Source organism: Oryza sativa, chromosome 4, assembly GCF_034140825.1.
Source record: "Oryza sativa Japonica Group chromosome 4, ASM3414082v1".
Lineage (NCBI taxonomy): Eukaryota > Viridiplantae > Streptophyta > Magnoliopsida > Poales > Poaceae > Oryza > Oryza sativa.
In genome coordinates, this window is record NC_089038.1 from 17413053 (window position 1) to 17484660 (window position 71608).

Genomic DNA, 71608 nt, shown 5'->3' on the forward strand with positions numbered 1-71608 from the left:
CCATTAGCTGGGTCGATATTCCTGAGCAATATGATAGGACAATTAATTTTGAGCTTTAGCATGTGTGGAGGCAGTCCATATGGGGTAAGAGTGTTAAGGAATTTTGGGGGATAGTAGTTATGAGGATCATCTTCCGCACTATCAAAGCTGTGATACACCATCTCCTCCCCTTGAAAGCGGTCAATCATTTTCAGATTTATGTTGTCCACACAGTCGTTCCGTGTGGATAAAATAGCTCTTGATGTGATGTAATTTGGATCAGCTAGGCAATCATTGAGCGTTGGATAAACACTCTCCATCAATTTATCTAGGTCACTGTCATCCCCTGTGTATGGCACACATATATTGTCAGGAAGATGTATATCACCATTATCGTTGATCTCTTCAGTGCCATTACCGATCCGTAGTAGATATTCTACAAACCAAGGATCGTTTTGTGCCCTCATGTTGCGTACCAATTGCAAGTGACGCATGCAACCCCATAAGTTGGACCTCCGCAATGATGCATCTAATATCTGACCCCTTGACCCATGTCGTACAATGGGGAGAACTTGTCTAAAATCACCTCCAAACACAACTGTTTTCCCACCGAATGGAAGGTTTGGCTTGTCCATTATGTCTCGCATACTATTATCCAGTGCCTCCACCGCTTGCCTCTTAGTCATAGAGGCTTCGTCCCAAATGATCAACGATGCCATTTGTAGCAACTTGGCTGTTCCACTTTGTTTTGTGAAAGTACAAATAGCCCCATCATCTATCCTTAGTGGTATCTTGAATCGAGAGTGTGCAGTCCTTCCTCCGGGCATTATGGAAGCGGCAACACCAGAGGTAGCTGTCGCGATAGCAATCTTTCCTTGTTCACGAACTGTTGCGAGCAATGCCCTGTATAGAAAAGTTTTTCCTGTGCCTCCTGGGCCATCTATGAAGAATAGGCCTCCTTCGTTGTGATCAACTGTAGCTAGAATCTCATCGTAGGCGGCCCTTTGCTCGGTGTTGAGGGAGTTGCACAAAGCTGTGTCCTCAGGGTCCACCTTGATCATGGATTCCTCAATGATCTCCTTAGGGACACCATTTGTCGTGTCGTGTAGCATATCGACCCCAGGAAGAGGAAACGACCGTATATCTTTGCCCATGGACCGCAACATATCCTTGATATTTATTAAAACCATTTGTTGAACCACGTGTGGACACTGACAATTGCGACGATAGTCTTCGGACATAGCCTCGAGGTGATTGTTCCAGAGAACACGGACGTCGCTAGGCTCACAAAACACCAGAATTGTTGCAAAGAGTCTTCGTAGTGAAGATGGCATTTGTAATAACTCAGCTTCCGTCAAGCATTCTTCTAGTGTATTGTCTGCTTCGATTAAACCTCTTCTCTCTGCGGCTTCACGGAAGGATGGTAGTATTTTTCCATCCACTGTTCGTAGGTCTTCATAACAGGTGGCACCTGTCACATGGTTCAAGAGAACCCTGAGATAGTATCGTTCCCCTTCGGTTGGATGGGCTAGGACCATTCTTCCAACTTGAAGGATGGCAGATCTTTTCCTTTTTTGCCAAAATTTCTTCTTTTTGCCTGTCTGCCAAGTATGATGTTCTGGAAAATCTTGGTACAACATGCCATCTGCTTCTTTATTTAACCTATTTGCTTCAAAGTATGCTGTTAGCATTGTCTTTTCAGCACCATCTTGATTGAGCACCTCCTGGATGTCCTGTTTGCCTCGATACTTAACCATGTGCATATTTGGGAGATGAAGCTGTAGTTGCATCACAGATGGATGTACCTTGCTCAAATCGAATCCATATATTCTCCATAGTGCTTCCAGAGGTGTCACCCACCGTGCATCCCTATACTGCCTGATCTCATCAATGTCATCTTCTTTACCTACCCCATTTACAGGCACAGATTCTCTCTCATGCCCCTTGTAATTGTGTTTGAATAGGTACTTCACGGCCTTTATACTTGAGCATACCTCCACATTTATGTGGCAGTTGAACATCTGTAGGAGGTAAGGGTTATAAGGAACTACCCACCTATTGTCTAGTGGACATTTTTGGACTATCACTGTGCAGCCGTCGTCGCGTCTCCTATACACTGGGTAAGAGTCCTTTTCTTGAATGGTAGTAGCGTTGAAAGGCTTAGGATAACTGTTCTTGCATGATGAGCGATTCTTCATGCATGGGCAATAGTGATTCAACTCACCGCAAGGACCATGCATCATATGTTTGATGACCATTGTATATAACTCTGGGTACTTACTTTGGTTCGGAAGCTCTGCGGAGATTACTCTGTCGTATTGCTTTGAATGTGTGTACTTGTACTTTTTAGTCATGATCAACAAGAAGTGAGCATGCGGTAGACCCCTCTTTTGGAATTCTACAACATAGGTATAGGCCTGAACTATACCAAGAATTCCCTTTTCGAACAGTTGTTTCTTCATCTCCTCTAATTTTGCCTTAAAAACACGAACGATGAGATCTGGGCGATCTTGAGGCGTTTGTCCAAACTTGAGCTCATGAATGATCTCTTCCCAGTTGGGGTTGCAGGTCATTGTGAGGAAGATATCTGGCTTTCCATATTTTCGTACTAAAGTCATTGCATCCATGTATCGACGTAATTTATCTCGAGGCCCTCCAATAAATGACGAAGCAAGGACTGTTCGTTTGCCAATTGCACTCCCTTTGTTTTCTCCAGTATTAACGCTATCCAATAGGCTTTGGTACAAATCTGCCCTTATCTCCTTTTGATGATTCCATATATAGTCCAACCGTGAGCTCTCAATCTTATTGTATGTGTCAACTGCAAACTGCTGGAGAAGACGTCCGCCATGCAATATTGGGTTAAATATGCCAGGTCTCATTTGGAACTTGTAGCAGTAGTAGTCTCTGACGGAAACACACAGTCTACTACCTGAATCTGCATTATATTAGAAGTGAATGACATGTATGATAATAAATCATCATCTTGATGGGAAATATATGAAATGCTAACCTGGGTCCTCATCACTGTTGTTGCGATTCTGGCGAGCCTTCATTATATCTTCCACCTTAACACCAAACTTTGGTATATCGGCATGCCACCCTAATTCAGCTTTGGGAAAGAACAGAGGATATGACAACGGATCATAGCATCCATAGTATGACCGGATGCCTTGTATATCATTGTTATTCCCATGTAGGATTACACTCTTTTCAAATGTCTTTCGTCGTTCGTTTCCCTCGACCCACACCGCAGCCACCTCTGAACTTATTGGCACATTGTACGTCCTCTGATCCAACCTTTGGTCAAGGTTCAGCATCACACGGCAGTCTTCAAGATTCTCGATTTGCCCCAAACTCCTAAATTGCTCAGCGTATGGATTACCACGCAGAACGTTGGTTAGGATGTTGACTACTTCTTGATCTTGTTCATATAACTCCTGTCGGCAACGGCGGTACCGATGTTCTAGGCTTGGATCATCATCATAGAAGTATAACTCGAGATGCTTAGGGTCTGAACCATTCGTACCAAATGAACTTATATTATGGTACATTTGGCCATGAGCTCGAAACGTGTAGAAACCAGTTTTCCTCATGTCACTTGTTTCTCTGTCAAGATGACAGTAAAGAGAAGTGAATGAGAAATGCCCATTGAAAAACCTTATGTTGTTGCGAAAATGTTGGGCGTAGGAATCATTGCTCGTCCAGAGCCTCATGAGTTCAGGAGGTGTGTCTTGATGAGCTAGTCTGGTTTGTCCATTTCTGCAGCAGAAGCCCTTTGTCTCATGCTCAAACTTCTTTGCGTTGCAGAATTGACAATTTTCCACTGGTTTTAGCATATGAGTGCACTGTGGTATGTTGCTATACACGAGCTCACAGGGATCAGGGACGCTAGAGCACTCGGGTATGGCTTCTACAACCTCTTTGATTTCTACGTCCTTGTGTGTCTCCCAATCTGAAATGTTTTGGCGGTAGACATAAGTTTACGATTAACATGATAATAACAAATGGTGACAAGATTACCTTGACCATCAAACATGTCACTCTCCTCATTGGTGTCATCGTCAAATATGTCTTCATCACCTACATGGAAATCGCTAAGTGTATATATATGCTCTACCTGACCATATTCAAAGTAAACCTAAATATAGGTGAGCAGTACCATCATCATCGATGAATAATTTTGATGGATGCTCTACATTGTCGGCACCTTGATTTGTTAAACAAATATTTTCTGTTGAAAGAACATGGTTAGTACTATACCAAAATATATGTTTCTCAAAACATGAAACAGATGCATATAGCTAGCACACTCACCGGTATTTGTTATGCTTTGCTGCTTAGGAGGGTCTATGCTGTTGGCTGTTTGAGTGCATATCGAAGGATCTTCTCCTACTGACACAGAAGTCCTTGTGTCCCATCTAATTGTGAAGCTTTCATTTTGACGAGATACCAATGCTTGTCTTTCGTCATGTGCTATATGTTTCCTATGTAATCTAGTCGGAACTTGAGGTGACGTATCTAGCGCAATATACGTAGGACTCTCCATTGCAATGGAATACTTGCTTGGAGTGTTGCGTCGCAATGCACGGTTAGCAATGACCTGTTCTATCTTAGCTTTCTTTTGGTCTGGTCCCATATTTCTGTATTTCATCCTTGCAAGTGCCTTTTTTTCTTGTTTTGGAATTGAACCCTTATCCTGGCTTGCAATTTCTTGTTCTGCTTGCCCGGAATGTGTAGCATGCAATGGCTCCTCCACATTGGCAAGGGCATTTAAATCTTTGTTGCGCTTATAGGCTTCACGACGCTTTTTTAGTTTCTCCTCTTTCTCTTGGAGAGTCATTTGCGCATATCGCTCCCGATCTCTCTGTCTTCTTCGTATATTTGGATCCAAAAGTGGAGATGGCGATCCAAATGATGTGGTACCAGCATCAAGCATGGAAGATGGAGCTGTTGACAAACACATATATAGGCAATATAGAAAGTGTTATCAAGGTAATTGAAAGAATAGCTTGCAGAATATAATTGATTCTTTGTGGTTACTATCTTTTGTTTCCTTATTCCAGATTTACCTTGACCATCAAACATATCACTCTCATTGGTGTCATCGTCAAATATATCTTCATCACCTACATGGAAATCGTTATGTGTATATATATGCTCAACCTGACAATATTCAAAGTAAACCTAAATATCCGTGAGTAGTACCATTACCATCGATGAATACTTGTGATGGATGCTCTACATTGTCGGCACCTTGATTTGTTAAACACATATTTTCTGTTGAAAGAACATGATTAGTACTATACCAGAATATATGTTCCTCAAAACATGAAATAGATGTATATAGTTGGCACACTAACCGGTATTTGTTATGCTTGGCTCCTTAGGAGGGTCTATGCTGTTGGATGTTTGTGTGCATATCGAAGGATCTTCTCCTAGTGACACAGAAGTTCTCGTGTCCCATCTAATTGTGAAGCTTTCATTTTGACGATATACCAGTGCTTGTCTTTCTTCATGTGCTACATTTTTCCTATGTAATCTAGTCAGGACTTGAGGTGATGTATCTAGTGCAATATACGTAGGACTCTCCATTTCAATGGAATATTTGCTTGGAGTGTTGCGTCGTAATGCACGATTAGCATTGACCTGTTCTCTCTTAGCTTTCTTTTGGTCTGGTCCCATATTTCTGTATTTCATCCTTGTAGGGGCGTTTTTTTCTTGGTTTGGAATTGAATCCTTGTCCTGGCTTGCAATTTCTTGTTCTGCTTGCCCGGAATGTGTAGCATGCAATGGCTCCTCCACATTGGCAAGGGCATTTAAATCTTTTTTGCGCTTATAGGCTTGACGGCGCTTTTTTAATTTCTCCTCTTTCTCTTGGGGAGTCATTTGCGCATATCGCTCCCGATCTCTCTGTCTTTTTCGTATATTGGGATCCAAGTGTGAAGATGGCGATCCAGATGGTGTGGTAGCATCAAGCATGGAAGATGGAGCTGTTGATAAACACATATATAGGCAATATAGAAAGTGTTATTCAAGGTAATTGTAAGAACAGCTTGAAGAATATAATTGATTCTTTGCGGTTACTATCTTTTGTTTCCTTATGCCAGATTTACTCAAATATAGCTGTTATGGCAGGTAATCGGAATTTCTCCTTTGCTTTACCTTTCTATACAGGAGTACAGGTAGACAATTGCATAAGCACTTGGCAAGCGAAAGGATCAACTACGATATTATACCAAGTCATGAACAGTGCATCGGTAAGTTATTGTGTTGCCATGTTATTTGATATCAAGGCCAGCAACGATTAATTTTTTATCCTACAAGATTTGTGGCCTTCTTTATCACTCAATGTATGTATGAAATTTAAACGATATACATGTGTACCTGAAATCTAAACTTTCTTCTACTGCAGAGGCTACCTGATGACATTCTTACGATATACATGTGTGTGCCTGAAATTTAAACTTTCTTCTACTTCAGAGGCTACATGATGACATTCTTGCTGGTTGCTGCTGCTAGCTGCTGTGCTACCTGGTGTATTCTTTTCTTGCAATTTTGCTCCTAGCTTCTATGCCAAGCTAATATGTGGTGTGGTGTGGTGTGGTGTATATATGTAACTAGCTAGCCTATAATCCTACTCGGTACGCTTACGCTCGGAGAGAAAATCGGAGATGTTGCGATGGCACAACCGTGATGTAAGCGGTGGACGGACGGACGGACGGACGAACGGAAATGGCTGTTGAAGCATATTTCAGTTGCATATTTGTTTTTCCTACTACAGTTGACTAATGCAGATGATGTGAACTACAGTAATCTGTATGTGACCAGCATGTTCATATTACAGATCATGTTGACATAGAGGAAGCATATTATGTGCTAACAATTTCTGAAGAAAAATATCTATCTATCTATCTATCTATCTATCTATCTATCTATCTATCTATCTATTATATACTAAAAGTCCATTAAACTTCCTACAAACGCCCTCATGCCGCCACATGGTGCTCTAAAAATGCTCTCAAGCTGCCACATGGCGTAATAATAAAATAGAAAAAACTTAGAAATTCTGAGAAAAAAGAAAAAAAATCTAGCCCTCGATTTTCATTTAAGTTGATGGACCCATTAGTTTACACCATTGGATTAGATGTAATCTACCCCTTCTAATTTACCGAGCAATACTTTCCATAAAAAAATTGACTAAAAAAGCTGAGAAGGCATACGTACATATGGATTAACAACCACGGCCGAGAAAAGAAGAAATGATATACAGCAAAAAAAAAAAAAAAAACTGTATACGTACGTACTACTGGAAATTAAAAAAAACATCACTTCTTTTAAACGTGGATTTGCACTTCTCTATATTTTTTTATGACGGACAACGTTAAATATTTAGTGAAACTACCGAAAGAAAAGAACGCTCTTTGTACTTCCTTTGTATTTTTTTATTGTTTTTTATATATTGATGACCAACGTCATATATTTAGTGAAGGTGTTAGTATAAGAAAAATATATTACTTTAAAAACTTGCACAGCCAAAAGTAGATCTATAATATAATATCAAATATCAAATAAACGTACCTTGATCGTTCAAGATGAAATAATGAGTAATAAATTACTCAGGACATATTGTCAAAAACAGAAATAAATAATGTATTGTCTAAAAATTATGCCTTATTTAAACTACTGATCTGCGCGTGTTGAAATAAATAATGTATTGTCTAAAAATTATGCCTCATTTAAACTACTGATCTGCGCGTGTTGTACAAATACATTCTATACATTTTTTTAAAAAAAAACTATTTTCATGTTTGTAATATTTAATACTTAATTAAAAAGCGTTAATGGCCTATATTGTTTTGTGTGCCCTACATAAGCTCAACCAATGAGATCGAATGTAGCCTAAGTAGGAGATAAATTAGATTATTTACTATAAAATTTAAAACTAAAGAACCAAGTTAACTATATTATTAAAAAAATATTACTTTGGATCAGATATTTATTCTACGGACTAGCTATTGTTCACTAATCCATACATTTTTAAGAAAAAAATAAATAGATTTTGGCGTTCCTTCCCTGTCTCTTAGCTATAAAATTAAAACAGAAACAATCAATAATATTGGAAATCTCTTAGAAACACAACGTCTACGCACCCTACCCCTTTAGTATCTCCAAAAGACTGAGCCGACACATTTTAAGATTGAAGAAGTTACCACGTCGTCTCGCTGTCGATGGATACGTCACCTACCACTGAAAGAATAATTAGTCGTAAATGCCAACACCCATATCAAATCTAGGACTTGAACCCGGGTGGGCAAGTTTCACCACAAGAAACCTAACCAGTTGAGGTGCGCTCACTTCGCAATAACATTGAATATTAAGACAACCATAATTTTTAAGCTACATTCTGCAATACTCATGTGCCTTTTAAACCGGTAAACTATTAGTTATAATCGTTAAATCTATCTTACATAAAAAGAAGAATGTATTCATGGTACATGATATTTTCAAAATATTACTGCGCAATTATATTCCGTCTTTATCGTATTCATGTTAGGCTGCATGGAGCCTCTCACCCACCCTACATGAAATGTTCATATATGAATTGCCTCTCAAACTACATCAACCATATTAGACTATATAAACCCAAAAATTTAGTGGGGCTTCATCTTCCACCTAATTAATCCTTTAATGAACTATGGTCCATAGATATGTAATTTCAAAAACACCATATTTTTACTTTCGTTAACATGTTTTCTTAAAAAAAATAAGTCTACCTTAATTTCAAATGATAAAGAAGATTATAAATAATTTCTTATAGATATTATTTAAATATGATACAATATAAAATTAATAGGTTATAAAATTATAAAAGCAATTAATGCCGATGAAAACAATTTATGGAGAAATTGTGCTAGATGTTCTCCGTTTAATATTTTGCTGTTATAAATATCTCAAACTTAGCGTACAACACATGCCCGCGCGAATGCGCGGGCTACCTAGTTCATGGTAAAGAGGAACCAAAACAGATGTGGACATGCTACATTTCTACTTTTTGACAGGTATATATACGTAAGTTTCTTGCCTGGTAAAGAAGACCGATTTCCTCTGCTATCTCCCAGCTCCATGCTACGCACGTACGATCTGCTTGTGTGCTGATATATCTTTGGTTTTTGAGCTCTCTCAGAAATTTCCATGGAGTTTTTCTTCCCCTGAGCTGATCTCCATGGGGGACGAGAACGAGCTCGATCTGTGTGTTTTTTCACGCGTATTGGTTTGATCTTTATAAGCTTTTCCTGTGGATTCTTTCACACTCTGCTTCGGCACCGCGGTTGCATGCGTATCACCGTTTTGTGCAGCTGGATGCCGGTAGGAACGACACGTATCGAGTGTGGCACCACAAGGACTTGACAAACAGTGGGGGATCGTGTACACGAAACAGGCCAAATCAAAGATGATAGGTTTGTCCACCACTCCACCGGGACTTGTGTTTGAGCTCGTGGAAAGGCTAGAGAAACTTAAATACGTGATGATGACGTCCTTTGCAAAAGGGCCTGCACAAGTTTAGCCCCCGTTTAGTTCCCAAAACAAACACTTTTCACCCATCACATCGAATGTTTAGACACATGCATGGAGTATTAAATATGAAAAAAAAATTAATTTACACAGTTTGTGTGTAAATTGCGAGACGAATCTTTTAAGCCTAATTACGCTATGATTTGAAAATGTGGTGCTACAGTAAATATTTGTTAATAATGGATTAATTAGGCTTAATAAATTCGTCTCGTCGTTTCCTGGCGGAATATGTAATTTGTTTTCTTATTAGACAACGTTTAATACTTCAAATGCGTGTCTGTATATCTATTGTGACACCCTAAAACAAAAATTTTTGCCATGTAAACATGGCCTTATTAGTAGCATGTACTCCCTCCGTACTTATAAAGGAAGTCATTTTGAACAGCAACACGATCTCCAAAACACAACTTTGATTTCTTGTTTCTATAAAAATATTTATTGAAAAGTAATATATGTATACTTTTATGAAAGTATTTTTCAAGATAAATTTATTCATATAATTTTTATATTTTAAAACTCAACAACTTGAGAGTTATTTATGATTTATATTCTCAAGGTTTGACTTAATTATTATCCTAAGTCGCTCTAACCTTAGTAAACACCACTACCAGAGAATCGGTCTTTGTAATCGGTTCGCTTACCCTGATGTATGTGTGAAAATTGGTAATTTTTTTCAAATGGTGATATGAACGCATGTGAAAATTAATTTTTGTGTGCGGTCAAGTTAAAGTTCTAAAAATTGCGGTCAATTTTAGGTTAGTTCACCACGTTATATAAAAAGAAATGAGTGTAATAATTAAGTCATTAGTGGTAGCAAATTGTAGGTGCAGGAGAGAGACTGTGAAAAGCTTCCCTCAAAAAGAAAAAAAAAAGAGGGACTGAAAAGCAGCCACTGAAAATCTAAATAAACCTACTCCCTTTGTACTAAAATATAGAGTAATAACTTTATATTAAATAGAACGTATCCTATGTCTAAATTTGTTGTACTAGAATATATCCCGTCCAATATATAAGGTTATCGATCGAGCACTATGTACTGTACGTGTTACATGCACACGTGGCACAAGGGATGCTGTGTAGCACACCAAGGCACGCGCAGCGCAGATCGAGGGCTCAAACTTTGATACGGGGGTTTTCATGCGCATGGCGAGTGCGGTTGGGATACGTACATATGTAACCTTGTCGTACGTGCATCGGGAACTTGTGTTTTAGCTGGACACACAGATGGCGTACGTGTTCTGCATGCACATGTTCGTTTTTGGCAGGAACTCACCCTGCCCAAAAATCAATATTAAATCGTGTGGGATAGCTTTGGTCACGCCGCTGACTCGATAGCGTAGCATTAGAGCCGGTACAATAGTAATTAGCCAGCTGTAAACATATTTTAATGAGATAAAAGATAAGAGAGAAAAGCAGCGGGCTATAGTTATGTAGTCAGCTGCAGCACGGACTTCAAGATATAATATATGTATGATAGGTTGGACCATGTATTAAGGGCACCCACAATGCTTATCTATAGGCTCTCTATAAGAGATCCATGTCAGCATATTTTCCTACTTGGAAGAGATTAAATGAAGAGAGAGAGCAAAGCTATCTACTAACCTAGAGATAGTCTATAGAGAAAAACGAGGCAATAGATTAAAGAGCTATAGATACCCATGTAGACATATCATTGAAGTGGTTTACTATTAATCTAGTCTATTGCTGAGATATACATGTTTTATAGATAGCATCTTACTTTAGTATTGCGGGTGCTCTAATATGTGCAATCCTGACGCCAACGAGGTAAGCTGCCATCGACCAACAAAGAGGAACACCGCCGAGAGGGCCCGCGTGAAGAAGCCGCACGTGGCACCGAATTGAGACGGTCCCGCGCGGTGAATCCGCGGGACGCCACGCCATCCCGCGAAACCAAGCCACGGGACAGCCGTGCATGTAGCCGCTGTTCGATCACAAGCATCTATATGCATATACTCGCTCCGTTTAGTTTTATTTGACACCGTTGACTTTTTAAGTACATGTTTGACCGCTCGTCTTACTCAAAAACTTTTATTAAATATGTAAACTATATGTATACATAAAAGTATATTTAACAATGAATCAAATGATAGGAAAATAATTAATAATTATTTAAATTTTAAATAAGACGAGCGGTCAAACATGTGCTAAAAAGTCAACGGTGTCAAATAAAACGAAACGGAGGGAGTATAGCACAACGTGTGATCAATCCAGTGGGACTGCACTGGTCCCGCGCGATTGCTCTGTGGCAATGCCCCTTCCGTCGGTCTCGCGCCCTCTAGCTACGCCGGCGGCGCGGTGCCGCGTGTTCGTAGACCGCCGAAAACGTATATCTCTGTAAAATTTTCAAACGCGTATACATATATGCAAAATCGAGGAAAATAATGTGTATGGACGAAGGAAACAGAGAAGCCTCGTCCCTTCAAGTATAGATGGCCAAAGGGCCCGCCCGGCACGGCCCGGCCCAAGCACGGCTGGGCACGGCCCAGCAGCTTCGTGCCGGGCCGTGCCGGCCCATGGGCTACATCTCCCGCCCAGGCATGGCACACCAGCTGTCGGGCCGTGCCGTGCCGGCCCAAAGTCATGGGTGGCCCATTGGAACTTTTTTAAAATAAGTCTATTTTTCGTCCCTCCTCTTTGGGCTATTTCATATGTACAGCTAAAATAAGTCTATTTTCCGTCTCTCCTCTTTGGGCTGACATATGTATAGCTAAAATAAGTCTATTTTTCATCCCTCCTCTTTGGCTGACCTATGTATAGATAAAAAAAGTCTATTTTAGATCCCTATTCTTTCGTCCATGGCATATAATATGTCTCTTTTTACTCCCATATTTTTTTTATCGGGCCTAGCTACCGGCCGGTCGTGCCGGGCCGGCCCAACGTGCCGGTGGAGGGGCCCAGGCACGGCCCGGTGGTTGGGCCGGGCCGGCACGGGCCCGACCTCTGTCGGGCCGTGCCGTGCTTAGGCCAGACCAAAATGCCGTGCCATGGGCCGGGCCGTCGGGCCTCGGGCCTTTTGGCCATCTATACCTTCAAGTCACTCTGCTTCTTCATCGCGCAGACCTCGCATATACTACTAGTTACGCCACAGCCCACCATGCAAAAATATCAATGAAAAACTGTCATGAACCCACCGTGAACGTGAAGCACCTTTTCCAGCTGTCTGTAACCATTGCAAATTGACGTAGGAGTACAAACATATGTTCCAGTTGCAGCCTTGCAGAGGGTGAATTTATGCACGGATTATAATTCCATCCACTGTCTCGCTGTTTTCTGCAGCCATAGGTTAGGATAGGAAGGTCGACGATGTGTAGGGTGCAAACCATGATCATCATTCGATCGACGACATATATAATCCACTACTAGACACTAGTGGGTTTCCCATGGACCAGAAAAGGCAGAATAGAACACAAAGTGGATCATCGTCTTTAATTGAAACCAAGCATGCTAACACGCACGAACCGGCCTGAAATGGGGGCCATCGAAGAAACTGACCATTACCAAACCTACGGTTTATAAAATTGCCCCTTGATCATGGAGAGGCAGAGGAGGGAGTGAAGGAAATTAAAGAGCATGGACAGGAACAGCATGGCGCTCGCATGCCTCCTCGCCGCCGCGCTCTCGCTCGCCGGCTCGGCCGCCGGAGACATGAGGGCGGCGGTGACGACCACCGCGGGCGGCAAGGTGGTGGTCCGCCACGGGGTCGACGCGGCGGCGGAGGCGCGGCAGCTGACGGTGGTGGCGATGAAGAAGTCGACGAGGCTGGAGGACGTCGTCGCGCCGGAGCTGATCGGGGCGGACCTGGTGGAGCTGCACCAGCGCCGGCGCCGCATCCTCGGCGAAGACGCAAACATCGTCGACAGCGTGCTCGTCGGCGACAGGCAGGGATGCCTCGGGCCGTGCCCGCCGCGCGGATTCCCGTTCAACACGCCCTCGCGGGGCTGCAACCCGAAGTACGGATGCAACACCGGTCACAACCCGCCCGACCGGCAAAAGTAGCTCATCTTGCGTGTCGGCGTATGGATGTCATCAGTGAGTCCTAGCTGTCAATTAAGGAGGTATCAAACGGTGGGTAACAATACCTTTAAGTTCATATCAGTGATGGATGTCATAAGAGCAACCACAATATAGAAATAGAGGGGGTGTTAAGCCTCCTCGGTAGTCTATATACATTGTGGGAGTGATATTTCTAGAGATCTTTTGGTTGAGCTACCAATATAGCTAATGACTGATCGTAATAAGGAATAAAAAAATAACTGTTCATCTCTTGTCTCTAGCACACTCTTCTCTCTCCGTTGCTTGCCGCAATGGGAAAGAGGAGGTGGGCGCACCTGTGAATCGTTACGCACGGGCCGCTGCCGCCGCATGGACTGTCGCTGATGCACCGCCACCTCCAGCAGGCCTCTGTCGTCGATACGTTATTGCGGGATGCGCCGCCACCTCCCGCGGGTCGCCGCCACCTCCTGCAGGCCTCCAACGACCTGGACACCGCCGCCGCCGTCGACCAAGAAGAAGCGCGCCGGGTGGAAGGATATGTGGGTGGCCGGTGACGCCCTCCCCTCTACCGGTAGGCGGCATCGCCATATATTTTTTTTCATTCTTTTTTAAGAATCTGCGATGTATTTTATCTATGATGTTATTATCTGTGATGTATTTTTTTTAGAGTTTGTGATGTATTTATGATTTTTTTTAGAATTTGTGAAGTTATTACTTTGATTTGTGGATGTAGAGAGCAATAATCAATATGCAAGCAGCAAAAAATAATAAAAAAGAAAAAAATCACTATGGTAGCGCCAGCCACGTGGCGCTATTATCTTTAGTCTTGGTTGATTTAGTTTTGGTTGATGTTACGAACCGGAACTAAAGATGCTCATCTTTAGTCCCGGATTCGGGGTCCTGTTTTGCAATACAGGACTAAAGGAGTTGCAAACCGGGAGTAAAGATGGATTCTCCATCAGTGTTTCTATTACTGTGAACTGAGATGGTAGTAGAAATAATTCTAAACCCCTCGCTAAAATTAGATTAACGGTCTAAACCACTTCAAGATTCATGTTTTACGACCTCTGCTAACTCTGGGCCTACCGGGATACATAGGGCTTCAACTATGATATTTTTGTCCCATGAAGCTGAAGCTATATACCATGTATTTCCGAAATCCTCGACAATATAGAGTGAAGTTGTCTCCCAGTCTCTAAAAATTACACGATGAGGGGTGAACGGCATTCCCGCCACTGCTCTACTCCACGCTCGAAAAGTCGTAGGAGCTGTATCAAATGGTAATATTGAACAATCCATGACACAATGATCGAACAAGTGCTTCAACACTGTAGCCCAAGTCCAAGACCTGATCCAGCCGATTACAGTGAGAGCCATTCCTGAAAATCGAAATGCAGGCGCAGTGGTTAGTAGTGGCTACCATGGACCAGAATGGCTAGGTTGGATAATGGATTATGGGTGTGTTTGCAAGAACAACTTTTCAACACTTCCCTCTCGTTTTTTCCGTGTGCACGCTTTTCAAAATGTTAAATGGTGTATTTTTTTTAAAAAGTTTCTATACAAAAGTTGTTAAAAAAATTCATATTGATCTATTTTGAAAAAAAAAATTAACTAATACTTAATTAATCACGAGTTAAAGGACCGCTCCGCTTGCAGTACATATCTATCTATCTATCTATCTATTATCTATCTATTATTATTATTATTATATACTAAAAGTCCATTAAACTTTCTACAAACGCTCCTAAGCCGCCACTTGGCGCTCTAATAAATTAGAGAAATCAAAGAAATTCCGAGAAAAAAGCAAAACATCCGACCCTTTATTTTTATTTAATACGGTGGACCCATTATTCTTTACCATTAGATCTATATTTAAACAAAATCAAAATATCTATCCATAAATCCCTCCCCACCACCTACTGTGCCTCCTCTCCCTATGACGTACGTACGTACGTACATCCGTCTGTCCGTCCATCCCCTCCTCCATCTACTATACTCTAATTAACAATCTTTCCATCTTTTAATCAAACATTATAAACGATAGATTATAATCTATCTATTAATATCCTAAAAATCTATTAATCTTCCTACCAACGCTCCCAAACCATCACGTGATACTCTACAAACACACCTACGTCACCACATGATGCTCTAATGAATTAGAGAAAATCGTAGATATTCAACGCTCCAAAGCCGTCACGTGATACTCGATGAACCCTCCTACGCCACCACATGATGCTCTAATAAATTAGAGAAAATAGTAGATATTCGGAGAAAAAAATAATATGTCATCTTTATTTTTACTTAAATTGATGGATCCTATTTTAGTCCATTAGATTAGATCTTACTTTTAGAAAAATTAAAATATAATCTTTCCATCCTAATCACTGTCCACGTACAAGAGAAAATGCGTACGCTCATAAAGTTCACCTAGAAAAATGTACGTGAGAAAATACTTATGTACATAAAGTTAACCACATACATGCAGTTCACCGGGAAAAACGATACAGCCCAAAGCGAAAAAACCCAAAACAAATATACTTATAGTATGATGGAGAAATATACATTACAAACTACATACGTAGTGGAAAGCTTTAAAACTACCGTTGCATCCGAAAATGAACGCATGAGATTTGTCCAAGTCTCTACATATTTTCCTTAGTATGATTGGAAAAGAAAATTCAAAAGTCTTTGAATTGGGATATTCCATGTTAAAGGAAGCTAACATATATTAATTACTTCCTCTTTATTTTCTTATAACCTTTGACCATTCATCCTATTAAAAAATTCTATAAATATGTAAAATTATAAATTGAGATTATAGATTTTTGATGATAAAACAAGTCATGATAAAACAAATATCATTTATATATTTTTTAATACAAATGGTCAAATGTCATATCAAAATTCAAAAGTGTCATACATTCAAAATCATTATGAGTACTTCACAAACATTAAATTGGTAAACACACTATTTTAGGCTATTAAATATCCCTATCCTAATATCCCATCTACGTATGTAGAATTCGACAACAAAAAGCTAAAAAAAATACATTCCAAGCAGAAAACGATGCATACACACATAGTATTATTTAGAAAAGTAAGCGGTCTTTAGAACTAGGATTTTCTATGATTTAAAGGTAATATTAGTCCATAATCAAACACAGTTGAACTATATCAAAGATTAATTATACTGAGTTAAACTACATCAAAGATAAAATATCAAATTAATGGCCTTTAAATGCCCTTACTTGAAATTATATATCACCAAATTTTTATCATTAAATGAACTATGAACATATTATAATGGTTATTTGTAGGGCTAAATACATCACAACATATGGTGTCGACATGTAATAATTATACTCATAATAACTTTTAAATAATTTTACATCATATTTTATGGTGCAAAATATCACCTAATAAATATACAACACTAATTTGAATATACGTATGTAAAATAAAAATAGCAGAATTTAATCATCTTTTTTATAAGTATATCTAATTTAATTTTGGATGCTTTTTTATTTTTCAAAACTATTTGACTGGTGTAGATATGAAGTCAAAAGCATACATGGTCAAAAAACCAGAAGTATACATTGTATGTAGATATGAAAAATAATATAAAAAATATTTCCAGCCAATATAATACAACCCCTTAATACATCACGATAATTATGGTCATATATGTAAATTTGTTTTCTTTGCCAAGATAGTATTGGCAACAAATGAAAATTCTAGAAACATTGACATTAGAGGACTCATGATATATTATATATTTTCTAATAGTTGAGAAATTTTGATGTGACTGTAAGTGTACTCCAATAATGAATAAGCTATAGTAAATAAGTTTCGGAAAATAAACAAAATTTTGAAATTAGTAAATTTGTCTAGAACAACAAGTGATAAAGGTAAACCAGGGGTTAATCTTGGAGATTATTAGTGTGGTATCTCTCTTTAGATATATTTATCAGTAATATCCATTGATCAACCTCACTCATTTCTAAAAAGGATATTGTATCTATAGTATTAAAATTTGAGTAATATTAATTAACACAATAAACAAACCATGTCTACTCTATACCATAAAACAACTCATAACATAAAAACAAATTATTTTCATCGCCTTCGTCTTCTCTTTGTACTTTTCTGAAGGGCACCGTGCATGATAGTAGAGCATGCTACACAATCATAAGTAAAGCAGGGGCATACATATGGCGGGCTGAGATAGTCCCAATGAGAGGATACCTTTAGCAATAGAGCACAACTTCCTATTTCAGGAGGCAATTCTCTATGAGGGCACCTATAATTAATTAGGCATTAAAATTATGCTCCATGCTGGTCTAGAAAGGCACGGTTATGAGAAACACATATTTCAAGGCAACAAGGAAGAAAGCCTCGGCGCCCACGGTCGGCTTCACCCAATACATGAATATGCTTATCTGATTTAACGTTGTTATCCTATTAATTGATAGAAAATGTATTTTTAGAATATTTAGACATAGATTTGGAAATAAGCTAGACATGGATACTCATCTAAATAACAGGGATGATTTTTGTAGTTAACTAATAATGTATTAATCTTATTGTAATGGTATGATGTAGTTTGATCTATTAAATAGATTCTAAGCTTTCAAAAACAATAATAATGATAATAAGTATCCACTAAAATAATATAATCATCATAAGAAGAGGTGACAAAAGAAAAGTGATTTTTATTTTAAATTTAGGAGATACTCTTATCATTTAGTATTTTTGAGATGGTATAAATGTTTTTTTATTATAAGATAATATATAGTATTCTACAATGGATATGGTAAGTTGACTTATTTTATTATTCTTTTCATAAATAAATAAATAAGATGCCAACCTTCGTCCTAGATAAAAAGAAAGATTATAAATGATTTCTTGTAGGCATGAATTAAATAGCTACAAATAGTTTGGAAAAAATTACTGAGCTATGCTAATAAAGAAAAGTTGTGAAGAAATAGTGCTTTTGAAGCATGGCAGGTGTCATCTGGTTTATATATTTCAGTTATATAGGTTTCCGAAACACAAAATGTTATACATGCCCGCGCATCACGCAGGCTACCTTCCTAGTTCAATTAAAACCACTATGCATGTTGTCTCCAAACAGCATCCGCCTGCGTGCTCGTCCTCGTCGGTGTCGCGCTGGCCCCGTTGCCGGCGACATGACCGCTCACTACAGCATCAACTCGGCGACGCATGAAGATGTGGATCAACGATTGCACTAGCCCGTGCTCGCCAGCGTCCTCCTCAAATATACTGGACACCGAAGATATTCTAGCAGAGAAAGATGGAGATGGATGTTCATCCTCAAGGGGATACCTTCTCTTTTCTTGCATGTAACTTGAATAGTCCGTTTCTTGATTTCGATTTTCTACCGTGAGGAATTTGACTGAAATGACTGAAAACAGCAGAAATTTCTCCTTCACCAAGAATTGTGCCTGAACTAGTGAACCCGGCCCGCGCGCCATGAATCACCCACCCTCTAACTGTCGGTGACCATTCGCGTACAACTTATTTTCCGTTCGGACAGGTACAACCATAAAGCAACCCAAGGGTGAAAACAAAACACCCATTTTAATCTGGTTGAATCCATTCAATCCAATAACCCATGCAGGTATATAGAGTATGCCTAGCTCGGCGCTGTTCAGAGCATGCAGGCCCGACCATGATCTCATTTGATCAATGATAAATTTCATTAGTGGTTTTTCATGGAACAAAACTAGCTAGCGCGGAAACTAGTGCCGTAGTGCTCAGTATCTTTAAAAACTTAACCAAGAGCATGCTAACACGCACAATTCGAGATATGGGGCCGTGGAAATCGAACAATACCAAACCTAGCTCCATGCAGTTTATAAGTTGCTGCTTAATTGATCCTAGTGGCATTCGTCCCGGCGTCGCAACACTGCCAAAACACACGCACCAATTAAGATAGTGGCAGAGAGAGAAGCATGGGCCGGGGCAGCAATGCGGTCGTCACCCTCCTCCTCCTCGGCGTCGCGCTCCTCTCGCTCGCCGCCACCCCGGCCGCCGGCGACGGCAAGGTGGGTCACCACCACGGCATCGACGAGGCGGTGCGGCAGCTGATGGTGGCGACGAGGCTGGAGGACGTCGTGGCGGCGGAGCTCGGGATGGACGACCTGCACCAGCGCGTACTCGGTGGCGGCGGCTCAAATTCGGATGGTCTTGTACCAAACAAGGCGGCATGCCCGGCCCCGTCGTGCCCGGCGCCCGGGCAGCCGTACACCGGCCGGGGCTGCATATTCGCACGCGGATGCCAAGGCAACGCGCCGCCCTCTCTCTAACCGGTGAAAAGTAGCCAGCCCCTGCTGCACGTCGGTGCATATATTGGTCTCAATAAAAACCAGTTAATCACTGCTTTATCAGTTTCACTGTACCCAGTTATTCCAGTACGTGCACGCGGCAATAACTAATACTACTTCCTCCGTTCCAGGTTGCAAGACGTTTCAAATTTGACTAAATTTATAGATAAATATGCGAAAGGGCCTGTAGCCTAGTGGTTACAAAAGCCTCAGTAGCACCTGAGGTCCTAGGTTCGACTCCCCATGGGAGCGAATTTTCCAAGATTTAACGGCGTTGTGCTTTCAGTGGTAGGCGACGTACCCGTCAACAGCGAGGCGCCTGTGGTGATTTCGTCAATCTCTCCAGGATTTGCCGGCCCAGTCTTCGAAGATGCTTACAGGGGTAGGGTTTGTGTGCGTGCGTTCATAGCGGTGAGTGCGCGTGCATTGTGAGTGTCTGCGTTGTACTGTGTAACCGTCAACAGCGAGGCGCCTGTGGTGATTTCGTCAATTTCTCCAGGATTTGCCGGCCCAGTCTTCGAAGATGCTTACAGGGGTAGGGTTTGTGTGCGTGCGTTCATAGCGGTGAGTGCGCGTGCATTGTGAGTGTCTGCGTTGTACTGTGTAATTCTAAAAAAAAATTATAGATAAATATAGTAATATTTATAATACTAAATTAGTGTCTTCAAATCAATAATTAAATTTATTTTTATAATAAATTTGTCTTTGATTGAAAAAATTAAATCCGGCCCAGTCTTCGAAGATGCTTACAGGGGTAGGGTTTGTGTGCGTGCGTTCATAGCGGTGAGTGCGCGTGCATTGTGAGTGTCTGCGTTGTACTGTGTAACCGTCAACAGCGAGGCGCCTGTGGTGATTTCGTCAATTTCTCCAGGATTTGCCGGCCCAGTCTTCGAAGATGCTTACAGGGGTAGGGTTTGTGTGCGTGCGTTCATAGCGGTGAGTGCGCGTGCATTGTGAGTGTCTGCGTTGTACTGTGTAATTCTAAAAAAAAATTATAGATAAATATAGTAATATTTATAATACTAAATTAGTGTCTTCAAATCAATAATTAAATTTATTTTTATAATAAATTTGTCTTTGATTGAAAAAATTACTACTTTTTTCTGTAAACTTGATCAAACTTAAATCAGTTTGACTTTAACCAAAGTTAAATTGTCTTGTAATCTGGAACGGATGGAGTACAATGCACGTGCTGGCTTGCTGCTGATGCTGTTAAGTTGCCAGATTTGCCAACTGGCTGCGCTACAATTCTTGGTACTTGCCATCAATATTTCCCTCCCGACGACGTTAACTTTTTCAACTTATATACGTATGTGGAAGATGAATGATCAAACGTATTTAAAAAAAAACATGACGTATGGCGTTAGAATTAAAACAATATATAACAATAACATAAGAGGAAGACTACCGAACGGTGTACCGTTACAAAAGAATAGTTAATGCGTGCTAACGTCAGCACGATATCGAGGGTATCAAGATAGGTACCATATCTCATAACTCGTAGGTACCAAATCTAGTATCTAGTTACGATGTTGACATTAGTATGGTACCGTATGTATCAGACATGATATCCCTAGGTACCTATATATCATGCTGATGCCATCATAACTTCGTCTATTCAGTTGCAACGGTATACTATTCTGTATTATTTATGATAATCTAATGCTTGTCTGGGTCTTGTTATGTTTAGGCTTTCGTGTAATGCCTCTTGCTATTGTTGGCATGCGGATTTAATGTCTTCGTCCCCTCCTTAGGACCTGTATATCCATACCCGTTAGTCTCTCTTTTTTTTTTCAGGGATTCAAAGAGATGATATATTTAATTTTTAATTTGAACGAACTAGAAACAACATATATATTTGGCTTACAAAATACTATAAAAAAATAAAAATATATTTATTTATTGTATATATTATAATAAAAATATAGTTAATAATATATTTTGTATAAATTGTTATTGTCCAACATATTAAGAATTATGAAATGGAGGGAGTATAAGATATGATAATTTACTTTCAAGCCAATGAGAGCAGAGCAAGCGCGTATGCTTTTTTTAAAAAAAATTTCCAAGCTCCTATGCTCACTCAGGCTGTGTTCGTTTGGGTGTGTTGGGAATAAATCTCCTGTGCATAGAAAATGGAGTGATTAATTAAGTATTTATTAATTTTGTTGAAAAATGGATCAATATGATTTTTTAAAGCAACTTTCGTATCGAAAAGTTTTAAAAAAAACGCACCATTCAGCGATTTGAAAAACGTGCGCGCGGCCGAAAATGAGGGAGGTGAGTTGAGAAAGTTGGGGATAGAACTCAGCCTTCTCTCTTGAGATTGGCAATGATCCCAAATTCCCAATCCCTTCAACCTAACGCAAGGCCGTTTGGCGGAGAGGAGGAACATGCAGCACAAATCTTGGAGTGAATCATATGGCGAGAAACGCAGAAATTCCCCTTGCCCATACTCTTCTTCCTGTGTTGTTTAATTCTACACTGTGGCCTATTGTTATGCCACTCATAATTGCAAGCACCACTCGCAATCGTGCAACAATGATGAGTGACAAAGAGTTCATGAGTATAGTGGGTTTCCGTATACCAGAAAGAGGCAGAAACTATCCTAAGAAAGGCTATATATTCTTTTAACACTAAGAAAGGCTAATTAAACCCCATTTAATAAAGCATGCTAGCTAACACTTAGCAGTAGCAGCATAGGGCCCTACTCGTGAAAAAAAGTTTTAGTACCTATACCTTGTGATCTTTCCGATTTTTCTATATATTCTTGGCCCAGCCCCACTCGTATGCAGGCCGGCCCTACACTCGGCCTTCCAGAAGGCCGTCTCCACCGAACAGCTCACGAAATAGCAAAGCGCCGAAGCCCATTAGCCCACTAACCAGTGAAAACCCTAGCCTGCAGTGCCGAGTGCCGACTGCCGACTGAATCCGAATCGTGCTCTCTCTCTCTCTGCCTCTCTCCATCTCTTGGTCTCTCTTCGATCTCTCTCTGCAGGAGGCGCGGCAGCGTTCAATAGGACGGCGGCTGGCAGGGAGGCGCGAGGCGGCGTGCGGCGGCGGGGGCGTGGCTGCGCGAGGCGGCGGCCTGCAGGCTGCAGCGTGCGGGCCGTGCGGCGGCGGTGCGCGAGGCGGCGGCGGCGGCTTGAGGGTGTGCGATGGGGCCGTGGCGGCGCGAGGCGGCAGCCTGCAGGCGGCGGCGAACGGCGTGCGGCGGCGGCTTGCGGTCATGCGGGAGTGGAAGGTCAGTGGTTTTTTGTTCTCTTTCTTCTTCCTTTCTCACTTCTCAAATCTGAAATCTCAAACCTATAGCTTTATTGTTTCGCTTTTACTATTCTGCAGTCGCCTGCAAAATTACGATCCATCAGTCGATCTCCCGGCCGTCGATCATGGCGTCAAGATCTGTGCGTTCTCGGGCCTATGGGGAGGCCCATTTTCTTAAAAACCCAAGGTCCAGGGGTCCGTAGCTGCCACCACCGCACTGAAGGCAAACACGATTCGTCCACCGGCTCTTCTTCTCGAGCGGAGAGGCATTTTCCCCTCTTGAATCCATCGCCGCGGCAGTGATTCGCCCACCGGCGGCGGCTGCGAGCGTCGGCATCGGCGGCGCTGGAAGGGTCAGGTACCCCTCTTTCTCTCTCTCTCTTACATATGTGTTTTTTGCAATCTTTGATGCGTTTTCGAAATCTGCTTGTTCTGTGTGTGTTTGTGGGGGGTGGGGGGGTGTGGGGGAGGGTTAGGAGGAGGGAGGGGTGGTGGTGGTGGATCTCCCGTTGTTCTGTTTGTTAGGGATGGAGAGGCAAAATTACTGGGTTTTTCACCTACACGCTACCTTTTTTTTTGTTTTTTGATTAGGTATTTTTTGTCTACGTGGAAGCAGGTTTTGTGAAATAGAGTAGATGGGAGAGGCATGGAGCTGGGTGGTGGAGAGCATCACCGCGATCCATAGATGGCGAGGCCGCGAGCGACAGGGGTAGGACTTGTAATGAAGTTTCAGCGATCACCATCCAATATTTATCCTAGAGTTTCCTGTCGATTGATTGATCTTGCTTGGAGATGATACTTTGTGATTTGTTATTTTAGAAGATACTTCTGAGAGCTAATGCTAATCATGTTTTGGCAATCAACCTGCTCGTGTATTTTAAGAGCTTAGCTATATTTAACTATAACTTAAACAAGTGGAGAGCTGCTCTGTCAGTTAACCGAAATGGAGGCCTGAAAGGGGAAGGAGACGAGCTGCACAATCAGCCGCGTCCATGTTTTTTTAGAGGCCTCATTGCGATGACATAGATTAGGGACGCTTGCAAATTGCTTATACAAATGTAGGGCATTAAAATGTCACTAAAATGACATGGATTACGCTGAGAAACTTATAAAATGTCAAAATCAAGCATCCACAGTATCGTTTTGAGCTTCTAGCTGACCTGTGCAGTGGAGGCATTGGTATTGGGGCTTCTGTGTAATATCAGTTAGTTTGATTTACTAATTTTTGAATTTAGTAGCTGATCTGGGATGTGTTTTTTGGCCTCCTGATGTGATTTTTTTGATTCAATAACTTGTTGCAAGTTTAAGTCTGAGACCTCATGTAGTCCTGTTTCTGCATTTTTGGGGCAATGACAGAGGGTCCTTTGTGCTCAATATATGTTGTCATCCCACAGTTCTGCTATGTTGTTGTCCAAGCTATTTATGGTTATATTATCAGGTCTTGCAGTTTTTGGTGATACCTTTGTTGATAGCGCAAGGGCCTAACAGTGACTTGTTTAATGCCCACCGAAAATGTTAACTAAAATGAAATCTGAAATTGTTCACAATGACAGACAGCAGCATTGCTCTTCAGTTAATCTCAAGCATGAGCTTCTCTGAACATTTAAAATTGCAAACTCTCAAACTTGCTGGATCGGAATACTAGCAGTAGATGGGTGTGCTTTTCTTCCGAGTTTGAATCAATAGATATTATCTAGTCATGAAATGCAGTCTAGTGTTAGCTTTCTTTTTTTCTTAATAATCGAGGTACTGCTTTCTTTAGTTGTTACTTTTGTTTGGGATATGCGTACATGCTACTTTTGATCCTTCTTTTTTTAGCATAATGAAATCATCAATGTGCAACCTTGTAACAATATTTTCTGCAACTTTGGGGGTTATAATCTTTGTGCAACTATAGATTTGTAACACCCAGAATGGACTGTCGCCCTTCACGCATACGTTATCTGGATGTTGAAATCTCTCTCTTGGCATTTTCCTGTGAATTTATTTGTGGTTTTTCAAAGTCAAGGGAATGGAGGATAACAGTCCTCCCCCAAAGTTCATGTGATGTATGCATGTATTCCACAATTTCTTTTTTCCAGTGAACATATACATGCATAGGCAAATATGGTGAAAAGGTATTTTTGTTATACTAATGTTATACTACAACGAATAAAATCTTTATGCAAATTTGATAATTTGTTATGCACATATGTAATGTCCTTTTTTATGTGACTTGCACATTATAATATTTGTGCAACTCAATTTTTGTGTTCCCTTCTGAAATTATTGGGGCAACTCAATTTTTGTGTTCCCTTCTGAAATTATTGGGGCTTTCTAAAAGCCTAGTATATATTTTGTACTCTAGGTTTTCTGAACATTTTGTGTAAACTGACTGTGTGAAAAGTTGTGATTTGGCTGAAGGAATTTTTAATTACAATTGAAATGATTGTATGTCTTGGATTTAGGGAGGTTTGTATTCCTTCATTCCACGTGGCATTTTCCGCCTACATTGAGTTATGAATTATTAATGTTTTGCACATGCCTTGTTTTGCTTTGAAGATCATAACAGATATTTCTTTTGGCCTTGTTTTGCTTTGAAGATCATAACAGATATTTCTTTTGGGCAGTTAATATGGGATGTGAGAGTTATACATAATTACTTGCAGTGAAAATTAACTAAAATTGCACAACATAAAAAAGATGAAAGTATGGCATGTCTTTTGTGCAACTAAAGGCATTTTGCTTTTCCTGAGTGCGTCATGTTATGTTTTGTTCTAGCTATAGATTTCCTAAGGCACTAAAGGTTTACTATTTCCATTGATCTGATTCTGCTGATTTTATTCTCTGATGATAACTACACAACCATGTTTTGTGTTGTTTGTGCTGATTTGTGTGAGAACTCATAATTTTGCTACTATGGCTAGTATTCCAAACACTCTCGCTTGGGTGCACAAGAAAATGGTGCTTTCAAAATCAGGAACCAACAAATTTTTATTCTATATATATTGTGCTATTATTTGTTATATGTCCTTTTTTCTGTCTTGTGCAACTTGAGGAAATAATATGTGCATCTTTGCTCACTTCTATAATTTCTGGTGTGTGTCTAGGCTTGGAAAAAAAGAGAGAGGCAGAAGAAACACTACAGTTCTACATGCACCAAGATCCTATCAGGTTGGTGTGATATGTTGAACTTTTTTGTGGGTGCATTTATGTTGTATCGCTGTTGCTTCTTGTGCAGGGCAAATTGCAAAATTTCATATATTGATGGAATCAGGCATCCAAACAAAAAAGCAACACTAAAGTTGTGATTTGGCTGAAGGAATTTTTGGTTCTGATTGAAATGATTGGATGTCTTGGATTTTTGGAGGTTGTTGTTCCTTTATTCCACGTGGCATTTTTTCCCTCATCGAGTCATGAATTTTTAATGTTTTGCACATGAATTGTTTTGCTTGGAAGATCATAACAGATATTTCTTTTTTGGCCAGTTAATATGGGATGTGAGAGTATACATAGTTACTTGCAGTGAAAATTAACTAAAATTGCACATCTTAAAAAGATGCAAATATGGCATATCTTTTATGCAACTAAAGACATTTTGCTTTTACCTGAGTGTGTCATGTCATGTTTTGTTCTAGCTGTTGATTTCCTAAGGCACAAAAGGTTTACTATTTCTATTGATCGAATTCTGCAGATTTTTTTCCCCTGATGACAACTACACTGCCATGTTTTGTTTTGTTTGTGCTGATTTGTGCGAGAACTCGTAATTTTGCTACTATGGCTAGTACTCCAACAACTCTCGTTTGGGTGCACGTGAAAATGACGCTTTCATAATCAGGAACTATCATGTTTTTATTCTATGCAGATTGTACTCTCATTTGTTAGTGTGTCCTTTTTTCTGTCATGTGCAACTTCATTTATAAATTTGGGCAACTGGAGGAAATAATGTGTGCAATTATTGATCCGATTCTCTTTCCTATAATTTTGTGATGTGTGTTTAGGCTTGGAAAAAAAAGAGAAAGGTAGAAGAAACTCCACTGTTCTACATGCACCTAGAGCCCCATTAGGTTGGTGTGATAGGTTGAACTTTTTTTCTAGGTGCATTTATGTTGTATTTGTTGTGGCTTTCTGTGTGGGGCAAATAGCGAAAATACAAAATTTCATATATATTGATGGAATCAGACATCCAATCCAAAAGACAACACTAATGAGATTTCTTTTTGTCCTTTCTTTTTGTTTCAGAGGATTGGATTTTTTTTTTCAACTACAACATGAGAACAGCGGTGGCAGACACATCAAGCATCCACATATCAACAAAAAAAATAGAAAATACATTTGACGATCTGTATTTTATACTAAATTCGTCCTTGCGGTTTCGATCGACCTGATCCTCTTGCTTCCTCTAATCCAATATAGTGTATTTGATCTGTAATGTGTGGGTGTGATTTTTGCTATGAGTTTTGGTCCTCCCTCTCTTCACCCTTCACGTGTCTTGCTATGTCTTGAGAGGCAACAAATAATGACATAAAGCCCAAAGCCCATATGCATGAATCAAAACTAATTCGACCTTATGGATTAAAAGTTCTTTTCAGAAGATTTATATGGTTCACTCACAGCAGAAGTCACAATAGTGTATTGACGATTATAAGCCCAAAACATTTTGACAAAATCCCAAAGGCACATGCATGTAAATCAGTAAAAAAAATGAAAACAGTGCAGATATTAGCCCAAAACACTACAGAAAGGCAAAAGCCCAAAGCAGTCAAAAACAGAGAGACTATGGGCCTAGAATCTTTTTTCTTTTTTTTGCACAAGCTCTTTTTTTTTCTTTTTTGTGTTTCAACACGCCGTTGGATGTACAATTGACGGTGCACAGAATCGACTGATCAACCACCAAAATTGCAAGCGATTGCAGAATAGACGGTTACATCACATTACTCAATTAGATTTGGTTTGAACTCGTAGATAAAGAGAAGTAGGACAATAAAATCATTCTATCAAGTTCAGTCCTCAAATGAATCCACCCTGGCAACTCAGGAAACGGAAGAAACCAATGACTCCATTCCAATGCCTAATTCAGCAGAAACCATGGCTAGTAACAATGAGCAAGATCTACTGGTGGAGAAACCCTTTGTACTCCCGGTTCGTAACCCCCTTTAGTCCCGGTTATCCAACCGGGACTAAAAATCGCTATCTTTATTCCCGGGTGAAATAACCGGGACTAAAGATCGATCTTTAGTCCCGGTTGGTCAACCAAGACTAAAGATACCTATCTTTAGTCCCGGTTGGTTAAAGAGAGGGTAGCGGCAGTCCCATTAGGTCTCATTTTCTTTTCTTTTTTTTCATTATTTTTTAGCCAGAGTTTAATCCCTGTATTTTCTCCCAAATCGAGTGGGATGCATATTCCCAAATCAAACCCCAAATCAAAGTAACATCCCAAAACATTCACATCACAAATCTTAAGTTACTTTTACACACAAATCAAATACATCACAAATCTTAAAAAAATTACATACAAACCAAATACATCATATATTATACATCTTAGATCCATACAACAAATCACAAAATTATACATCTTAGTGAATCACAAATTGTAAAAAAAAAGAAAAAAGAATGGATGCCGGTAGCGCCGCATGCCGCCGCTCCCCGTGCGCGGCCTGCGTGCGGCCCCGCCAGACGCGTGCGGGATGGGAGGAGGGGGAGGAGGCGGCCCTCGCTGGGCATCGGATGGGAAGGGAGGAGGGGGAGGAGAGGGCCGGGATGGGAGGAGGAAGGGGAGGAGAGGGAGGAAGAGATCGGATTGGAAGGGAGGAGGGGGAGGAGAGGGCCGGGATGGGAGGCGGAAGGGGAGGAGAGGGAGATGGATATGAGGAGAGGCCGGTTGTTGTTGAGGAGATTGAGGCCGGTTGTGGGGGGAGAGGATAGGGAATAGGGATTATATACTACGCGTGATTTTAGTTCCGGTTGGTAATACCAACTGGAAGTAAAGATCCGGTTGGTAATACCAACTGGGAGTAAAGATCCTAACTGGGAGTAAAGATCCGGTTGGTAATACCAACTGGGAGTAAAGATCTAGGTGATCTTTAGTCCTGGTTAGTAATACCAACCGGGACTAAAGTGATCTTTAGTCTCGGTTCGTGACACCAACCGGGAATAAAGATCCCCGCCCCTTTGACAACATGCGAATGATCCCCGCCCCTCTGACAACATGCGAATGAACCGGTACTAAAGATCATCTTTAGTCCCGGTTGAAACCCCATAGCCATTCTACGATCTTTAGTCCCGGTTCTTTTTATAACCGGGACTATTGTGGTTTTGGGACGACCAAGCAAAGATCAGTTTTCCAGTAGTGAACGTATTGTGCTAGAACCAAATGCGGTTGTTGCACATTTGTCATGGCAAGTTTTAGCCTTTAATTTCCGCCCTAGGCGTCCGAAGATCTGGTTCCGCCACTGGTCGCGCCGTAGCGTGGGGCGTCCTCAGCAGCAGCAGCGGCGTCGGCGTCTACACGGCTAAACACCGCCCACACCGGAGGATCATTTACATGCAGCCCGTTTTTCAGCTTAGAAAGTAACCTGACTTTTGATTGCAGAGTATCCTGATCTATATGCTGAAACACTAGAGTGGATCCGTTAATTTAACTAGATTTGTGTTAGGGCTTCAACTCTTAAATTTATCAGGAGCAGTGGCAAAGCCAGGATTAATTCTAGGATATATATATAGGGTTGTGAGAACTTACCTTCTGGGCTACTTCAGCATGAGGTCTCGGGCGGTCGCCGGATGGGCCCGGCCGCTCGACGGACGGGCGGCGAGATGCGACGGGCGACGGCAGGGAGATGCGAACACGAACGCCCATCAGCTTCCGACGAGGGAGAGGGCGAGCTCTCTCTCGATGTCTCTCTGATCTCCCTTTTCTCTGCTAGCTAAATGGGCCACATGATGGCTGGCAGATGGGCTTGTACACAGCTTTGGTTGGGGGTGTTCACTGGCCCAATGGGGGTCCCAGGCCCAGCCCTGAACTCTTCAGCCCGTTTCAGTTTCTTTTCAGGTGGTTAGGTTCTAACGTCTTGTTTGGCAACTTGAGGGAAGGGGATTGGGAGTTTACTAGAGGGAATTGATGGTGAGATTAAGATGGGAATTTAATTTTTCATCCCAGTCTCTTATTTGGTAGAGGTGGTGGAAATTGATAGGGAGTTTAGTTGGAGATTAGATCATTAATGAAAACGGATGGCTGAGATTTGTTTAGGCGAAGTAAAGGAGGAATTCCCTCCCAATTACCTGCCCCTACTCAGGTATTGAAAATGAGGGAGTTCATTCCTCAATTCCCCATCCCCATCCCACCAAAATTCCCATGTCCCCCAACCAAACAAAACAGTTAATAGCCTCATCCCTCTAAACTTCCAATCCCTCCTAAAATCTCCCTCCAACCAAACAGACCCTAAGCTCTATGAGTTGGAACCCTGCCAAATTGACACTTTATTACCAAACCATCTTTACTGTTGAGCAAATAATTGTACTAATAGTCCCATTCCAATATGTGTGGTAATGATGGATGTGAATTGTTAATTAAAGGCGCTTTCTAGCTAGATGATTGTATAGCCCATGTTAATTATTTAAATATTATAAAGCTAGCAGATACTCAGAAAATAAGAACCTAAACAACATTGATGTTGAATTTTGTTTTAGAAATGGTACTTCTATGGGAGTGGCACAAATAATCCATCTCTATTAATTAGCAATGGCATTCTCATAGGTATGTGAACTTGCAAGCTGCATACTGTAACTTTTCAAAGTTAACATGCATGACGCAGCTAACTATTTTCAATGTTAACATTCACATCCTGTTTTTACAAAATACGGTTAACCTGATTATGACAGCATTATGGTAAACCTGATTATCATTTTTCACCCACCCAAATACTGATTTTACACAATACAATTTTTGTTAAAAGTTAACGACAGATCAGCAAGAAAAAAATGGCTATATTACAGGTCTTGTATATTCCTTCGTCTTGTACGATACTTCAGTTAAACATTTAAACCCAACCGTGATTTGAAAAATAGAATTACATGACAACGAGGGACCCTAAACCCTAACTCAGTCAGCCTCCACCTCACCATGGGACGCTAGCCGCTTTGAGCTCGGAACTGCATCCGGCCATCACGAGTTCTAGGGTGCCCAGATCTACGCCCGGGCGGGCCAATTGATGTTGGTTTTACCCATCTTCTTGATATTGATTTTTCTTTTGTTGCTGCAATGGATAGCTAGGTACTTGGACGGTAGATGGGTTCTGATTTGAGTAGTAATGCATTCGTGCTAAAAATTGTGGTTCACTTTCTATGATGTCTGATGTTAAAAATATTTTTTGATTGAGGAAGAAGAGGTAGGGAATTTTGTGTCTTGAATCAATCAGCTCGAATTGATTGATCTTCCATTTTTTTTTTCAAGACCAACTATCCCCTTCATCTGTGCCACTATTGTGGTGCCCGTTGAGAAATTCGACACCTATATGGGCTCCTAGCCAATACCTAAGGGGGTTTCTGTAGTAGTGTGTCCTTTTTCAAAGGGTGGATTTTGGTTCATTTGAAACATGGAAAAAATCTTTATCCCTTAGATGTCACCTTGCGAGGCTACTTATTGGGAAATTGCATGTGATCAGTCATCCGACAAAGATGAAAAAATTGGAAATTGAGCTGAAGCCTCCTACCCTGCATGTGCATATGAGACTTTCTCTCTTCTTTCTCCCTGAGCTAAGAATTTCGTCCATGCATGATACTGTATCTATAAGCATTAAATAATTTTTCTTTAAAACTATTTATCCAATTTACAACTGTTATCCCACTGTATTTGTTGTAATTAAGTCTTTACGATAAATCTTAGTTGGTTATATTCTAATAAATAAAACATATATGTTTCATCATGTTAAAATTTATTTTTCCATGCGTGAGAAATAAATGTTTCAATTGAAATCCGACACTGTTGTAGATTTTAAGTTTTGTGTTGCAATTGATTATATTTAAGTGTTTCACATGGTGTTATTTGAATATTTTACTGAATACTTCTTCTAATGTTTCGCTAATAAACAAATGTTACACATGGTGTTGTTTAGATTTTTTTTAATAAGTATATTTTCTAATCAATTACAACTCGTTGTTTCATATATAACGTAAAAATGTTTCAATAGGAACATTTCATATTTATATATCATAGAAAATAAATATAATCAAGTGAGATATCTTGTTATAAAGATTTAACTGTAACAAATATAAATGTGGGATTCAATTGTAGATAGGATAAGTAATTTAGAAGGAAAAGTAGTTTAATGTTTTACATGTAGCGAGTAGCCCATATGTATGCAACTCACATAATTTTTTCTCATTGTCACATACGCCATCCAACCAAGGCGGCGGGGATGTGTGTAAGATTTTTTACCGAATATCGGACGTCCGATCCGGTTTGCTCTCCACATCATTTTTTTCCTAGTGTGTCACATGCGCCATACAACTACACAAAAGGAATTGGTAGGACAAATGTATCACACATCCTTTGCCTGCTACCGAAAAGCATATTAAAGACTACTTTGTTTCTCTTTTAAACAACTCCAAAATCCCTCCAAAACTCAGACATTGTCATGGACGACTTAGGCATGCAAGGATCTTAATCCATTAATTCCCTCATCTCAAAGTCAATATTCTCAAGCCCTAATTGGTCTAGGAAAAGGCACAACCATGATTGGCAGCAAAGCTCAGTAGTGGGATCATCTGTTCGAACTCAACCATGATAATTGGTAGGACAGATGTATCAAAGTGGGTCCATCCAAATTGCCGGGCAATACCGAACCTCCCCTTTATAAGTTTGCTAGTTGTCATCCCCCAACACTGCCAAACACAAGCATCAACAAAACATAGATCACCATGCACACAAAGGTGCCAACCTCTCCCCTCCTCCTCCTCCTCCTCCTCCTCGCCGTCGTCGCGCTCTCGCTCGCCGTCCCGTCCACCGGCGACATGAGGGCCGTGCTCTCGGGCGGCGAGGGCGCGGCCCGCCACGGCATCGACGTGGCGGTGCGGCGGCTGGCGATGGTGGCGCCGTCGTCGTCGGCGAGGCTGGAGGACGCCGTCGCGCCGGAGCTTGGGGTGGACATGGAGCTCCACCGGCGCATCCTCGCCGGCAACGTCGGGTCGGGGGCGCTCAGGCCCGACCGGCCGGCGTGCGTCCAGTCGTGCCCGGCGCGCGGGGGTTCGTACACCGGCAGAGGCTGCAAAACGGTGTACCGGTGCAACAACAATTAATGGCGGCTAGCTAGCTAGACACTACGGCCACAAATTTATTTTAATTTGCAATGGATCGATGTCTATTGGTGTTTTTCATTTGGCCTTAATTTGAATAGATAATTTCAATCCACTAAAACCGTTTCCGCTTTGTAGTCATTGATGAATATTCCAGTATATCTTCTAATTAACAACTACAGCGAAAGTTCTTCCACATTTGAAATTAGTTAATTAAGGGACTATCTTGTTGCATGCATGCCTCTATTGTTGTTGAGATATGCAAAGGGTTGTTGTCTCCTCTCCCATATGCTCCATATCATTTACTATATATCGATATATTTGGATAGATATTACTCCCAACCAAATTTGTTTCATTTTAATAGAAAAAATGTACGCTCTACATTTTTGTTCAGCGCAAATTAAATACACAATGCCATGCCGTGCCAGTAATAACTACAATGATAGTTACTTCCTCCGTTTCACAATGTACGTCATTATAGTATTTTTCACATTCATATTGATGTTAATGAATAAAGATAAATATATATGTCTAGATTCATTAATATCAATATGAATGTGGAAAATATTAAAATGACTTACATTGTGAAACGGAGGGAGTATAATTTAGTCTCTCAAAATATACTATGAACTATGAACTACTAGTATGAAGGAGACGCACTAATCCTAAACTATATGACAGGGTTGAGTGGCATCTGACCAGGCAGCATATGCATGCTTTGTTTGTCGGCGGCGTTCACTAGTTCACACAACTTTCCAAACACGCCGCAATCAATCAAAGGGACCAATTGACGTGCATCCATTTGTGGGATCGAGTAGTTGTGACTGGCAACCACGTATGCAATACGTCATGCGCGAATATAAAGCCTTTGTTGGAAGCTCTTTAGAGCCCGGATAAATTTAATAAATATATAAAGTATTTGCTACAAAAATTATATTATCAATCCGTTCAACAATATTAAATTTTATAGAGTTTTTGCCGATGGATGACCACCTAAGGTAGCCCGGCGGTTGGTATGTTCCTAGCTCGTATTATTAGATATTCTAGAAATTAAAACATAGTTTTAATACAATAAACAGGGTGAGGCTAACGAGATTGCTGCAACCCGCTCCCTTCCCTATACTCCTCTTCCTTCTTTCCTTTCATCATAAAATTAAAAAAAAAACACAAAAATGAGTAAAAAAATAGAAAAAAAAATTAATACTCTCATTCATGTGCATAGACTTTATATCGTAAACTTTGCACTTATAAACTTTATGTATAGAAATATTTTATATATAAAATATTTGAATCCAAATTTGAATTTGAATCGGGTATATAAACTTTTAACTTATAAACATTCGCTCTACAAACTTGAGGTGGATATACTTTAGATGTGTAAACTTTAGGTGTATAAACTTACTAAAAGAGGAAAAATATAAAATATTTGAATTCGAATTTGAATTTGAATCGGGTATATAAACTTTTGACTTATAACATTCACTTTACAAACTTTAGGTGGATAAACTTTACATGTGTAAACTTTAGGTGTATAAACTTAGTAAAAGAGAAAAAAAGAAAAAAAACGATCGCTGACCGCGATTAATCGCTCATTAGGAATTTCGCAATAAACACTGGTTTGATCCTCTACTATTTTCATAAAAATATAACGTCTGGCATGTCTCACACGGTAATAATCTTGGTTTCTCTTATTAATGATAACTTTTACACAAGTATACACCAGTATATATATACCATCAGTACGTAGATTGTACTGGGCGGTATATAGGTGGAGAAATTAATAATTTTATAGGAGATTGGAAAGGGCGCGCTTTCTATATTTCGTGGTTGAAAGTTAATCCGTTTTAATTGAGACTCGTTTATGCACGCTGACACTGCCGCTGGATCTCGTTTGTGCGTCTGCAATAGACGATGCCACATGTCGTCACGGCACGATTATCAAGACAACAGCATCCCCACATAAATCAAGGCGTGAAGAATAGACACAAGGAAAGGACAATGAACCTCCGAGCTGCCCCACGGCGCCGCCCTCCAAGCTGCACTCCGGCATCGTCCTCCCAACAACGCTCTCCGGTGCGCCGCATCACGAATCGCCCCGAAATCGCCTTCGCCGTCGCCTTGCTTAGCCTAGGGTTTTTCTCACACTACGAAATGAGGATATATATATATATATATATATATATATATATATATATATATATAGAGAGAGAGAGAGAGAGAGAAAGCGCCACGCCCGCGATATTATTTTCACCGTCCAGACTGACTTGGCACGCGTGGAAATCGTTTCTACATCACACTGCCATATGGGGCCCACGTGCGGACTCAGCCGTTTAACAGGGTCAACGATGCCATATCGGACGAAACCGTCTCAGGAGTCGTTTTTCAACGGTTTTCAGAGTTGGGGGACGGGTTATACTTATACCCAGTTTTTCTGTTGAGGGATGCTATTCATACATGCACCGCCATGAGTTGAGGGAGGGAAAGTGGACTTATTCCTAGTTAGATAAATATCTTTAGCAGCAAAAGTAAAAATTAAAATAAATAAAAAAATAGAAAAAATAGAAATACGTACGGTATACGGTTTAGTTATCTTCATAGACTCCAAACCTCTCCAATATTATCTCGGAGACGCTCGCGTTGCGTGGTAGACGGACTTCACGATGAATGGCGGCGTCTCGTCGTGTCCTCCGGCGGCTGTCTCCTCTGCCCGAAACGACGACGACGATGCCGCCGCTGGCGCCACCACGACGACGAGGAGGCCGACGTGGAGGCGACGCCGCTCGCAGAGAGGGAAGCCACGGTTCACGCTGGCCAAGCACCCCACGCGTCGGGCGATGCTTGCCATGCGGCGCGCCGCGCAGCGGGCGATCGCCGCGGCGGAGAAGGCCGCGCGGAGGAAGACGCAGCGAGCGGTCGCCGCGGCGGCGAGGGCCGCGCGGAGGAAGAAGAAGGCCGCCGAGAGCGTCGCCCGGAGAGAGCAGAAGGCCGCCATGAGAGAGCAGAAAGCCGCCGCCGCCGCTGGCCAGAAGAAACGGAAAGCCGCCGCCGCCGCCGCGGCCGCCGTGCGGGCGACAGCGCGGCGTAAGCTCGACTTCGACGGTGAGCAGCAGCAGATCATGCCGCCGGAACGCATCTACCGGCAGACCTCCTCCAGCAGCAGAGCCGATCTGATGGACAACATGAGGCTCCTCCTCGTCGCGTTCGACCTGTCGCCGCCGGAACAGCCCTGCACGCCACCGGCGAGATCGGAGAGGCAAATCCTGCGGCTGCCGCCGCCGGCCACCGTGACCACCGCCATCGTCGCCCTCAAGAACAAGCCGAAGAAAGCGACAACGGTGAACAAGCTCGCGCTGGTGCCGTACAAACCCACGCGCGCGGCCGCCTCCGCCGTCGACGAGGTGCTCCCGGGGGCGCTGGTGCTCTACGGCGACGGCGAGCCGACCACGCAGGCGGCGCGGATGTTCGTGCCACGGTGGACCTCCGTGCGGCTCGTGTTCGACAAGCTCCCGCCTCGCTTCGGCCTCGTCGTCGGCCTCGACGCCGCGACGAGGGCCGTGTACAACGAGCTGGTGCGGCGGGAGGCAACGTCGTACGGCGACGACGAGCTCCACGACGTGCCCGGCGGCCCGGAGTGGAACGAGCGGCGCCGCGAGTTCGAGCGCAAGGTCGACCACTTCATGTACAACATGCGGAGCATAATCGGTAACCATCTCGAACCAGAAGCACATCTTTGATCTCACTAAAATCCTACTCCCTTCATGTCTAAATATTTGATGCCGTTAACTTTTTTAAACATGTTTAATTGTTCGTCTTATTAAAAATTTTGTGAATATTATTTAAAAACTTGAGTAGTAGTAGTATATTTAACAATGAATCAAATGATTGGAAAATAATTAATAATTACTTAAATTTTTTGAATAAGTCGAACGGTCAAGCATGTTTAAAAAAGTCAGCGGTGTCAAATATTTAGGGACAGAGAGAGTATATTGAAAGTCCACCTGCATATATGTAATATTTTTTTGTGGGTATCTGGATTTGAACCCTAGTCGATGAAGTTATGTACCTACTACTCTATCATTAGACGTCTAGTGATTTTGATTACTTTCCATATAAGTTTTGTTTTGACACATTTTTGGTAAGATAATGTGCATCTGTTTTGAAATTCGTTTACATGTGCAGGGGATAGAAACTTTTCTCCATGGGGAGGATCAGTGGTCACCTCTGTAGTTGGCACATTTCTCACGCAAAATGTCTCGGACAACTTGTCGAGGTAAAAAAAAAAAAATCAAAGCTTATGCATATTTTGCTCGATTCGTTTTGAACACACTCTAATTGTCTCGCTGAATTTGCAGCAACGCTTTCATGACAATCGCGGCGAGGTTCCCTCTGAAGAACCGTAGGAATGCAGGACACCATTCAGACAATGTACCTTTGTTGGCGCAGAATTCAGGCAATGTACCTTTGTTGTTAGCTGATGGTCACGATGAACAAGAACAATGCCATTGCCAGCTTCAAAGCATAGCACAATGCAGCAGTGGTTCAAAATCAGGTGTGGCTGAACCCGGTGATGTCAGCCAACGAGCTGAGCAAACAGAGTGCCCTGACAAGGATCTTGAGGCGATCATGTCGGCGATACGAAGCGGCGATATATCAAATTTTGACGATGATCACATACAGAAGGTTCTGAAAGTCAGGTTCAAAGATTCGACACCTCCTCCTTCCGAATCTTCTTCTTCGAGAAAAAAGTCGATATCCACAGCTGAAACAATCTTCAAGGACATTAAGTCTATTAAGAAAAATGATACCTCCCATTGGCATTCTCTCTATGATGAAGCTCGCAACAGAGGGTACATAAGAGATGATGACATTCCTGACATGGTCGATTGGGAGGCTTTGATGAATGCACCATTTGCTGATGTTGTGGACTGCATCAAGGACCGAGGACAGCATTCTCAAATGGCATTTAGAATCCTGGTATCTCTGTCACAACTGCATGATTTCCAGATGTTTCTTTCACTTGATTTTTATTTGAAGCAAATGAAAGAGTTGTCGATCTGATTTTTAAACTTTTTTTTTTGTGCAGGCTTTTCTAATTCGCATGAAAAGAGACCATGGAAACATTGACCTTGAATGGCTTAGATTCATCCCTCGTGCAAAGGCAAAGTAAGGATAGCTATCTCCCTACTTTGCTATCCTATAAATAAATAATATATATACTTTGTACTGTAGGCGCAAATGTTGTATATTTATATCTTGTCTGGAGCAATTGATTTATGGTGGAGTTTTACAAACTGAGTGAAAAAAAACCTAATGGACAAATAAATTATTTTGTTTGTGAAGTTATGTGACAATTATTCGTACTCTCTTGTTGGTTATTCAGGCAGTACCTACATAGTGTAATTGGGCTTGGACACAAAAGTGTTGACTGCATTCGCCTCTTATCTCTGAGACACAGAGCATTCCCGGCAAGCTACCTCTTCTCAAATCAGATAATTCTTCCTGTGAATATGCAATCACAACTGAAAATTTTAACAGCATCCTCTCATTTCAGATTGACACAAATATCGCTCACATAGTTACAAGGCTAGGATGGGTGCAACTCCGTCCTTTGCCATCATCTCAGGAGTTTCATCGGGTAGACAAGTAAGTTAATTAGTATGCCTTCTATTTTTGTTAAGGCATATATTTACATGGTCCAAATCCTCTATCCTAACTTCATTCTGAAGGCATACTTTTACATGTTCCAAATCCTCTATCCTAACTTAATTCTCCTTTTTTAAGCTACCCTGTCATGGCCGATATCCAAATGTATCTTGATCCCTTGATGTGTAATATTTCTTCAGCAAAACAGTAAGTTCTCTACTTTAATTCAAGCGATGCCTGGGTATTTGTCATTTGATCGAATTTGTCTAACAAACCAGCGCACAAACAGGTACGAGCTGCATTGTCAGATGATAACTTTTGGAAAGGTATGCACAAAAAATTCATTATTTATTCTCTTTCTCAATATTGATGGTGGCGTTTTATTTGCCATGCTAGGCAATTTGTAGGAAATCAAAACCAAACTGTGGCGCGTGCCCATTTACTTCTGAGTGCAAATATTACAAAAGTCAGTTTGGGAGGTATGTAAATATAGAGGAGCTATGAACTCAAATACTGGTACAAAGTTGCATTTTTCTTGAGAAATTTACCACAGGAAAGTTTCAACAATAGCTACTAAATTAATTTCAGTTACTTGTTTTTCCAGTATTAAAAAATTCATTATTATCAAAATGTTTGTCATTCTCACATTCCAAAGCATATTCAAATATGACATTCTTTTCTTACCCTTCATCAATTCAACTGCAATAACACCAATACTACACACAGGGAATATTAATGCTTGTTTTGGGAAAATTAACTAGGAAGTAATTAATGAGGGTAACAATGTAATTTGTCAGATCTCATGTGGTGTGAGATTTACTAGAAGCATACTTACACCGCTCTAGTTTTAAAATTCTTGACGTTTTGAACAATCATACAATTTTATTTATTATATTGTTCAATGTAAGACGAATCTATACTGTTGTTCTAGTGTGTTTAAAATAAATATTTTTAAAGTTATTAATAGTCAAAGTTATAAGAGTTTGATGTTAAAATTTTCTGAAACGTCAATTATAAAATCGGAGGGAGTAAGTAGACTGAAACAGGGGAGCAATTAACTTCATTTTGAAAAAGGGAGTAAATTTTAAAACATGTCACGTTCCAAGACACGTCTAACAATAATCATCAAATTTAGAGACCATGGTTAGGAATTTAATGTAACCACGTTATATTAGTCCCTAACCATGGTGTTATAAGTGAAAAGCAAACTAAATCGGTTGCTTATTGTTATGTGTCCCAAAACATGGTGCTATCTGAAATTTATATCTGAAACAGTGTAGCACAGTGTTTGGTTCTTTCTGTATTACTTATCAGTAGTTACAATTTTGGACTTTTTGTTCATCAATGATTTTTGTTCGTGTATTGACTGCATGTGGTGTTATGTGTTTTTGTTCCAGGGCCGCGCTTGCTCTCCCAGAGTACAGCCAGCAAGATGCAACAAAGGATGCAAACATGGACGACCCAGCAAAGACATATGATCTAATTTTCAAAGCACATCAATACCAAATCGAATATGGAAAAAACACAGAAATGAATTATTGCGAGCCTGTTATCGAGATACCACCAACTCCACTACATGAAAACCGAGGAGAAACAAGTGATGAAGACGATGAGAATGGGTACTATTTCGATGATGATATGGAAGACATAGGTCGACACGATTATGATATGGAAGACATAGAACACGATTATGATATGGAGGTAGATCTTCGCTCTGCGAAACCCACCACAAACACAAGCCAGGCAGGAGCTACACCTGGGAAAGAGATGATTCCAATCAATCCACGAGCCAAATCAACTCCAATGGTGAAGAAATTTTCTCTGCGAACAGAGTACACTGCGTATGCTGAAAATTTCCTTTTGTGAAATAAATTAAACTTCATGTTGATTATTTTAGAATATTTTACAGCTGGGCTCTAATTATTCTGGTTTTTTTCACTATTGCTGTTTTTAGATGTATCATTCCTGATGGCCATATCATCTTGAAAAAGGTTAGGAATTGATTACGTCATCTTATATTGACTAGTGAACTAATTATGTTTTACTCTCTTACCAAACTATTAAACTAAACTTCATTGAATGTTGACGATATATTTTCTAGTTTGATCCAAGGGTCCCTGGTGACCGAAATCCATATCTCTTGGTATTTCGTAGTTTTGACGAACATACTGTGAAGGCTACAATTTTGGTGAGTATTATGTGATCTTATTTTCTTTATAACTCAATAATAGTAGATTCTTGATAAAAACTAGTTTCAATCACACCAATTGGTTCTCGAGAAATTCCTAGGGTTGATATAGCTTTCAATTTTTTTTAAACAAATTCTTTTTTTACTTTCATTGATGAACAGATACCTAGCCGAACTGCAAACCGAGGAATGTTCCCATTGAACGGAACCTATTTTCAAGAGAACGAGGTGCCCTATTTTATTCTTGCTACAACTTCCTCACGTATATAAGCCTTTTCTCGAATGCACACTCACAATAAAACTACTTTCATACTGATGAATGAAATTCAACATTGTCAACTTTTTGTAGGTTTTTGCTGATCATTCGTCTAGTCGTTCACCCATAGAAATAAATAGGGATTTAGTATGGGAGCTTCGGCGTCAGACATGCATTGTGCACTTTGGTACTAGAGTACATAGTGTCACGAAAGGTATCTTACCATTTAATTTGAAAGAATATAAATGAACAACTGCTAAAGACAGTCACTAACTGCATCACTTGATCAGGTCAAACAAGAGAAGGACTTTATCACTTCTATAATGAAGGTACATGGATACAGTAGTCCCCCCTTTTTTTTTTTGTCTCAAATTTCTTTTTGGTGCTGTTGTAATTTTTATATAACTTTTCTTACTCACATTTAATCATGTTATCATTTATCTTCAGGATACATCTGTACCAGAGAATTTGACCGCAGGACAAAGTTTCCGAAACAATTATGTGTCGAAATACATGCCACCAACGTAAACAAAGATATTGGCAAGAAAAGGGCTAGACCTAGTACAACAAGGTTTTATTCAGAGGAAGATAGCGGAGACGAGTGGTCTGACTGGTGAACTTATTGACACCTCGACAAAGCTAATAAGGATATTGGTGAGTTTGTAATGTTGCAAAATTTGTCTAAATTGGCTTCACACTGACAAAAGGGAAATAAGGAACTGCATTCGCGAAAAGATAATTGCTAAGTTGACAACAATAATTCCAGTGTACTAAGCTTGTCGTCTGTTCGCTTTGCGAGTCAAATTTGATAGAGGAAATTCTTTTACGAGCTGATTTGCTTATAGCATAACGGGGTGTGTCACTTGAAAAAAAGAATGAAAGTCACGCAAGATTTATTTTCTGGTTTCAATATTTTGGTTGGGTGATGAATGTTTTTAGTTTAGTTGGAGATGAAAGCATAGGGGGCGGCTAATGGGCGGGTGACCGTCCCAGGCGATCACCTCCCATCCCCCCTATACAGTATGCACTACTCTCTTCCTTCCTCCTCTCCTTCTTCTTTTCCTACTACAACATAAATTTTTTAAAAAATAAAAAATACAAAGTTGAAAAAATTTGTGTATAGAAATACTATATATAAAAAATTTGAATTCAAATTTAAATTTGAAACGGGTATGTAAACTTTTGGCTTATAAACTTTGGGTCTATAAACTAATATTTGAATTCAAATTCAAATTTGAATCGGGTATGTAAACTTTTGACTTATAAACTTTGGGTCAATAAACTTTAAGTGTATAAACTTTAGATGTATAGAAATACTATATATAAAAAACATTTGAATTCAAATTCAAATATGAATAAGATATAATTCAAATTCAAATTTGAATTAGATATGTAAACTTTTGACTTATAAACTTTGGGTCTATAAACTTTAGGTGTATAAACTTTAGATGTATAGAAATACTATATATAAAAAATATTTGAATTCAAATTCAAATTTGAATCGGATATATAAACTTTTGATTTATAAATTTTGGGTTTCTAAACTTTAGATGTGTACAAACTTTAGATACATAAATTTACTAAAATAGAAAAAGTAATACGGTGAAAAAAAAAGAAAACCACGTAGAGGAGAGGGAGACGCGCTAGGGCCTAGGGGCGATCGATCGCCCCTTAGCAATCTCGAAAAGCATATCTGTTGCCTACAAGTGTGGCCCTTCTATGACGAAAGATGCTCTGATTGTGTAGTTTAATCCCATCATCAAATGTAAAGATAAATTAATACAGGCCAAGTCAATTGTGCAGAAGCCACCAAAGCAAGTTGTGCAGATACATTAGATACACAGCTCAACTGCCAAAACGAGTTGTTCTTGAAACCCCAGCTCACCATCTCCATCTCCATCGAGCGAGAGGGCACCAACCACTTTGGTGATCAAGAACATGGCCGCCGGCGGGAGGCCGGCCACCATGCGTGCCGTCCAGTACGGCGGCTACGGCGGCGGCGCCGCCACCCTTAAGGTCAGCTCTGGTTGATCTTACTTGCTTCAGATTTATCACCGGTCATGTTCAGAACAGGGGATTCCCAATTTTGTCTGGATTTCTGCCTGAGCTTTTGCTTCTCTTTTGTTTGTGAAGCACTCATGTTTCAGACAGGAACTATCATTCACATGCTCATTAATCTGGTTGAACTGCTATATATTGCAAGGTTCAATTTGTGCAAAACCAGGTTTGATGTTAGTAGCTGTATGATCAGCAGAAATAAACAAGTTATGCAAAGCTCAGAAACTAACAGGTTGAGGATAGGGAATTAGGGAGGGATTAGATGTTTCAATCTAACGGCAATGGAGTTGACTTGGCATGTTTATGTCATCATGTGCCATTTGGCCATTTGCTTGGAAGTATACTACAGAAACCAATTTATTTCTGCCAACTAGCGTAAGAGTTTTCCTAATGTCATTTTTTTACTCTGTCGGTCTAAATATGGGTGGACCCATCCTGGGCTAAGGCCCACCACCAGCCCATCCTATTTCGGCCCACATAAAACTAAGCATGGTGAGTCTATATTACATCCCTCTTATCTTCCTCTAGATTGAATTGCTTTCCCCAATCACAAAACCAAGTATACTATCTCCCTTATTTTCAAAAACAGTGCAAATCGACTTCTTTACTTATTCCCATGTGGGCAAAGAAACATCCGTTTTGGAAGAAAAAATTTGGAAGTATAAAATTTGGAAGAAAAAATCCGTTTACTAGTTCATTTCTGATATGGTAGTATAAAATTTGGAAGAAAAAATGAAGTAGAGTGGAATAAATGGGCAAAAAAAATCCCCCTTACCAACCCCACTTACATCCCTAGATGCATTTCTAGGCTCAGGTCGAAATAGATCATCATTTAAGCTAAATTTTGAAGTAAAATGTTCTACAAACTATGTTATACATTTCTGTTTCAGTTTGTGGAAATCCCTGTTCCTTCACTCAAGAAGAATGAAATTCTCATAAAAATAGAAGCAGCAAGCCTCAACCAAGCTGATTGGAGGATTCAGAAAGGATTGATGCGCCCGTTTCACCCAAAATTCCCATTTATCCCAGGTACGTACAATTTCTGGTCAAATTCTTTCAGATCATTTTTTTTTTGTTTTTCACCATGAAACCTCTGATGTAATCACTCTTCTCTCAAATTTGGGAAGCAGTAACGGATGTTTCTGGGGAGGTCATTGAGGTTGGCTCTGCGATTCACGAGTTCAAAGTTGGTGACAAAGTTGTCTCCAAACTTAACCTCTGGGTAATTTCGAATTCCAAACACCTTATCCCAAATTCAAAATTCCAGGGAATTCAAAATTTAGTGAACATTGAAATCAATAGATTGTCTCCCTGGATTTTGAATTTTTTTCCACAAAAAATTCAATTCAAAAAATTACAATATGTTGATTTAAATGTTCACTAAAATTTAACCTCTGGGTAATTTCGAATTCCATACACCTTATCTCAAATTCAAAATTCCAGGGTGACAATCTATTCATTTCATAATTCACTAAATTTGAGCTGTTTGGACGCTATATGACCTGACCAAATTTACCGCAAATCTCCAATGACAGAAAGCAGGAGGCCTGGCAGAGTACGTGGCGGCATCGGAGAGCGACACCGTGTCCCGCCCCGCCGGAATCTCCGCCGCCGACGCGGCAGGGCTTCCCGTCGCCGGCCTGACGGCTCTCCAGGCGCTGAGCTCCATCGGCACCAAGTTCGATGGCTCGGGCACCGGCGCCGACGTGCTGATCACCGCGGCCTCCAGCGGTGTCGGCACGTACGCCGTCCAGCTGGCCAAGCTCGGCAACCACCGCGTCACCACCACGTGCGGCGCACGCAATCTGGACCTCGTCGGCAGCCTCGGCGCCGACGAGGTCCTCGACTACGCCACCCCGGAGGGGGCCGCGCTCGCGAGCCCCTCCGGTAGGAAGTACGACTACATCATCAACCTCACCGACCGCGGCAAGTGGTCGGTGTTCAGGCCGCAGCTGAGCAGCAACGGTGGCAGGGTCGTCGACGTGTCCCCCAACCTCGGCAACTTCTTGGCGTCGGTGATGACGCTCTTCTCGCGGAGGAAGAGGCTGTCGCTGGTGATCCTGACGCTGGGGAAGAAGGAGCTGGGGTTTCTCCTCGAGCTGATGAGGGAAGGGAAGCTCAAGACGGTGGTCGACTCGCGGCATCCGTTCGAGAAGGCCGCGGAGGCGTGGGAGAGGAGCATGAGCGGCCACGCCACCGGGAAGGTCATCGTGGAGATGTAAGATTGTGATCTGTACATGCTCGTGTTTTTTTATTATCTTTTGATGTTGTCACACAAACTCTTTCTCTAGTTCTTCTGATTGCCTCGTGGTTGTATATTGCTTATGATTTTCTGAAACGTGTTGTGCATTTGTCAAAATCCGACCGAGATATTGTAACGTCCCGCCTTCCCCCAGGCCGGGCCCGCTTACATCTGATAGCTTTCATAGGTCATAGACTGCCCTCACAGACCAACCCATATCATTTCTGCACACTTTGTCCTCACTCGTGTGCACCCGGGAAGAATTTCCCGGTCGGTCACCCATCCCAAATTGCTCCAGGCCAAGCACGCATAACCCTAGAGTTCTTTGGAGATTGGCTTCCGGAAAAGAAGTTGCAACTTGTTGATATGAGTATTCTATTAATTCTATTAAGCCCTAGGCCGGAATGTTACACCCTCACCCCCCTTAAGAGAGATCGACGCCCCCGTCGATCAACCCTAGGCCAGGAACGTCCTCTCTTGGCCACGTCCATGTGTCCAGTGCCAGCGCATGTGCCATGCTGTGTAACCACTCCCGGTCTACACCAGCCATGCGCACCATGCCTGCGCAACTGCGATACACGCGCCCGTGAAACCGCGAGAGTCGGCTCTGATACCATTTCTCACGCCCCGAACTAGTCCTGACCGGAACTAGCCCGTGACGCTCCAAATTAACCTGTTAATCGATACCAGTCCCAGGAAACAGTGCTGGTATCACAGGGAGACAGAATATCACAGCAACAGAGGTCTCTTTATTATAGAGTAGAGGTACAGTCATGTTGGGCTGCGGACAGATCCCGAGCTCACAACTGCATTACAAAAGGGAAACGGAAGCCAGGACTTGGACCAATCAACACAGGCACGACTTGGGAACTAGGCCGAAACCCTAAAACTCATCGTAGCCGGCTTGCTCCTAGAAGAACTCCTCATCAGCGGGATCCGCTTCATCTTCTTCAGTGACTGGGGGGGATTATTTATATAGAGTAAGGGTGAGTACGGGAGTACTCAGCAAGCCATGGGAAATAAGTGTTTAATGCAGGCTTCAAAGAAAGGCTGTTGGTTTTTGCAATTGATTTTATTTGAACTCTTTTCTAAAAACAACTAAGTGAGTGCTTCTCAAACGACACGGATGAGACAGTGCGTCTCGTCCGGTCGGAGTATGTGCAATGTATCAGTCTTTAGAAATGAAACAAGGTTGGCACCCGGCCAATAGCTTTTCAAACGGCCACCCGGGCCAACAACTTTTCAAACGGCCACCCGGGCTAACAACTTTCAAACGGCCACCCGAGCCTAGCTGATCCCATCAGCTGCAGATTTTTCAAACATCGAACCCCTTTCCACAACAGTAATTTCACAAGCAGTAGTCAAACAAAACTACGCTAGGAATCACCTCACATCCGCCCATGACCGTGGGCACGGCTGTTCGAACAGTTTTTTAACCTCTACAGAGGGGGTACACTTTACCCACACGACATTACTAACCCGGATCACCCAGCCCGTGGGGATCAGCCACGTCGGGAGACCTCCAAGCTTTCATGACAAGGCATTTCCAAAGCCGACACAGGTTTACCATATGCCGACGAGAGGGGTCCCAGACCAACAACAGGTTAGCTCCCAGACCATACTGTGCCAGGAAGCCCAGGGGTCCTCCCCGACACCACCCCGGCGAATCCACATGTCTCTCGGCATCAAGGCTCCCCTGATAAGCTAGTTACTCAGCCAGGGGTGTCCCATTCCACCCATGTGGTCGTACTTGTCTTATGTTTGGATGAAATTCCAAGGAAACGGTCCTTAAGTGCGAGAGCGGAAAACCGTACACCCGGTACGTTCCCCGATCCGCGGTTTTGGAAATTCATTTAATTCGCAAGCACCGACCCAGGTGTCGGGTTTTCCAAGTCTTTGTAAAACCCAAGTTTTACCCAAGTTGTTTTTTTCAGATTTTAAGTTTGAAGGCGTCCGTCGATACTCGCACTGGGTGCACGAATATCATGACGCAACTAGATGGATACAAGGGGGACATGATATAACAAATAACAAAGGAAGGGTCAAATGTAACAAATTAGGTAGGTCCGCCAATCTGCCTTGTAGACGGGACAAACAGATTAAGTGCGATCCTAACAATGCATAATATTTTTCAAGCAACATAATTAAATTTCAAATATAGCCTCAAGATGTTCAAAGGTGGCTTGCCTTGCTCGAGATCTGGAGCTTGATCCTCGAAATCCTCGCACTGCGGGTCTTCGGGCTCCGAAACTACACGCGAAACGGGACAACTCAACAAATGGAGAAAATAAAGCCCTATTAATGACCTCTAAGCGTGCCATTAGGTAGATCTCGAGATTTGAGGAATTTTGGAAGTTGGACGGAGTCAAACGGATTTACGGTTGGGAAGATATTGAATTTCTAAGATTATTGGATTTTTGGTCTAAGGGAAAAGGATTTAATTAAATCCTTTTTGGAAAAGAAAAGAAAAGAAAAGAGAAGAGGGAGGGAAATTAGACTTTCCTCGGGCGGCTAGGGCGCTGCCCGAGAGAATTGGGGCGGCTCGGCCGAGCTTAAATGGGCCGGGCGGCCCAAGGCGACCCAGGGAGCGCGCGCGCGGGAGGGAGGAGAGAGAGAGAGCCGGTGGACCGGGCTCACCGCGCGCGGTCCCGAGTGGGACCCGCTTGTCAGCGGCTCGACTCACCGTGCGGAGGGAGCACGCGGCGCACGCGTGCGGGCGGGGCTGGGACGCGGTGCACGCGGTGCACGCGCGCGGTTCGCGGAGGAACGGATGCGGCGGGCCCACGCGCAGCCTCACGGCTCGCGGTGGAACGCGCGCACGGTGAAGGGCTGACCGGGGTCGGCTCGACCCGGTCTTGGCCGAGCTGGCGCCGATGTGGCGCCTTCGTGGCGCCTACGTGGCGCCTACGTGGCTGCCACGCGGGCCGGCGGGAGGTAGACGACGACGCTGGCCGGAACGGACGGCGGACGACAGCGGCGAGCGGCGGAGCGAACCACGGCGATACAGGCGAAAGCGAGAACACCGGGTGGTTGCACAGGACAAGGGGAGACGAGCCAACGGCTCGGATTCGTCGGAGGGAACTTGACGGCGACGAATTGCGGCGGCGGCAAGCGGCCGCGGAAGAAGGGGGAAAAGGCGACGAGGTCACGAGGGGCCAATTCCCGGCGGCGAGAGCATTTATGCGGCCGCGGGAATCCGTTGCTAGCGTCGGATTGGGCGGAGCTACGCCGAGCGAGGCCGGCGACGAGCGGGTGCTACGGAGCACGGGCGGCGACGGCGGCGAGCACTCGGCGAGCGATGGCAACGGTCGGGGCGGCGCCGGCTAGCTACGGGGAGGCTACTCGAGCTACTACCGAAAACTAAGGGGGAGAGATGGAACGAGGAGGGAGAACGGAGAGATGCACTACCGTGCGAGACGGGGCGCAGTGACGAGAGGCTGACGGCGCGGGAGTAATCTCTCCGGCCTCGGGCCGAGGAAGAGGAAGGAGAGGGCGCGCCCGGAGTCCCCTTCCGCGTCCACGAACGCACCGGCGAAAAGAGCACGGGAGGCGGCGGCAATGGCGTGGAGGCGAATGGGAGAGGAAAGGAAAGGGGGAGGCTTGGGTTTATAGGACGGCAATGTCGGTTTGGGAACCGACTTAGGGCGGTCAAAGGAGAGGGCTAGCGCTCGGCAGTCGCGGCCAAAGCGGCGACAGGGAGGAGGGAGGAGGATGACGCCGGCGGGAGGAAAAAGGGGAAACGAGGGAGAGAAAAGGGGGCTTGCCCCCTTGCCTCTTCGGGAAAAGGAGGAGGGAGCAGGGGCGACGCGGCAGAGGGAGGAGGAGCTCTGCCTCCGTCCCTTGGCAGCTTGCGCGCGGAGTGGCGGGGGCCGGGCGATGACGACGGCGATGACGGCTGGGTGGTTTGGAGCGGAGCGGCGACACGGGCGACAGGCGCGAGCAGGCGCTGACGACGGCGGCGACCAGGCGGTCGACCACTACGGCACGCGCGCGCAGGATGCAACGGGAGGCGCGGCGGATGGAGTGGCGCGGCTCGGGCACGCGCGCTGGCTGCGGGGCCGAGCGGCTGCGCGGCTGCAGGCGGCAGGGCAGCGGGACAGGGGGACGCGGACGGCGCAGACGGCGCGGCACGGGCGACAACCACGCGGGCGCGCGCACGAACAACGGCGCGCGGGGGCCGGCTTCGTGGGCGGGGAGCTCGCCAGGGATGGGGAGAAGGTGAGTGAGGGGGGGGGGGGGGAGGGGCGCTCGGCGCGGCGCTCGCGCACGCGCGGGCAGAGCGAGGGGAAGGGAGGGCGCTCGGCGCGAGCGGCTCACGCGCACGCGCGTGCGGCGCGCGGGCGGAGCGGAGGGAGAGAGAGCGAGAGAGAAAGGGAGAGAGCGGGAGCGCGCCTGGGGAGGGGAGGGGGAGATGGGCCGAGAGAAATTCGGCCCATCGACCCCGGGGGAGGCAAAATAGACTTTTGCGGAGGAATTGATTTGGAAGGATTTGGATTCGGAATTGAACTCGACGATAGATCGGGGATTGAGATCTGAGATGGCACGGACACTAGACAACAAGCAAAGAAACAAATTTCGCAATTAGGGTTTTTAAGAGATAATTTTTCCGCTAGGCTCCATGACGGAACGGGCGCTACAGATATATAGCTGGAACATGCCAATATCGCGCTAGCTCAGAACCTCCCAAGATTTTTACAAATTTGGTTAAAATTAATGATCCACTAAAAGTTGTTCAAATTTGGTTGAATTTCATTCAATCTGGTTTGAGTTAATCTAAAAAATGGGTTTAAATTCAAGATTCTTTCAGCGATATTTGATTCAAAGTTGTTAAACGAAAAACTGGGCTCCTACTTGCGAAAATGCAAGGTATTATGGCGTCGAGTTATTGCAATTCAGGTTCGAAATTTTGGATCCCCAACGAGTAATTGTCTCACCCAAAATTTTCAGAAATTTTCTTAATTTTTTATGAATTTGGTCCAAGTTTATTGAAATTCAATCAAAATTTATTAAAATTCAAATAATTTTGTGCCAAAAAGTGCCAAAAATCCAGAAAGTACCGAAATTTTGATCAAAATCGAAAATGCAGACCCAGGGATAACCTTTGATTTGGAAAAAGGACAAAAAAAAAAAATAGTACACGCATTGATTTTTATCGAAAGAGCAACGTGACTATTTGTCTATTTCATCCATATCAAATACTAGCTTGCAGGTTGTTGAGGTGTTTATTAATGAGGGATACTTAGATCTGCTTACCCTTGCCCTGGACAGACAGACGGTATCAATACGGAGAAGAAAATCACTGTGCATGGACAGACTTACTACAATGCTCTTGGAATCAGACTCAACGAGAAGCTAGCTAGAGAGCACACCATATGTTTTCCGGATAATAAAATCTTGGAGTGATAATAGGAGGGGGCACATCAAGGAGAGCTTATGTGTACTGTGCGCAGATGATCACGGTGGCTTGTTGAATGGAAGGCACTAGGAATTTCAGTAGCAGCAGAATAGACTTGTAGCGTCGAGACAACTACCAAATGCGGTCGAAATGGTTTGTCGTAGACAAATGTAGCACTCGCCTGCACCTAGAGATATGTGAAAATCAGGACATGTGGCTCGTACAATCATCCTCCAAATTTGCTTTTCTCAAACGATCCACCGAGTGTGGGCCGTCTACGAAAATCACTTATTGCAGTTAGCTATGTTTTAAGACACCCGATTGTAATTATGATTTTTTTCTAAAGAATCAAAACAAAAAAGAAAAAAGTACTGCCACTTCAAAACAACCCTAGCTCCTCCCCAGGAAATATTCACATTCAGAGATTTAGATCCACAAATGCAACCAAAATGAGAACATGAACTTCATCATAAACTGAAAAATAACATGAAAAAGAAAAAACCAGAAAGCCCAATCAATGGGCTGGGCTGGCCGATGGCAAAAGAGAGAGAAATCACCTCTTTTACACTTCTCTTCTTTTCTTAATATCAAGGAAAAAGTACACCGAAGGTCCCTCAACTTGACATCGAGTTAACAAAACGTCCTCAAACCGCAAAACCAGATATCCGGCGCCCCTTAACTAATCAAAACCGGTCACTTTAAGTCCTCCGGTGGTTTTGGCTCCGGTTTTGTCCTACGTGGCAGCTGAGTCAGTGTGGGACCCACACAGGCCCCACATGTCAGGTGTCCACGTCAGCACCTCTCTCTTCCCCCTCTTCTCTTTCTCTGTTTCTCCTCTCGTGCCAGATCCTCACCGAGAACGTGGTCGGCACCCTGGGCGCGGCGCGTTCTGGCCGCCGGTGAGGGCGCTGGTGTCGCTGCTCTACACGGTGCGTCGCGTGTTCGTTGTCATGGACTGGGTGTACATTTGATGGCACGAACATCACTGAGAGGATCACGAACAACGCCAAGGAAATCCACTCGCCATGACGCACCTGCGCGAGGACGGCGGCGAAGGACATCCCAAGAGGAAGCGCGAGATCACCCGGCAGCTAGCGCCGGCGGAGTGGGAGGCGACGCCCAACCAAACGCTGCGGCGACTCATCCAGGCGTGGTGCGCTGCGCACGCCGTTGAGCGATTCCCCACCCCGCGCCTCATTGATGGAGGACGACGATGCTTGGCGGCGGCGGCGGCGGTGGCAGGCAGCGGCATCTTGCCGCGCTCAGGGAGATCAAGGCCATTGCCGTCGAGAGCGACCGCAACAAGCGCTGCATCGAGGCCACGCCCGGTGCCGTCAAGTTCCTCGTCTCCGTCGTCGTCCAGAGCCACGCCGCCGCCTCCACCTCCACGTCGGCTAGGTTGGACGATGACCTGCTCGACTCGATGATCGATTCCCCCATGTCGACGAGCTCGCCGAAGAAGGAGGCACTGGGCGTGCTCTACTCCCTCAAGCCGTCCGAGCCCACCCTGCGCCGTATCCTCGGCAAGGACAATGGCGGCTTCCTCGACACCCTCGCCTCCGTGCTCCGACGCCCGAACTACCGTTCGCGCGTGTACGCCGTCCTTCTCCTAAAGGTGATGACATCGGCAATGCTGCCGGAGCGGCTAGGCTGCCGCCCCCGCCGTCGCAGCATCCGGGGCCGGACCCCCTTACGCGAGCGTTCCTTGAAGAAGCATGCGAGCCGGACGATGAGGCGTTCGCGGCTGCAGCCGCCGCTGGCGAGGAGCAGAAGGATGACGCTACCGCGTCCATCTCGCGGCAGCGACCGGCGCGTGAGATTTGGGGTAGAAGACCCCGTGATCCGGCATGCTAGTTGCGGCCACGCCGTTCGGGCGGCCCGGCGTCCTGCCGCTGCAGACGCTCGGCCACCGGCATGCCGTCATCGTCGCCGCCGAACCCACGGACGCTTCGGGAAGCCAGCTACTTCTCGGGCTCCGTCTCGGCAGCTCATCGAGACAGCTCGTCTCGTCCCTCCAGCGAACCGGCAGCAATAGCAGCAGCATAGCCACGACGCCAAGAACCACCAAATCCCCAGCCGCTACGACGGAGACGACCACCACGACACCGCGTCCAACATCTGCTTCGTGGATGCTAGCCCCATGGCCGCCATGGCCGCCGCCTCCTCATCCAACTCTTTTTGCTCGAGGCGGTGCGAGCTCAAGACGTGGGTCTCCGACCGCCTCGCGGCCGATGACGTGGTCGAGCTCGTCGGCCGCCTGGGGGAAGCTCGCGAGAGCAGAGAGCGAGAACGAGGAAGGAAGGAGAGAAACAGAGAAAGAGGAGGGGAAATAGAGAGGTGCTGACGTGGACACCTGACATGTGGGGCCCCCGTGGGTCCCACGCAGACTTAGCTGCCACGTAGGATAAAACCGGGGTCAAAACCACCGCAGGACCTAAAGTGACCGGTTTAGATTAGTTAAGGGACGCCTGATATCTGGTTTTGCGGTTTGAGGACGTTTTTGTAACTCGGTGTCAAGTTGAGGGACCTTCGGTGTACTTTTTCCTAATATCAACATAGAGCATATACAGGGTGTGGAGATTATGGATACCCTATATCTACATGACAGTTGTAATTTAGTCGGATATACGGTACCAAATATAGATGGAATATCTCTATGAAGTCTTGGGTTAGGTTCTAAACTTGTATGTCAAGGAAATACCTGGGATTTTAGTCGGTTACGATTGTATTTTATCTATAATCCCATATTCCGTTAGGATATGGACTGTATTTTGTAAAGCGGACTCCTTCCCCTATATAAGGAGGGTCCGTGTGCCTCTTGGGGGCGATTCTTTTTCCCAGTTTATACAATCAATAACACACTCGGCGGAATCATCCCCGGACAGGAGTAGGGTATTACTTCTTGAATAAGAAGGCCTGAACCTATATAAAATTCCTTGTTTCCAAACCCATCCACTTTCCTAGCTTGATAGCCACCCCCTTTTATTATTGCCGAAATCTTGCTTCGACAGTTGGCGCGCCAGGTAGGGGTAGCGTCAAGTTCTCGCTGACTAAGTGTGATGGGTTTTGTTTCTGGCATCGACGACTTCGCCTTTCCTCCCGGGCAGGCGTTCCAGTTCGGCAGCCTCAAGTTTATCACCAACGACTTCGGCAAGATCTCTCTCCTTGACACGGATTCAAACCAGTCGGGGAGAGACCAGGTCCCCGTGCCGTTCGGTATTGCGAACTCGGCCGAGGCCTACTCCAAGATCATCTCTCCCGAGTCGGCTTCAAACCACTCGGATGAGATCCAATCTACTCTTCCGCGACCAGATCAAGATGACGGATCCTATCCCTCAATCCTGATGAAACTTCCTGATGATTTGGCCGCTGTCTTCACAGTCAAGACATCTCCCACTCGAAGATCTAGGCGAGCTCTGGCTCCGGCCCCGATCCGATCTAGGTCCAGGGAGGTTGGTGTTATACTCCAACCTCTCGGGACAGTCTCGACGGAAGAGTTGGATGGCTACCTCAGCTCCCCCGGTGTCAGTTCTCGACCAACCGAGATCCTCGACTACGACGATTTCGGCTACCACTACGACCACGGTGACCTCGACAACTTCGACGACAGCTATGAGGATAACTACACGCCCCTCTTCTTTGGCGTATTCATGGCTGACAACGAAACGGAGGAACAGCGCTAGGCCCGAGAAGCGGACCAAGATCGCGCACGGCAAGAAGCTGAACGTCGCCGACTGGAGGAAGAGCGACAGCGACAAGAGCGAGAACAACTACAGCGTGAGCAGCAAGATCGCGAGCGGATTGCGAAGGAGGCTGAAGATCGACAACAACGCACCTTGGAATCTGGGCGGCGAGCGAGAGAGCTCATTGGGCAACAAGACGTCGATGGGACAGCGGTCTTTCGCACCCCCCAGCAGAATGCGGTTGCAGCAATCACTCTCCTTGACACCCTCCTCAAGGAAGACGCACTCAAGCAAGCTGATCATGTAGTCAACATCTTGAACCAGACGAAGACCATGATCGCTGCCTCGGTTCCGGCCAACTCCGCAAGCACCCGCACCCCGACTGGTAGCCGAGTCCCTCATCTTCGATCTCAAGACTATCACGAGCCAAGCCTTAGCATTGGCGGCGCCGAATCTAGTCGCAGTAGTAGGGGACATGACGAACGGTCTGTTCATTCGCCTCCCGAGCGATATAGGGAGCGCTCAGTTGAATGACCACACTCCCCACATCGAAGGCGCCCCATCGATCTTCGCGACACCATCGACTAGCGCCGCGCAGCAAGAGGCCATCATTCACCGGATCGCTACGACGACGACGTGGACGAAGTTGCTGCCTTCACAAGCGATCTGCGTCGAGTGGATTGGCCAGCCGGCTTTAAGCCAACTGGAATCGAGAAATATGACGGCACCACCAACCCTGAGTCTTGGCTCACCGTCTATGGTCTTGCAATCCGCGCAGCAGGAGGAGACAGCAAAGCCATGGCGAACTATCTACCTGTGGCCCTAGCGGATTCTGCCCGGTCATGGCTTCACGGGCTACCCCGCGGCACGATCGGATCATGGGCAGAGCTACGCGACCACTTCATCGCCAACTTCCAAGGCACTTTTGAACGGCCCAGTACACACTTCGATCTCTATAACATCGTTCAGAAGTCTGGAGAATCTCTTCGAGAATACATTCGACGCTTCTCTGAGCAACGCAACAAGATCTCCAACATCACCGACGACGTCATCATCGCCGCCTTTACTAAAGGCATTCGCCACGAGGACCTAGTCGGCAAGTTCGGACGCAAACCTCCCAAGACGGTCAAACAGATGTTTGAAAAAGCCAATGAGTATGCCAAAGCTGAAGATGCTATCACGGCGTCCAAGCAGTCGGGCACCACTTGGAAGCCAAAGAAGGATACGCCGACCGCAGGAGGGAGTGAAAGTAACAACCACAAGGATCGCAAGCGTAAGCCTGAAGAACTTGTGGTGACCACCTCTCCGTCTTCCCGACAACGTTCCTGTGTCAACACCTTCGACAAGATAATGAACTCCCAATGCCCGCATCATCCCAACTCCAACCACGTGGCCAAAGATTGCTTCGTCTACAAACAGTTCGCGGAGCAATACGTTAAGAACGCACGTAAACCCTCAGACGGAGATCAAGGCACATCAAAGAAGAAAGATGATGAAGACGATGCCCCGATTGGTTTTCAAGATCATCGCAAAGAACTTAATCACATCTTCGGCGGACCCCTGGCTTATGAATCTAAGAGAAAACAGAAGCTAACAGAACGGGAGATCAATGCGGTTCAGCCTAACACGCCCCAATATCTTCGGTGGTCAGAGATAGTAATTAAGTTCGATAGATCGGATCATCCCGACCGAGTGGTCCACCCGGGGCGGTACCCCCTGGTACTAGACCCAGTGGTTCGCAATATCAAGCTTCGACAGACTCTCATCGACGGTGGCAGCGCACTCAACATCCTTTTCGCTAAGACTCTGGACGATATGTAGATTCCTCGCACGGAATTAAAGCCGAGTAATGCACCCTTCCACGGTGTTATCCCAGGATTGTCAGCTACACCACTCGGCCAGATCACTCTTCCAGTTACCTTCGGCACTCGGGAGAATTTTCGCACAAAAAATGTTTGTTTCGAAGTTGCTGATTTCGAGACAGCATATCATGCTATACTCGGACGACCAGCTCTAGCCAAATTCATGGCCGTCCCACACTACACCTACATGACGATGAAGATGCCTGGTCCTCGAGGGGTCATATCACTACGGAGCGACATCAAGCAAGCCGTCACATGTGATAAAGAAAGTTGCGAGATGGCCCAAACTCACGAGACTACTCTCGCCCGTGAAGAGATCCGACTGGCTGCAACCACGGCAAGCGAGGGAGAAGTGCCTGCAACCAAGCTGACGAAGACCGAAGAAAGTGATGCCAAGACTAAAAAGATTCCCTTAGGTCCCTCCGATCCTGATAAGACTGCTGTAATAGGCACTGAGTTAGATTGTAAATAGGAAAGCGCGCTCATCACCTTTCTTCAGAGTAATAAAGATATTTTTGCGTGGAAACCATCCGATATGCCTGGTATCCCCAGAGAGGTGATTGAGCACTCTTTACATGTTAAGGAAGACGCCAAACCCATCAAGCAACGACTCCGCCGTTTTGCACAGGACAGGAAGGATGCGATCAAGGAGGAATTAACCAAGCTGTTAGCAGCAGGCTTCATTAAGGAAGTCTTTCATCCCGACTGGCTGGCTAACCCAGTCCTGGTCCGGAAAAAGACGGGGCAATGGCGCATGTGTGTTGATTATACCGACCTCAACAAATCTTGTCCCAAAGACCCTTTTGGGTTACCTCGCATTGACCAGGTGGTTGACTCAACAGCCGGCTGCGAGTTACTCAGCTTCTTGGACTGTTACTCGGGATATCATCAGATCCGACTAAAAGAATCCGACTGCTTGAAGACCTCGTTTATTACGCCCTTTGGGGCCTACTGCTACATCACCATGCTCTTTGGATTGAAGAATGCAGGAGCGACCTATCAACGCATGATTCAAAGATGTTTTTCAACTCAGATCGGTCGCAATGTTGAAGCTTATGTTGATGATGTAGTCGTCAAGACCAAGCAGAAGGATGACCTGATTGCGGATTTAGAAGAAACTTTTACAAGCATTTGTGCTTTCAAGATGAAACTAAACCCGGAAAAGTGCATCTTCGGAGTACCGTTAGGGAAATTGCTCGGATTTATGGTATCTCAAAGAGGCATACAGGCCAACCCGGAGAAAATCAACGCCATCCTCAACATGAAACCGCCAAGCTCCCAAAAAGGCGTCCAAAAGCTGACTGGATGCATGGCGGCGCTTAGCCGGTTCGTCTCACGACTTGGCGAGCGGGGGATGCCTTTCTTCAAGCTGCTGAAGAAAACTGACAATTTCCAGTGGGGACCCGAAGCACAGAAAGCCTTTGAAGACTTCAAGAAACTTCTCACCACTCCACCAGTTTTGGCCTTGCCACATCCGCAAGAGCCGCTACTGTTATATGTGTCGGCGACCTCCCAGGTTGTGAGTGCGGTCCTGGTTGTCGAGCGTGAAGAGGAAGGCCATGTTCAAAAAGTCCAACGTCCAATTTATTTCGTTAGCGAGGTTTTAGCCGACTCCAAGACAAGATATCCTCAGGTTCAAAAGTTACTATATGTTGTCTTAATTACCGTCAGGAAATTATCTCACTACTTTCAAAGTCACCCGGTCACGGTAGTCATATCGTTTCCACTCGGGGATATACTTCATAACCGCGAAGCAAACGGACGGATCGCGAAATGGGCCTTAGAATTGATGTCTTTGGAAGTATCGTTCAAGCCACGAACTTCGATCAAGTCACAAGCTTTAGCTGATTTCCTTGCCGAGTGGACCGAGTGCCAAGAAGACATGCTAGAGGAAAAGATGGAATATTGGACTATGCATTTTGATGGGTCGAAGAGGCTTACAGGCACTGGAGCTGGGGTTGTTTTAATCTCCCCGACTGGAGAAAGATTGAGCTACGTATTGTGGATACATTTTTCTGCGTCCCATAACGTGGCGGAATACGAGGCGCTACTCCATGGACTAAGGATTGCAATATCTCTAGGTATTCGCCGACTAATCGTCTGTGGAGACTCTCAGTTGGTTGTCAATCAAGTCATGAAAGAGTGATCATGTCTAGATGATAATATGACCGCTTATCGACAAGAGGTACGCAAGTTGGAAAATAAATTCGATGGACTCGAGCTCACCCATGTCCTCCGACATAACAATGAGGCAGCCGACAGACTGGCCAATTTTGGTTCAAAACGGGAAGCAGCTCCTTCAGATGTGTTTGTCGAACACCTTTACGAACCGACCGTGCCCAGAAAAGAGACAGTCGAAGCCATGGATATTCAAGGCGTAAGCATGATCGAAGCCGACTGGAGAGAACAGTTTATTAAATTTTTGAGCAAACAAGAACTACCTCAAGACAAAAATGAAGCCAAGCGGATTTCCAGGCGCAGCAGACTTTACATTATTCATGACACTGAGCTGTACAAGAAAAGTCCATCAGGAATACTGCAGCGCTGTGTGTCTTTCGAAGAAGGGAGACAGTTGTTGAAGGATATACATTCTGGTATTTGTGGTAACCATGCCGCTGCACGGACCATTGTTGGCAAAGCTTACCGGCAAGGTTTTTTCTGGCCTACAGCGGTGTCCGACGCTGACAAGATTGTGCGGACATGCGAAGGTTGTCAATTTTTTGCCAGACAAATTGATTTGCCAGCCCAAGAATTGCAAACCATCCCATTGTCCTGGCCATTTGCGGGTCTGGGGGCTTGACATGGTCGGCCCGTTTAAAAGGGCAGTCGGCGATTACACGCATCTCTTTGTGGCTATCGACAAATTCTCCAAGTGGATTGAGGCTAAACCGGTCATCACAATCACAGCAGATAAAGCTAGAGATTTTTTCATCAACATTGTGCATCGGTTTGGGGTACCTAATCAGATCATCACTGACAATGGCACTCAATTCACTGGCGGAGCATTTAAAGACTTTTGTGAAGACTTCGGCATTAAAATTTGTTACGTCTCCGTGGCACACCCTATGAGTAACGGACAAGTCGAGCGTGCTAACGGCATGATACTGCAAGGGATCAAAGCATGAGTTTTTGACCGACTACGTCCCTATGCTGGCAAGTGGGTAGATCAGCTGCCGTCCGTACTTTGGTCTTTACGCACTACTCCTAGTCGGGCTACCGGCCAGTCGCCGTTTTTTTTGGTTTATGGCGCAGAAGCAATGTTGCCAAGTGAAGTGGAATTTGAATCACTACGATTTCGGAACTTCAACGAGGAGGGCTATGAAGAGGGCCGAGTAGACGACATCAACCGACTAGAAGAAGCCCGAGAAGCAGCTTTAATTCAGTCGACTCAATATTTGCAAGGGTTGCGCCGTTATCATAATCGGAATGTTCGATCGCGAGCCTTTTTAGTCGGCGACCTGGTTCTGAGGAAAATTCAAACAACACAGGATCGGCATAAATTATCTCCCTCATGGGAAGGACCGTTCATAATTGCTGAAGTCACTCGGCCAGGTTCTTATCGACTCAAGCGCGAAGACGGTACTCTCCTCAACAATTCTTGGAATATTGAACACCTTCGTCGATTTTATGCTTAGGCATTTCGCTTGTATCTTTCCTATTTGACTGCTAATTTCAAGTTTTTCCTTGAAGTTTTCAGTCGGGGGGCTACTATGATAATAATGGAGTGTGATTTTTATCAATTCAATTTGCTTACTTGATTTATCATTGCCCTGTTTGGTCTTTCGACTTAGCCAATGAGGACTGAAGGTTTTTAATAGCTTTTGCGGGTTTTAGGCTCAATAAGGCTTGACAAAGGCTTTTAAGAAATCAGAAGCTAAGTATGGAACACCAAGCATAGCATAAATTCATCAGTATTGTACAAATTGAGCCTCCACTGTCATTGATCATCAAAATCATTGTTATATCAATCAGTATCAGTTTTTTCATCATCAGACTTATCAGACCTAGTCGGCCGAAGGTCGACATCTTGGAATCTCTCAACTACATCAGCAGTAATCTTGTCAGCCGCTTTCTGCGCATCACTGATGAGGTCAAGAGCAGCTTCTTCGCTCGTCTCGTCTGCAAAGCCATCAATGGCATCAATGTCAACTCTTGGATAAAGGGATTTGGTCATCGCCAACGCCAGACTTGCTCCCATACTTCCAGCTTCTTTGATGTTCTTGAAGTAAGTATCTGGAGAGACTCTCAGCTTGTCGAAGATTTCGGCAGCATCAAGTGTACTCGAACTGGTATTATTGAAGAACATGGCCTGGATAAGTGGAGTAGTGGCATTAGCGACTTTATCCCTGGCTCCTTCAAGCTTGTTGATCTTGTCAACTAAGACATCAAATTGTGCTTAAGACTTGATCTTGCGGTCTGCGTCAACAGATTCACATTAATGAATCAGCATATAGAAGATAATGCCTTTTGAGGTATTGATTATTGGTACCTTCAACTGCCTTTAAAGCCGAATCCCTCTGTCTTGCCAGCTCTGCCTTGTCATTTTCCAGAGTTTGGATCTGCTTCTCTAGTTGAGATATCTTGGCAGCTTGCACTACATTAACTTCGGTTAATCAAGATTACAGAGATAACAGCACAAATCAGTTGGGCAGAGTTTGCGCGAACCTTTTGATGAGCCACTCAGTTCGAAATTGGACTCCTGGAGCTCAGCAATCCGATCCCTCAGATCGTGTTCATTCTTCTTGGCAAGTTCTCTGGCCTCGTGCAGTTGACTCCTGGTGGCTTCGAGGGTTCCAAGATGAGGAACTAGTCTCTCTAGGGTTGCGGTTTTCGCCTCGTTCCTAAGATGAATCCTCTGCGGAGCAGTTTAATCAGTGCTCGAGCCAGACGGTAAACAAGATGGCTGAGGTCAGGCGTCAAGGAACTTACATTTACAATGCGAGTCGCTTGGTTGAGTGCCTTTTTCAGTAGGCATACCTCTTCATCTTCTTTTTGCCGGTTTATTACAATTCCTTGAGGTTGCAAGTTGTCATCCCACCACTTGACCAGAATAGGAGGGCACGAATCTTTGGCTGCTTGTATACGATGAATTTCTTTTTCATCACCGATCATTGGTCCTAATGCATCCATTGACAAAGGTTAGACAATCGATCAGAGTTATTTGGGTCAACATGGTTTCAGACAAAGTGTTTACCTGTAATGATTTTTGGACAAGGACGAGTGGATTCGGATACTTTTAAAGGGGATCCAGATCTCCGGTCATTGCTGGCGTCTTGTCTGCGAGGGTTGTCTGCTTGGGTTTCGACTTCTGGAATCTCTTGGCTTGGCCCTGCGTCCGACTGGTTTCCAGTCGGGGGCTCCTGATTAACTCCGGCTTCGGCTTCGGCCGACTGGATTCCAGTCGGGGGTTGATCACCGGATTCTACATTATCGGTTGCCGGTTGATTGTCACTCGGATGATCCTCAGCAGTTGGCTCGGTTTCTTTGGAAGAACTTGTGTCCACGTTAGTCGGGTCAGAGTCTTTCCCAGACGGATCTATATCAGATGGTTTCCTGCAAATTTGATTATCAGTATTATTGCCGCAATGGGTGCGCATCAATGCAAGAGAGATCGTTATATGAGTTGCACCTAGAAGACTTCCTGATCTTTGGCACAGGGCGACTGGATGTTTTCTTCCTTGGAGTAGCCTGTTTTGGTAGTTTCTTGGTTGTCTCTCGGTCTCCAGGCCTCCTGGCGGTATCATCGGCTTCGTCGTCACTTAGAACCAGCTTCCTCTTTCGAGAATCTGACTGGCCAATTGGATCAGAAGCACTTGGTTGAGTTTCAGACCTAATTCTTGGTCCTCCGCTCCCTTGCCCAGTTTGGTGGCGGGGCGATCGGCGTTGAGCGATTGGGGGATCCGACTTCATCAAAGCAAATTCCTGGGTGTAATATCCTTCATTGTTAACTGATTCAATAAGAAAGCAAGATCATATTTTGAGAAAGGTTGAAGTGTATGAATACGTACCGGTGGAGGAGGATTGAATGCATTGAACGGTACGACTAGCAGCAAGTGTGAGTAGCTGACAACGATGGCGTTTGAGAAGATCTTATACATCCTTTCCTTCATGACCTTGAAGTCAAGAGAATCTGGATCTTCACGGTTTGGGTCATGCTTGCCGTCAAATTCGAAGGCTGTGCGAGATCTTTCTTTGATTGGAGCTAACTGACACTTGATAAAGTACCGGGTAATCTGTTCTCCTTGAAGGCCCTGTTCTTTCAGCTTTATCATCCTCTCCATCAGTTCTACTGCTTGTGCAGCTTCGTCTCCCATTGGCAGTGAGTTCCAAGTATCCCGATAAACTGGAGGAAGACAGGAGTATTCGGGAAGAACAGGCTCGGGGTTTTGAACATAAAACCAATTTGCGTGCCAGCCTTTATTTGAGGTCTTGAAGGGCATGGAGAAGTATTTTTGGCTTAGTGTTCCCCTGAGTTGTAAACCAGCACCCCCAACGACGCATGGTTTACTCTTGTTTCGTTGGGGCTTGAGGAAGAAGATGCGGCGGAACAAGGCGAAATGAGGCCTAATGCCCAGAAAAGCTTCGCAGGCATGAATAAAATTGGCAATATGCACTATGGAGTTTGGATTCAGATGATGCAAGCTAATCCCGTAGAAGTTTAGAATTCCCCGGAAAAATCTTGAGGTTGGAAGAGAAAATCCGCCGTAGAAGAAATGAGCAAATACCACGATTTCGTGTGTATCGGGGGTCTGGAATGCCTCACCAAATGCCAGTCGCCACCCGATGATCTCTTTTGCTGGAAGAACGCCGTGCGCCACCATCTCCTTCAGATTGTCTTCCGTCACATCGGAGGGCGCCCACTGACTCTCGAAGCTTTCTCTTTCTTCCGCCATGAATGTGAACTGGATGGTCTGATTTAGTTCGAGATACGGCTAGAAAGGGATGGGGAATCGGAGCGGTGGATGCGGGGAGAAATTTCGTGAAGTTTTTGAGGGTGGATTGGAGCGGATTGATGAACCCTAGTTTGCCCGGCGCAGTTTTGCACTGTAGCAGGAAATAGGGAAAATGGTGAGAGTCTCGGCGGGGAAGACGAAGAGACGTTTTTCACTTCGGTATTATTAGGGTATCGGGAGTATTAATGGGCCTGGGCCTGTACAGTACTTCAGCCCAATACTATAATCAGCGTGGCCTGTTGTGATCTCTAGGGACTTAGGCACTTTTTGCTTTGGCAATCTGTGTTCACGATGGTGTGGCCCAATGCTGTTAAAATCCTTTTTAACGCGATTCACTAATTCTTTGGAATTATTATGATGCACATAAAAAGGTGCCCGACAGAAAGGTGTTATACCATTTTTTGTAAGCTTTATTAGGCTGCAAAAGCTGTTTGGGTTGATTTGAGATGACTGGTTTATTAATAGTCATTCTTTTAGCATGTTATATGCTTATTTTGGTTATGGTAAGGGTCATAGCCTAGGCTATTGGACTTATTAATTACCATGATTTTCTATCCTGTTTGGTGGGTCATTTTATGAGATTTTTACTCGGATTCCTATCAAACATGTCTATTTTTGGACCTTTGAGTGTTTATCACTTGGCCCTTATTGTATTTTTTGTCCTTGATATATTCAAGTTTGAGAAGCAGTCGGCTGGGTATCTTACTAAGTACCATGCGTGCTTCGCTATAAAACCACTCGGTTCTTGACTATATGTTTAGTTTTTCAACTAATCATATAGTCGGGGGCTACACCTAATTAGGTGCATCTACTCGATGCACCATGTTTTATTTTCGCCCTTCACAGTTTTTGATTTTTAGTACTCGGCGAACTGGAGCAAGTTGAATTGAAGCACTCGGACTACTGTTTTTTGAAGGCTATTTTGTCAACTGCGAAGGTCTCGGGGGCTACTGTGGAGATTATGGATACCCCATATCTATATGACAGTTGTAATTTAGTCGGATATACGGTACCAAATATAGATGGAATATCTCTATGAAGACTCGGGTTAGGTTCTAAACTTGTATGTCAAGAAAATACCCGGGATTTTAGTAAGTTACGATTGTATTTTATCTATAATCCCATATTCCGTTAGGATATGGGCTGTATTTTGTAAAGCGGACTCCTTCACCTCTATAAGGAGGGTCCGTGTGCCTCTTGGGGGGCGATTCTTTTTCCCAGTTTATACAATCAATAATACACTCGGCGGAATCATCCCCGGACAGGAGTAAGGTATTACTTCTTGAATAAGAAGGCCTGAACCTGTATAAAATTCCTTGTTTCCAAACCCATCCACTTTCCTAGCTTGATAGCCACCCCCTTTTATTATTGCCGAAATCTTGCTTCGACACAGGGTCGGCCTAGCTAGTTCGCGATTGATCGCGAGACCTTGTGACCCACGATCATGTCCATACCACTTCACACGCGTTTTTCTTTTTCATAGCACTGTCCTGTTCGATATTTTTTTTTGCTGTGAGGTTGCGAGAATCCTACTGCACGATCAAAGTTTATACATCTTAAGTTTATACACCTATTACTTTCCTATTTTAGTAAATTTATGCACCTAAAGTTTATACATCTTAAGTTTACACATATAAAGTTTATACACCTAAACACAAAGTTTATAAGTCAAAAGTTGATATACCCGATTCAAATTTGAATTTGTATTCAAATATTTTTTATATGTAGTATTTCTATACATCTAAAGTTTATACACCTAAAGTTTATAGACCCAAAGTTTATAAGTCAAAAGTTTATATACCCGGTTCAAATTGAATTTGAATTCAAATATTTTTTTCAAATATTTTTTATATGTAGTATTTCTATACATCTAAAGTTTATACACCTAAAGTTTATAGACCCAAAGTTTATAAGTCAAAAGTTTATATAGCAGATTCAAATTTGAATTTGAATTCAAATATTTTTTATATATAGTATTTCTATACATAAATAAAGGTCTAAACAATCGCTAACATCAGCTGTGTAGAAATCTTGAGCAATAAAGCAACTAAGCATTCTCAGCACTCAAGTGGGCCGAAAAATGGATTTGCACTGATCGCGTGATGCTCCCGCACGCGAGCGATCGCTGATTAGCCATTGCTTCCACCATTGCGCAATCAACTCGAGAACATCAGCCAATTATGTACACTGGAAAGTCTCTCTTGCATCCTCATCATCACCAGCGATGACATGTGTTACAATAACAAAATAGATCGGCCAATGCGAACAGCTGGCTAGTGGTTGAGATGATTTATTCAAAAACAAGGACAGAATTACTTAAGGGTCTTCTTGCCTTGGTACTGTGTAGAAAAAGAAACCATTGTGCAGAGACAGTATACCCAACAATGCTTGTGGAGTCACATGTTTCCTTGTAGAAATTCCAGAGAGTGAAGATCGAAGAGGACAACAACGAGAAATTTCTTGTGTTGCCCAGATAATGCTTTAAAACTTGTTGGAATAGGTGGCATTAGGGAATAAGTAGCTTTGCATTTTTGGTGGTATCAATAGATGAGCGCACACCATTGTACGAGTAGCCCGATGATGTCCTCTTTTAGAACACCCTATAAAGCATAAAGATGATGAGCCCCTTCCCGAGTGGTCATGGTGGTTGGGTCATCGCCGTCTCAACCAACCTTGGTACTCCCTCCTTCCCTAAATGTTTGACGCCGTTGACTTTTTTAAACATGTTTGACCGTTTGTCTTATTTAAAAACTTTTGTGAAATGTGTAAAACTAAATGTATACATAAAAGTATATTTAACAATAAATCAAATGATAGGAAAAGAATTAATAATTACTTAAATTTTTTGAATAAGACAAACGGTCAAACATTTTTAAAAAAGTCAACGGTGTCAAATATTTTGGGATGGTCGGAGTATTTCGGTGCTGACACTGTTCTCTTGTGGCTGGTGATCTTAGAGCAGGGGAAAGAGGACATGGTGTTGCTGATTGAGGTAACAAATGATCAATATGGTGGTCGACTCAGGCCATCAGTTCAAGGATGCCCATATGGAGGCGATGCTGAGGGGGACAATTCATATTTGAGGTCGTTTAGGTATCCAAATATGTGCTACAATACGTGTTGGTATCTATTTGGATATATCTTTAGTATATGATTGTTTTTTTTTTCAAATGCCTTCGGATGGAAAGAAATTTTCATATCAGAGTTGTAGATTCCGATGTACATCATTGTAATGGACAATTTTCATATTTAAGATAATCGATAGTGTACACATTATATGTTTTGGATAGGGAGATTAAAAAAAATAGAATTTATTATAGTCAAGAAGTGCTTTACATGTGAGATTGTAACAACGCTACTTAAGGAGTCCTTTGGCAAGTCAAAGGATGATATCAACGCCTCCAAGAGCGTGTATTAGCCAAATCAAATCTAGGTCAAAGTATAGTCACAGGAAACAGGGTTGAAGGGCCGAAGGCAGCATTCCTTGACCCAGAAAAGATATATCCCCATCCCAGGAACGAGAGGACATTATCGTTACCACATCATAAACCTCTCGCAATTAGCGTATCACACTACTACAGAAAACACATACAGTTCAATACTATATGTGCCGGAACAGTTAAAACCAATAACTACAGATCTCTTCCCACCTTTGCATGGTGAAAAAAATAAAATAAAATCGACACCTTTTACCAACTATAGGTGTTAGTTCTAAAGAAAAACCAGCACCAACACTTTTAAGTCCCATTTTTTTAACAAAACGGTACCTATATATGTAGGGGTTAAAAGTGTCAGTTTATAAAATAACCAACACTTTAATGCAGCCGAGCCGAGCGGAGAGAGAGCGAGTGAGGAATCCTTTTCTCCTCCCCATCTTTTCTGCGTCTCCCCCACCCCTCATTCTCTTCCGCGTCTTCCGGTTGTACGTATAACAAGGCTTGTCTAAAAGAAGCAAATGATTAATAAAATTATATGTGGGTAATTCTATTTGATGATTTCGCTTGAATTAATATAAATGTGTGCTTTATTCTCTATGAAATTTAAAGTTAGTACTATAAATAGGTAGGTTGGTCCACTGTTTATGGCGGAGCTCACCTAGCTAGCTATTCCACAAATAACTGGCACCTCTTAAAGGAAAAATTCAGAGAGAAAGATTAGCAAGAAGGGATGAATGTTTTCTTGTATCCACGATCTACAGTGCTTATCTGTACAGCCACGGGCAATATTACGGTTCATGGGAATGGGAGGCATTGGACTTCTTCTGATATGTTGTATGTGTACAAAGAGGGTTGTTCATGCAGTTTGTTTGTATGTTTGGGACTAATATATCTAACTTACTGTGCATTTTTCTGAATAAGTGATCTCAAATGAGAAGAGAACACCCGGAGGTGAATTGTTGGTCCACTACACTGGACAGGGTCACCTGTGACGGGCCCAAACCCTCACCTTTAACGGCTTTGGATTTGGTCAGTGATCAGTGGTCACTGGTGAGTCCAGTCACCTTTGACGGGTGGAGGACCGTCACTAATGACAGTCACCTCTGATGGGCTAGAACTCTACGGCCCGTCAGAGGTAAGTGTCTGCGCTAATCCATGCCATTTTGCAACCCGTCACAGATGACTCACCTGTGACGGCTCGGAGAGTAAAAACCGTTACAGGTGTGTCACGTGTGACGGCATGTATGTGCAAAGCCGTCACTGGTATAGTTACCTGTGACGGCTTTTTCAATATGAACCGTTAGTGAGGAGGTACATCCAGAAAAAAAAAATTTCTAAATATTGGCTAGCCCTAGGATTTGCTAGCCAATATTTAGAAATTATATATCAGCAGCAGCACAAAATATATCCATCACAAATTAGCCAGAATATAACCTAAATTTCTCATCAACAATATATCCATCAACCTAATTTGCATAACAAAATTTCCCTGCATTTCCAAATATATCACATATATTCCCAAATTCCAAATCTATCACCCATGACAGTAAGGGACAAATCCATCACACACATGAGCAAATTTTTCTAAGGGGAGGAGGGAAGAAGGGGGAGAGGGGTGTACCTCTGCGTTGGGCCATCCTCCTCTCCTCCACATCCGCCTTGCCGCCGCGCACCGCTGCCCCTCTTTACCTCGCCGCCGCACCGTGCCACTGTCGCTGCAAGAATCATCGGATCTAGAAATTAGAGAAGGGGGAGGAGAGGAGAAAGAAGGGGGAGGAGGATGGGGATGGATGCGGCGCCGCCAGATCCGGTGGTTGGGGCTGGGATCCGCCCATGAGCTCCAGATCCCGCCGGCGCATGCAATCTCCCGGCGAAGGCTGGCCCTCGAGAAGAACGGCTCGCGGTGGAGAAGCCAGCCTCCACCTTGCCTCCTTCGACCCTTCCCTCGCGCCGCGCCACTGCCGGGCTGCCGCCCCTATGCCTCCCCTCCAGCCCCTGCCGGATGTGGAGGAGGGGAGGGCGCCACCGCCACCGGGCCGCCGCGCCTCCCCTCCCGCCACTGCCGGGCCGCCGCGCCTCCCCTCCCGCCACTGCCGGACCGCTGCCCCTGCGCCTCCCTCCTGCTCCTGCCGGATCTGGAGGAGGGGAGGGTGTCGCCGCCCCTGTCGGACCGGCGCCGCCACCGCGCCTCCCCTCCCGCCCAGCTGCAGAACAATCGAGAGGGAGAGGGAGAGGGAGAGGGAGAGCGAGTGGAGAGGGAGAGAAGAATCGAGAGAAGTGGAGAACCGGTCTTATCTCCTCTAGGTGTCTGCCCCGTTGGGAGAAAATCGAGAGAAGTAGTGGAGAAGCCGGCCTTACCTCACCTTTGACGGCCATCCGGGTTGCGATCCGTCACAGGTGACTAGTCACCTGTGATGGGTTGAAAATGAAACCCGTCATAGGTGAGGTTTACACCACCTTCGACGGTTTCCACTTCCGGCCCGTCACAGATGACTAGTTACCTGTGACGGGCCGTGGCCGGATGGCTCACCGATGACGGCATCCCGTAGGACCCGTCAAAGGTGACCTTCATCAGTGACCGTTTTCTTTGCCCGTCAGAGATATGCCGTCAGAGGTGTGAGGATCTGGCGTAGTGGTCTTGCTTGAAAGTGTTTATGGATTAATTGATCTCGAAATGCGTGTGCATTGTTTCCTACTAGCACATTTGAAGATAGCACTGTACAGTGTTTATGAAATTGCTGTGTGGTTGGTCACGTATGGTGTGCAGTGTTTATGACAGAGTTCCACGGCTATTTCATAAAAGCAGGCATTAATATTTTATTAACAAGAGAGGTTTTACATTGTTTGCATTTTAAAAATAAAAGTAAACATCTAACGCTCCACAGTAAAAGATACCATTAAGAGGTATTTAAAACCTAGCACATGTACTTAGGTAGTTAGGGTAAAATAATAATTGTTCTAGGAGATTGAGAAGGGTTTAATTGTTTTTAGTATTAGTTCTAGCTACATAGGTACCTATCGGTAATTGTACTTGTCTTGTCTTATCTTGTTATTTACGTGTTCGTTTTTGAGATTTATATTTCTTCGTAAGAACATGTTCACAGGTAATCCTCCGTTACATTATTTAAATGTTTTGTAGAATTAATTATTTATCAGGATTTACTTCTCCCTCTATTTTTTTCTAGTAAACTAATTCAAACTCTAGAATAGGAATGAAATGATGTGGGAGAAAAGAAAGAAGATACAATCTGATTTTTTTGGTGTGTAGATCCAATCGGTGCTTAGGAATATTTACATTTTCTCTAATGTACATGCAGTACCGTTCAATGGAGCCAGGTATCCAATTCGACAATAATGCCAATATTTCATTAGTTAATTACTCCGCTATCAATATATACTATAATTTCTATTTCATATCTTGCCCCTCTACAGATGAACTGTTCATATTACTCCACCTCTCAATATCCCTAAATATCTCGTGAACACCATAGAATCTGTCGACTATATATATAGGTCAGGGCATCAAACAAAAATTGCTTCAACTGCAGAGGTAGCTCTGGTTGAGAGAGCGGGAAACGTAAAATTGGCAAGAAAATTAAAGGTTGTGCTCTTATTCAAGCCTGCATTCACAGGAAACTAGTGATTTTTCATTTTTTATTGCCCGAAAGTAGTCTAGAACAACTTTGGTGAACAATAATTTATACACGCTCCCTTGTGCTTTAGATTACAATAAGAGGCTCGACATCTCGGCATCTGCTAGGTTCCTCTTTTGTAACCCTGCCTCTAACCTATATAAGATGGGTAGGGAGCCCTCGAAGAACATGAGCACAGAGATTTACAACCAGATCATCAGATCTATACTATACCTGTTGAAACAATATTTCAGCAATATAAAGGGGTAACGCACAAGACCTAAAAGTGGATGGATGCGGAGACAAGGATTTAAACAGGTTCAGGCCCTTTCGATGAGAAGTAATACCCTACTCTTGTTTGAGGATTTGAATCCGCCGGGTATATTATAGATCTGACGATTTAGTTGTGAATCATCTGCCCCTAGAGGCCTCCTTCCCACCTTATATAAGATGGGGGGCAGTATTACAAAATAGAAACCTTAACCAATACGGTATCAGTTTCCTAAATCTACTTTATAATATTATCAAATCAGGACTTTAGGCCGTTCCATAATATACAAGGAAACGTAATACCCAAGTCATGATCCGTTACATATTTCATAAAAATAAGTTATCCCCTATAACCAGTCGGATAACCATGCCGTGTGGGTATTGTCAGGGTTACGGGTTAGGTATACCCTTTACCCTTTGATATACGTCACATATCGATATGGCATGTCCACGTGTTTATGAACGATCCTCTACCTACATGGAGGAAATCCTTCATGGAGTTACAGATGGAAAGAATCCTACTCGGACAAGAC

The 71608-nt window shown here is 43.6% G+C and overlaps 4 protein-coding genes and 2 long non-coding RNA genes across 7 annotated transcripts in view; 5 read left to right on the forward strand and 1 right to left on the reverse strand.

The window, feature by feature from the left end:
- LOC9269253 (uncharacterized) overlaps positions 1-6742 on the forward strand; it is a 9534-nt gene extending 2792 nt beyond the window's left edge. Inside the window, exons 2-4 of one of the 2 annotated variants that reach the window (XR_003242001.2) lie at positions 1-6018; positions 6118-6239; positions 6395-6742. The exon at positions 1-6018 is cut by the window's left edge and continues 1321 nt beyond it. This is a non-coding gene — a long non-coding RNA (uncharacterized lncRNA). The remainder of the gene's footprint in view (positions 6019-6117; positions 6240-6394) is intronic. The other variant, XR_010740774.1, reaches the window with a different exon arrangement.
- The window catches only part of LOC4335569 (uncharacterized), a 9405-nt gene extending 173 nt beyond the window's left edge, over positions 1-9232 (reverse strand). The window contains exons 1-9 of the mRNA XM_066309567.1: positions 9065-9232; positions 5343-5972; positions 5194-5259; positions 5052-5108; positions 4297-4929; positions 4142-4213; positions 4003-4062; positions 2993-3934; positions 1-2917 (exon numbers count right to left, since the gene is read on the reverse strand). The exon at positions 1-2917 is cut by the window's left edge and continues 173 nt beyond it. Of these exons, the coding sequence (XP_066165664.1) occupies positions 1-2917; positions 2993-3934; positions 4003-4062; positions 4142-4213; positions 4297-4929; positions 5052-5108; positions 5194-5259; positions 5343-5972; positions 9065-9176 (5489 nt within the window). The 5' untranslated portion in view covers positions 9177-9232. The remainder of the gene's footprint in view (positions 2918-2992; positions 3935-4002; positions 4063-4141; positions 4214-4296; positions 4930-5051; positions 5109-5193; positions 5260-5342; positions 5973-9064) is intronic.
- Positions 9233-22839: 13607 nt separating this feature from the next.
- LOC107280771 (uncharacterized) lies at positions 22840-27594 on the forward strand. Its single transcript, XR_001545442.3, has 4 exons — positions 22840-23163; positions 23262-23541; positions 26273-26336; positions 27405-27594. It is a non-coding gene; the product is annotated as an uncharacterized lncRNA (long non-coding RNA).
- Positions 27595-33047: 5453 nt separating this feature from the next.
- Positions 33048-33742, forward strand: LOC4335571 (uncharacterized). Its single transcript, XM_015780548.3, has one exon. The coding sequence runs from the start codon at positions 33081-33083 to the stop codon at positions 33456-33458; it is 378 nt and encodes a 125-aa protein (XP_015636034.1). The 5' UTR covers positions 33048-33080; the 3' UTR covers positions 33459-33742.
- A 2345-nt stretch (positions 33743-36087) lies between these two features.
- On the forward strand, positions 36088-43482 carry LOC9266087 (DNA glycosylase/AP lyase ROS1). The gene is made up of 17 exons (XM_015780538.3): positions 36088-37158; positions 37636-37726; positions 37809-38430; positions 38540-38619; positions 38837-38921; positions 39008-39099; positions 39238-39306; positions 39389-39425; positions 39496-39578; positions 40497-40940; positions 41054-41090; positions 41201-41287; positions 41450-41515; positions 41637-41757; positions 41834-41872; positions 41991-42197; positions 43347-43482. Exons 1-16 carry the CDS (start codon positions 36117-36119, stop codon positions 42158-42160), a joined length of 3165 nt encoding a protein of 1054 aa, XP_015636024.1. The 5' UTR covers positions 36088-36116; the 3' UTR covers positions 42161-42197; positions 43347-43482.
- LOC107276584 (quinone-oxidoreductase QR1, chloroplastic) lies at positions 43428-45960 on the forward strand. The gene is made up of 4 exons (XM_015780545.3): positions 43428-43559; positions 44492-44630; positions 44732-44823; positions 45137-45960. Exons 1-4 carry the CDS (start codon positions 43482-43484, stop codon positions 45821-45823), a joined length of 996 nt encoding a protein of 331 aa, XP_015636031.1. The 5' UTR covers positions 43428-43481; the 3' UTR covers positions 45824-45960.
- Positions 45961-71608: the final 25648 nt, after the last annotated feature.

Bases quoted from the DNA above. Each gene is read 5' to 3' on its own strand.
- LOC4335571 (XM_015780548.3), top strand. From the start codon at position 33,081: ATGCACACAAAGGTGCCAACCTCTCCCCTCCTCCTCCTCCTCCTCCTC.
- LOC9266087 (XM_015780538.3), top strand. From the start codon at position 36,117: ATGAATGGCGGCGTCTCGTCGTGTCCTCCGGCGGCTGTCTCCTCTGCC. The intron at 40,941-41,053 runs GTATGCTGAAAA...TGCTGTTTTTAG, and splicing joins CTGCGAACAGAGTACACTGC to ATGTATCATTCCTGATGGCC. The intron at 41,873-41,990 runs GTACATGGATAC...ATTTATCTTCAG, and splicing joins TTATCACTTCTATAATGAAG to GATACATCTGTACCAGAGAA.
- LOC107276584 (XM_015780545.3), top strand. From the start codon at position 43,482: ATGGCCGCCGGCGGGAGGCCGGCCACCATGCGTGCCGTCCAGTACGGC. The intron at 43,560-44,491 runs GTCAGCTCTGGT...TTTCTGTTTCAG, and splicing joins GCGGCGCCGCCACCCTTAAG to TTTGTGGAAATCCCTGTTCC. The intron at 44,631-44,731 runs GTACGTACAATT...TTTGGGAAGCAG, and splicing joins AAAATTCCCATTTATCCCAG to TAACGGATGTTTCTGGGGAG.